The following is a 72,089-nucleotide window of genomic DNA, read 5'->3' as shown; positions in this document are numbered from 1 at the left end:
TAAATTTTTTGCTCCCACAAGCAAGCTGGGTATTTTCAAGCACAAGGACAATATGACACGCCAACAGCAGTTTTCCTTTTAGTTTTGTGCATTTCAGAAAGAAGAAATATAAATTAACATCAACTGCTAGAATTAGTAGGAGCTAAACTACATCCTGAAAAGCTGCTCTGCACAGGAAATTCCAGATCCAGAGCTACTGGCTGCACACTGGGAGCCCCAAGAGCTCTGACATAAACCCATACTGGAGTTTATTGGTCGGCTTGGAGTCTATTCCTCAGGTGATTAAATCCATCCCAACAGCACCATCTGCTGTTGCAGAAATTATTGGGGTTGCATCTATTGATCCCTCAACCAAGGAAGTTTAGAGCTCTGCTCCCAATTAGAAATAACTTAGGAAATTTGCAGATTTATTCCTTTGTCTCTACCATTCTTACCAGATTACTGTTAGGACTGAATGTCTCATTTTTAACTTTTTTTTTCTCTGAGGGACTTCTCAAGTACCTGCAACTGTCAGAAATGTATTTATGATGTGCTACCAAGGCAAAAGTAGTAACTATTCAGAGAGAAAAGCTGAGCAGCCTGGACCTCACAGTAAGTAATATTAATATTTTCAATATCATTTAAAAGATAATTGATACAGCTACCCAGTGCTAAGGAAAATAATAACTAATTGGAAGAAAAATCTAAAATAGTTTTAAAGGAGGTCAAAAGAGACTCAGACATCTTGAAGCTGTTTCATAAAAAGAAAAAAAACCAGTCATAGAGGTAGGCTGATGTTTGGGATTAGGAGATACACTTACAATTTGGGCTTATTTCCTCTTTTCCCACCAAAATCAGTTATAAAGCTTTGCTCAAACACACTGCAAACTTTCAAGTCCTACATGCCAGCTCTGCCTATTTACTTTAATAAATAATTAATAATTAATATGCATTGGATACAAAGTTGCAGCCAGAAGGGTAACCAAGTTTTTGTAATATCAGCTTGTAAACCAATATCCTCTTTTCAAGCTGCTGATCCAATAATTGGGAAAGGATTTAGAGTCCAAACAGAAATAAAAGTTATAGACAAAACAAGAAAGTACTAAATAAGTGTTCAAATACATTAAGATGAAGTTTCTCCTCCTCCTCCAAGTTATGAGCCAAATGCATCAATCAGAAAACAGAGAATCCTGCTGCATGTTTGCAAATACAGTGTGCTTACCTTTTTAACTATTGCAGAGACATGCTGATTCTGCAACCTGCAAGAAAAGGAAATCCAGTCAATTGCTTGGTTCTTTAACAATTTGTGCATTACAAATAACAACTCCTGACCTTAAAAAGGGACACATTTCTGATTCTCTAAAAATAAACAGTCCATACTACAGATACACACTCTCAGAGCCAAGTCTTCTGTAACCCCCTGACCATTCTGGACATTCCTGGCTGGAAAAAAAAGAATTAAAAAAATAAATCAAGACGCAAGATGCCTAATTCTGGGGGTCAGAAAAAATATCCCTAAGGTACAAGCAGTTACGTAGCAGAACCCAATCTTCATTATCTGCACCTTCTAGGAGAGAGGGTCAGCAAAATGTGGTAAATAATTATTTAAAACGAAAATAAACATCTGTGCTACCACAGCCAACTTCTCCCGAAACCAAATCCAGAGTTCTCATCTTGTTAATTTTTTTTTAAATTTAGATCCTCAGTTTTTATTTTTAGGCAGTGATTTTAATCCATACAAAAGACCCCCCATACAACAACCCCCTTTCCAAACACCACTTGCTTGATCCCGCTGATATCAGACTGTATTCTCCTGCAAAAGAGGAAAATCCCACAACTACCAGCAGTGCAGTGGAAAACAACTAGCAGATGTAGGGTAAAACACACACCTCCCCCCATTCTTAAGGTATCTTCCAATCCAAGTAATTTTGTGATTCTGATTCTAAGGAGGATACAGGATAACAGGAATGCTGTGAGCAATTTTATTTCCACCAATAAGCACAGCTGTTAGACCAGGCACAGACAGCTTTAATTTAACAGACAACCTCCCAGTTCTAAAAAAATAGTGATGGGGCCATAGCAGTGTGAAGATAAGATTAGTCTAAAACAGTTCCAAAGTCACAATCACACAGCCCACGAGAGGGTGCTGGTACCCTGCAGAATCCTGCACTCAATTCAAGTTACACAGAGCATAGCTACACAACACAACCCAATAGCTGCACATATCTTAGTCAAAAAGGGATCTGACATAATATTTCAAGTCCATAAACTACCATATTGCATCAATTTGATACCAGCTTTTTTTAAAGACATTTCAATTTCAACACTTCGTGCTGGCATTTTCCAATAAAAATAAAAACATCACTGTAAATACTACATTGGTCTTAGGATAACGCAGGAAAAATGCCCAGCATACTGAGTTCAGAGTCAAAGTCACAACCTAGTGTTCCCATACCCACAATAAAAAATTCCAAACTCTTGGAATATGAGCTATAAATTAAGTGTGATGTGAAAATGTATTTGGAGCAACAACCACCAAAAGTGTGTTTTAAAAATAAGGTTCTGATAATTCTCTTCCTATGTGAGCATTGCTTAAAGTTACAATTAATCCTGAGAACACACACTGCTAATATTTTTTTATATTAGTATATCCTTGAGTTAATTTAGATTTCACATTATCTTCCTTATACACAACATTACTGCAGTCAATAATTCCCTAACAAACTGAAAACAATCCATGAAAATTGAGACTTGAAGTTTGCCACTGAGTACCAAAAGTCCTTGCATACTGACAAGTGCAGCGAATTTTACAGAGAAAGAACCACCCAGGGTTAAGAAGTAGGGAAAAAAGGCTTATCTTAGTAATTCTTTTTGCTATACTATGAGCAGTAAAGACAGGTGGAGGAAAAACTGAGACTTGTAACACCTTAAACCAGTAAAAACTCTAAATAGCAAAGAAAGGGAAATACCACTAAGTTATAAAAGCCAGGAACAAAGCTCTGAGCTACAGCATGTCCTACCTGGCTCTGTCCAGGGCAAATGGCAATTTTGGGGTTGTTCAAGTCATGACATGCTTCCCCAACACCTTCTGCAGGGAGAGCCTGCCAGAAGGGGCTCCTCTAGGAGCTCAGCACTCGGCCACAGCATCTCCATACTGTTACCTTGCAAAAAAACTCAATAAACCACTTCTTTGTCCCTTACTGGTGAGTTAATTTACCCTAAAAAGTTCAGAAACATGTCCATGATTTCCCCCAGGGCAGCAAAGAATACTTGAAAATCATCTGAAGAACACAACATGCTGGCCATTTAGGAATATTTTCAAATACTGACTTTTTAAAGATCAGCTGAAAATATTTCAAGGCAATGAGAATCACAACAGACATCTGAGGTACCACCTCAAGACATAAACCTGCAAAACCCACCCAAACACAAGGCAACAACCTGGAGGCACTCATCACTCAGCCCTATTATGGTCAGGATAAAAAACCCACCACTTCAAATCTTTCTGTAGTTACTTTCCTATTTATTTTACTTCTCACATGTTGAAAAAGAAAAGTAATCTGCTGAGCCATCTCAACTGCTGATGCATGTTTTTTCATACACCAGGCATGAGTCTCCACCATAAACTATAAATGCAGTTCAACAGCACAACTGCAGAACTGGGATTTCCTCTGAAAACATTTTCCATCTAAACATGAAGAAACAATTTGACATCTATGATGTACTTACTTCAGTTTATCAGTCTGAATTAAAGAAATAATAGCCCAAATCCAAGCCACACCCCCTACAGCCCTTTTGAACTGCTCATTTAAAACTCTAAAGTAAACTAAGAAAGACTAGAAACTGAGCAGCACAAAGAAAAAAAAATTATTGAAAAAAAGGAATGTATGTTGCAACTGGAAAAAGGAAGTACAGCTTATACACAATACAAGCTGTCAGATGCTTCTCTTTCCCTTGATATTAAACAAACTCTTTTGGAACTTACAAACAGGTACACAGGACACTGAAACAAAGTTCACTGACACTTCAAAAGCTATGAAAATTCAGCAGCTATTAAGCAACAGGAATCCATGGATAAAATAAAAAAGAGAATGCTACTCCATCGAGTATTATCCAAGCTTTTACTGCAGCAAACAAACAAAAGTATGTTCATCATTTATTCTAAAACACACAATTATCCAAAAAAATGTTAAGGAAGAAACACAGTAAAGTATTTTCCAAACATTCTCTCACCAAAAATAATTTCACATATTTGCATGGTATCAGCAAAAAACTCTTCACTTCTAACTTGAAATTTTGCAATCTCCTATGCTTGAAAAATCACATTCACTAGTGTACTGGTACATTTGGCATCCTAAAGCCTCAATAATAAATTTTTATACTGAAACAACATTATTTCAAAACTAAAGGTTTTAATGCCACTCCTCTTTTCACAGGATCATCCCATGGATAAGAGCAGTTACCTCAGAAGAGAAGGTGACTGAAGCCAAAGGAATCATTACCATGAGCAAAATTACCATAAATGTCTTCAGGGGAGGTTAGGCTTTAATCTCGTTGTTGATGTTTTCACTATAGCTAGTGTTTAAATATTTACATTACTCATTTAGCTGCTTTAAACATTAGTCAAACTGTAACAGTCCAAAAGTGCAACCTCCAGACTAAGCAGCAGCTTTTAAAAAGCAACAAAATTTAAGAAGTCAGTTGTAATTTCTCTGTTTGGTATTAGCAGCTTTTAGACAAGAGCTAAAAAAGAAAAGTAAGTTATTTTTTACTACAGACAAATTGTGGACAAGAATTTATGCTACAGGAGTAGCAGAGACAGGACAACACACCCATCCCACCACACTGACCACTTCTGACACTGGAAGATGCCCCACTTTGGAGCAGATGCTGCTGCACCAACTTGATAAAACTGCTGAATGGTCCTCTCAATGCTACAGTGATCAACCAGGGTTTTGAGCTTAAAAAAAAAAAAACTGTAAAACTCCCTTTCATTAAAAAAAAAATACCTGTAAAACTTCCTTCAAGCTTGTTCTACATATGTGCAGCACCTACTAGAGGAATGCAAATCTTTCTTCCTTTGAACAGCAGCAGTATTTACCAGCCTTCACAACAAGGCAGATTTGATTGTTTTCAGTCCTAGGGCAAAGATTAGATTCATGTGAACACTTTGTACTTAGCATTAGTCTTCAGAAAAATGCCTCAGAAATCAATGTTTAATAAAAGATGCCAAATAATTATCACTCAGTTTAACAGTGCTCAAACCCATGAGATTATGTTGTGCATTGAGGATGTGTATTTTCCCTGGCTGGTACCTGGGAAGTCACTCTCACAGCCCTTAAACAAAGTTTATTGCTGCAGGAGTGCCAGAAGAAGGCACTTTATTCCCAGACCTCTGCTTTTAAAACAGGTTGGGATGGCTGTGCCACTGCCTCCAGCCTCCTGGTGTGACAGAGGTTGCTGACAAAGCTGGGAGACAGACTGGGAATCAGCAATGGTGGGATGAAGTCTGCAAGCTAAGCCATGCCTAAAGTGATACTCCCTTCACTGGGAGCTCCCAGACCATGCCTACAGCCCCAAGAACCAATGTGATTTCATCCTGGATTTAAAACAGGACACCAAGAGAGGCCAAGTGCTACCTCTCAGCACCTGACAGAATACCAGTGACATGACAGAGATTTAAACCACCTCCCCTGCTGAAAAGATCCAAGAGGCAAAGACATAGCCACACTCAAATCGCTGCAGGAAAAAAGATCTTATGCAGCCCAGACAACAAATTTCTTCAGTTTTGTTCACCAGAGGCAACTTGACTGCAGTATTGCCCTGAGATGAAGATAAAACAGTAGAAGAGGGTGTTGCAATTTCAGTAAAGAGTTCACCAAGGTAAAATGCACAAGCTGGAAACAAGGCTTAACACAGCCACTGACTGTGCATATTTCATACAGTGTCAGAACGGTTCGGGTTGAAGGGACCTTAAGACCATCTTGTTCCAGCCCCTGCCACCAGTAGGGGACATCTTCCAGGGCAGGGACACCTTCCACTACCCCAGGCTGCTCCAAGCTCTGTCCAACCTGCCCTTGGACACTCCCAGGGATGGTGTGAATAACTTGCCCAGCTTCTCTAGGCAAACTGTGTCAGGGCCTCTCCACACTCAGAGCCAAGAATTTCTTCCCAGTATCCCATCTAAAGCTGCCCTTTGTCAATGGGAAGCCATTCCCCCATCTCCTTCACTCCAGGCCCTTGCCTCAAGTCCCTCTCCAGCTCTCCTGGAGCCCCTTCAGGCCCTGGAAGGGGCCTCTAAGGTCCCCCAGAGCCTTCTCTCCTCCAGGTGAACACCCCAGCTCTCCCAGCCTGGCTCCAGAGCAGAGGGGCTCCAACCTTGGAGCACCTTCAGGGCCTCCTCTGGACCCACTCTAACTGGCCCATGTCTTTCTTGTGCTGAGGAGCCCAAACCTGGACACAGCACTCCAGCTGGAGACCCATGAGGACAAAGGGGGAATTGTGGGCTTATCCTTTGACTCCCATCCTACAGCAGCCTGCAGCTCACCAACAGCTTCCCCATGGGAGATACAGCACAAACTGCATCTGCTGTGCACAAAATGCCAGAAAGCACAAACTACACCAGGGGAAAAAATAATGGATTGCACAAGTGCACCCACCAACAGCCTTTTTACCAGGCTTAGTATTATTTTTAAAATAAATGTTATGCAAGTAACATGGAAGAGCTTTAGAGCTCTTTATTCCTTTAACTTGCACCTTACAGGAACTCCATGTACAGGGAATTTAAAGACTGTGAAAAAAACCTGAATCACGCTGTTTTCCCAACAAAGGACTGAGTTAGCTGGAAAACATATTTCCAGGTCAGTTGTTTTCTTGCTGCTTCTCTATGGACACTCATTTTGTGCTCTGGGCAGAGCTGGAGACTGCAGAGGAGAGATGCAGGGATGGGATCAGACCACAGCAAGGACTCTGGGCACGTGGTGCTCTCACCCCACCACAATGGACAAGAAAGACACCAAGTGTCCCAGTGCAGCAGGAGGTGAAAATAACAGTGGCTGCATCTTACACCGAGTTTTCTTCTCCAGAGAGGCAAACTCTGAGGCTGTCCCAGAGAACAGCATGGCAGCAGCAAGCTGAACTAGAAGCACCCCCTGTTTGTGACTCAAGTCTCACTGACAGTCTGCATCTCCACAGTGGGGACTTCCAGGATTTTGATATCTGTCTCATCCCTGCAAGGTTTTAGGAAGAACAAGCTGCTGGACTTGTAAGAATATGAAGGTGTTAGATTTCACTTTTACAGTCACATTTCTGCTTTTCTCCTACTAAAATATGAGCAGATTTGAAGGACTTCAAGCTAACTTTTGATGCACCTTGACTTCCCGCCAGTCTTCTGAGATCCTGGAAGCTTTCCTCACGATCTGGCCTGCAACTGGCTGTCAGGGATCTCTCTAAAAAAAGGCTGACTCCAACTGCCCCTTCCTGAGCAGTTCCTTGAGTTATTCAACATCAAGTTACTTTATATTAAAGAAAGAAAAAAATAAAAACAAAACAAAAAAAACCAAAACAAAACCAAAAAACTTCACCTCCAACCACACTTGTGGCGTAAAATCTGAGTTTCATCACTGCTTGGGTGTGTGGGCAGAGTGTTTGCCATCACAGAATATTAGACATTTTTCAGCCACGTTGTGCAGAAATGGGACTTACCACCTTCATATTCAAGAAACTGTAATACATCCCAGAGTTTGACAAGACAAGCAAGGAAAACACCCAGAAGATTTTGGATAGGGCACGAGCAAAGTGAGAGAGAAGGAAGATGCTGGCATGACCAGCGTGCTCAGGACCTGTGGTCTATGGTACTCACATATGGAATCACAGAATCACTAAAGCTGGAAAATGCCTCTAAGATCATTGAGCCCAGCTCTTAAGACAGAACCTCCACATTCACAACTGAATCACGTTCCCAGGTGCCACATCTACACACCTTCTGAACACTTCCATGGGTGGTGACTGCAGCCTGTGCCAGGGCCTGGCCACCCTTCCAGTGAAGAAATTTTTCCTACTAGTCAATCTAAAGGTGCTCTGGCACAACTTGAGGCCATTTCCTCTGGTCCTGTCACCTGCTGTCTGAGAGAAGAGATCTATCCCTACCTGGCTACAACCTACTGTGAAGGAGTTGCAGGAACAAATAAGATCCCCCTTGAACAAAAACCACATCAGAGGGCAACTGGATCAAAACTTGGAGTGTATCAAGACTCAAGACTACATCAAAGAGTTTTGATGTATTCCCCCTAAGGGCTGAGATGCTGGGAGGTAACTCACACATTAATTTTCATGAGCCTTTTTGAGTTCAGATAAAAATTGATAAATAACAAATGATGTTAGGTTACCTGAAAAGCTGAGTATTAAAGTTGTTGCTGATAGCCGAAGGAAACAAATGAGAGTTGAAATGCTTACACCTATTTTATCTACTAAGTTATTTATACAAAATAGTCCCAAACAATCTCCCAGCATGACAAACCTGAAAATACTTAGAGAGGAAGAATTAATGAATAAGTTGCAGATCATAGAATCCCAGACTGGTTTGGGTTGGAAAGGACCTTAAAGCTCATCTCATTTCAAATCCTGCCAGGGGCAGAAACACCTTCAACTATTCCAGGCTGCTCCAAGCCCTGTCCAACCTGGCCTTGAACACATCCAGGGATGGAGCAGCCACAGCTTCTCTGGGCATCACATGCAAACATGACCCTGCCCAACTTTGCGGCCCCTTGCAAATCAGCATCACATCAAAGCAGAAGGCAAACACAAGGACTACAGGGTGACACATGGCACAGGGAGCTTGAGGGAAGCACCCTAAAGAGCTGCTCAGTCAAGAAGAACAAATCAGAGTCTGCCTGTACAAATACAGGAGAAAAGGGAAACAATTATCAGTGCTGGAAGGGAGCTCTGCACAGAATCAAAGGCAAGAAACAGTCGATGCTTTTCAGGCAGAATTGATACATGCTGCAAATGCTGGCAGAGCAAGGACACTGGATTAGCCCCAAGCACATCTATCCCTCTACAGCCCTCAGAAAGCACATCTGGGTGGCCCCAGGAGAACGGCAGAGCTGCCAGCCTCCCACGTGTGCCACAGGCAGGCAGTACCCACCACCAAGCAGGCAGGAGCTGTGGAGGAAGGATGACAAATCCCAGAGACACCAGCCCTCACCTGGGACATGGGTGAAGGACTGAAGAAATGACTTGCCTGGGATTTTGCTGGACACCAGAGAGTTGTGTTTTCCCTGCTCAGCTGTATTTCCACTCCAGGCAAAAGTGGAGCCACCCTGGATGCCTGCTGCCATCCCACAGGGCACACACACACCTGGAGCAGCACCACCACACCCTTCCTCTGTCTCTGCTGCTCCCAACACCTACAGCAGCAAGGCATAAGGTACAAGGATGACACCACCAGAGAAACCCCCAAGATTTTAAGGCAGCAGCAGATTTCCAAGGAGACCAGCACTGCTTCTGCACAGCCTGTGATGCACCTGCCCCAGGTAAGAGGATGGAAAATCCCCATTCCCCTGGCACACCAACCCAGGGAGGCAAATAACTCAAGACAACATTTCCTTCAGGTTCAGGACAACAAAACCACAGAGACAAAGAGCCATTTAAGGCCATCAAGAATATTTAAGAGAGCTCAGCCACAGAAGCAAAGAGTCCATCAGTTCTCATGCCAAAAAAACTCCATGTTGAGTGGAATTTGGTGACCTTTTACTATAGTTATTTTTAGACTGAAGGTTTTATTCTGGACAAAGTACTGAAGATAAAGTATTATACATATGCATGTATCTTTAATGTATGCACATACTGCATGCATTTTCTGTGAAGTAAAGAAGCAGCTACTGATTCAGAAATGCAGGCAGTTGGCTGTTCTCTCAAGGATAACCTATGCACTGTGAACATGCACTTTACAAGAAACCAAGTCTTAGCTCCGGGAGGTGAAATCCTGCAATAAGAACATCAGCAGCTTCCTAAGATAGATCCAAAAGTCATTTATTCAAAACCACTCCACTGCACACATACTAAAGGAGTATTCCCTAGCAATGCTGCCAGGACAACTGCTGGAGCAAGAGGTGTTTGGATGCATTTTAAGTACCACTGGAAGTAAAAATACCCATTAATACAATTTTTGTATTATTTTGTATTTTTACAATTTATGTCCAATTTGGACTACAGCAACATGCCCAACCTAGGCAAAAAAAAACCATCAGAAGACAGCAAGGAAGGTCTGTGACCCAGGGAGATGCAAAAATACCCAAGCCAAAGCCAAAAATAATGCTGAGGAGCTCTGCTGCACTGAAAGCTACCAGCAGAAAAATTCCTTTCCCTACTTTCTACCACAGCATTCTAAAAGCTATGACCTTGAAAATATTGGCTATTTCTCTTCAGCTTTAAAAGCAGCCTGCTTCAGCTAAGCTGTCCTGCAGATCAGGTGATGCTCTGGCAAGAAAGCAACAGTCAATAGCCATATTCCTCAACAGAGCTTTTATTACAATAATCAAATGTACTTCTAGTTCCTTCCACACTCACTGAAAGCCATCAAGAGCAGTTACTTAGAAAATGTTCTCACAGCCATTGGGGAGCCTCGTTTAAGTCTGGAAAGCAAACTTTAAAAGAAAGCAAATCTATTGAACAAAGGACTGAAGAAAGAAAATATTGAAAGGAGAACAAGCCACTGCTCTTCTTGGGGTTGTCCTGGACTCAATAATCCTTGTGGGTCCCTTCCATCACGGGCTATTCTATGAGCCCTGAATCTGAAAAAGGCTGCAAGCCAGCAAGGGCATCACAGATGCTGAGAGAAGCTGGGGGTGTTCATAGCCAGGCTGGGCAAGTGGCCCCAACAGAGTCATGGCCCACCATCAGCTGAGCTGCTGACTGAAACCTGACTGAGCTACTGAGGAAAAGCATACAGGGAGGCCAAGGGAGATGGAAAATAATCAGCGGGGTTGGGAACACTACCCAGTAGCACTGGGTATTACCTGGGCTGCAAAAAAAAGCCAGCTAGCCGTCGTGATCTGAAACACCGATGAGAGAAACAACAGTACAGAGTTATAGAACACTAGCTATATTCGCTGAAGCTGTTTATCTAGATCCATCCAATATAATGATATTCACAAAATCTGTGGGATACAGTTTGCATGGTGTGTTATGCACCTGGCTGCGGCAGGAGCAGGAGCAGGACGAGCCCGTCCCTCCCTCCCTCCCTCCCCGCGGCACAAGCGCCGCAGCCCGGCGGCCCCGGCCCCGCTCGGTACCACGGAGAGCTCCCTCCCTCCTTCCGAACGCGGAGCACCAAAGCTTGCCCACCACACAAGCGCTCTCCCTGCCAAGCGGGGAAAAAAAAAACAACAAAACCATCTCACAGGCTGTATCTGAGGAATCTGCACGCAGAAAAAGTTCTCTTGACAGCACAGAAGTTATGTGCATGAGGAATGATGTTGCTGTCCAAATATATGAATAAATTACCATCTTGGCAATAAACACAAGCCAAAGCTCAAAAGAAGTATTTCATTTCCAGGCAAGTTCATTCATAGATCTGACTAATAGTGAACCTGATTCCTTTAGGAACTCAGGAGCAGCAGAAGGAAAAGCATATAAGAAGATTAGGTTAATACTATATTTAAACATATGTAAGGACAGTGAATGAAATTGTGATTATTCACTCATTTAATTCAAGAAAAACAACCCCTTACTAAGAATAGCTTTCAGGGGATAAAAGAAGATAAACTAGGCTGCACCAGGGGGAAAAAAAAACCAACAGAGCTACAGTAGTACTCACTATCCCTCATTATCCATATTTGTCAGCACTGAGGTCTGGGGAAATCAACTTGGATACAAAAGCATCAAACAGAGACAAACTACCCAAAGGTTTCCCGACTAATGCACCCTTTCCCCCAGTTGGGAAGCTTGCCCAACTCATTATCATCCTCAGGGAAAACAGCAGAGTTGCAAAAATCTGTTATGTTAAATGCAAGAGTTTCAAAGACACAAGAAAAAACAGATTTTGCTGATTTGATGGAAGGACCTGACAGTCCTTGTGAAAGAGAGGGGGGAGCTCCCACCAATTCCAGCATGTGTGGTAGATTATGGAGTGAAGACAGGATTTTCTCTACTTTCACAAAAGATTTTCCGGGAGACTGCACCCCTTTGGCAGTACTTTGCCAAAAGCACAGGCACACACTCCCAAGCAGCCCTTGCTGCTTTGGCTCACATCAGCTGTGCTTCTCTGCCTCATGTTCCTGAGAGCTGCTAATGCAGTGAAGGGCCCCTATTTAGCTTCTTATTAATCAAACTCTGAACAGCCATTAGCAACAGAAGCACAACCCAATCACAACCTTAGAGCAGTGGACATTCCCCTTAGAGCTCATCTCTGCACTCGCCCTCCTCCAAAGGGAGCTTGTGCAAGCTGTCCCCCCTCAAGCACAGAGGCAAAGACAGGCAGGATTGTCACAGAACCATGGAATTGTCAAGTCTGGAAAAGCCTCAGACCATTGAGTCTAACCAGGTCCACCACTAAGCTATGTCCCTGTGCGCCACATTTACATGTTCCCAGCTCCAATTAAAACACTGGCATACACACCCGAGCCACAACTGCCAGGATCACTGGTTTGAGTTAAGCATTAATTTCCAGCTCCTCTTTGTTATCAAAACAGAGTATCACATGACATCAAACTGCAGAACACCACTTGGCACTAGTGAGCGGCGGGAGACAAAAAGCATCTGTAAAAATATCACTACAAGAAGGTCTGTATAATACACAGTAAATCCCAGGAAAGCCTATCTGCTGCCAGCACTGCAAGGATGGTTTTGCTGGCTGTAGAAGTGCTTCTAAACCAAGAGAGGGGCCACAGCCCCAGAGAAGATATCAAAGCCACCACGGCTGAGAAAATACAAGCATCGTGCCACAGAGCTGCTCTGAAAAGCTTACAGGTAAAATAAACAGGAATATGCTCTAGTCCAGCTGGAAAAGATGACTCTGGTATAACAAAGGATAATGATTCTGCAGTTGCCTGTGGCTCCACACCTGTGAAAAACACCCAGACTTTGTGCAGACTCCACAGGCAACAGGTCCAAGGGGCTGCAAACCTGCACAGAGTCAGCATCCCAAAGGTGCTGCTCAATCAGCTCACCAGTTTTAGCTACTAAAACTACCAAAATTTAAAGGAGAAAGCCACTATTTGTGTTCCAGATCCAGAAGCTAAGGCAAAGGAGCTCTCTCCCTACTTAATACACCTTGGTAATTTCCATACTGTGGGAAACACCCATACTACAAAGTGCCTTCCAGGCGTAAACTTGGCCAAAGGCTATCACGGTTATAAAAGTGAGTAAGCACCCAACAAAAGAAGTTATCTCCTCCTCCTTTGATCTCCCAGAACGGTCTACTCGTGCATATCAAGAGCAAGCTTTAAAACCTGGGCAGTGGAGGAGGGCTATAAGCCTGGCTCCTTCACAGAGCCAGCTTTATTACAAGTTCCTCCCAAACAAAGCAGTTCAGCCATCGGCTTATATTAATTCTTCTCATTTTTCAGATATTTAAAAATACCAGCACTGATCCTTCAGCTGTGAAAAACATAGCAACTCTAAGGCCAAAAGCAGCATTCCAATGTGTTATCAGTCCAGTTTTGATCAGAATGGTTTAATTAGAGATCCTACTGTGTTCTTACTGGGAGCCATCTAAAGAGTTTTAGAGTTGTTTTATTAAGTACTCGGTATCTGTGCTCAGTGTTTGAGGTGAAAAAGCACAATCTGACACAGAAGGGCCTCTGTAAATAAGCTTTTATAAAATTTGCATCTAAAGAAAGTCAAAGGTATTTTTCCCCTCTAATAGGTTTCCAGTAGATGATGTACAAACACTAGAGCATAACTAAGCAAGGAAAAAGAGAGTGAAACCTTAAACTTAAAGGCTCCTTTGCTAATAAAGTTGAAGAGCTGAGTTAATCAACCTAAATCAAAATTAACCTCATTTTAGACACACTGAACACTTTCAGGAGAAGCGTTCAGAATGGCAGAGACAAGTATTAACTACCTTTGCAAACCTCAAAACCTACACAGACCAAATGAGAAAAAAATCCTCCTGGTTGAGGCTGCCTCACAATTCCTATGTAAAAACTTCATATTCCCATTACACGTGACAAATGAAAGAAACTGGTGTTTAGCATACATGCTTGTTCTCTTTTTGATCAAATTTTAAATAGTTCATCTCTTTTCAGAGTTGATATGACAAAACTAATAGCAGAAAGGAGGAGCCACTGGTAAATTGAGTTTGGAACAAAGACAAATTGACATTGGTATAGTACTCACATATAATTGTACCCAAGGCCCATCATAAAAATAATTAAGCAACTTAAAAGTACCATAATAACAAAAGCACCAGGAAGCAAAGTAATCAGAAAGTACCTTCTGCCATGTAGCACCAAACTCAACCCCAAATGAGGAATATTTCTACTTTAAATTCAAAATATGGTATATTCCTCACATGTTTTCTCCAAATGAGGATACTCAGGATATTCTTCACCTTACCTAGGTCCAAGAACTCCATTCTGTTAAAATCTCTTGAAAATTAACTAAACCCAAAAATTCCTCTGCAATCTGCTGAGCAGCCCTTCCTTTTGCATCTCTGCCAAAAGCACTCTGCATGGAAAAATCCTGACCCCGGTGCTTTGCTACACCTATAAAAGGACTTTATTCCAAACAAACTGCAAGAGCCTTTACAGGGAAATTTAAAATCTTTGCTGTCTCCCTCATGCTTCAGCCCCCAGGGGCAGGGTGAGGGACTGTACCTAAACCTTTTGTTTTGTTCTATCACCTATGATGATTCAAGATTGCTCCTTAGATCACTCATCTCTGCTTTCACAAAGGAAAACAAGGGATACTTAGGAAAATAAGGACCTACCTTTTACTGGAACTACTTATGAAACTTGATTTCCTGTTTGTCTCAGAGCTACCACAGAGCTCTTCTGATGTCCAATAATATCTGCACTCCAGCAACAGCTTTTCTTCCAGCAGAGCACTCATCTGAGATTTCCCTCCTCACAGATTCTTGTGCTCCCACAACTCAGTACTTACCTGGGACAAATCCACTCTCCTGCCAAATCTGATGGATTTTAAAGTTGTTAACCAATTTCATTCAAGGGCACTAACCATGCCAGGCAATGGGAAATTGAGCTTTGAAGCACAGGAAGATAGTCAGAGTTCCCAATAAAGACATTTTTCATGAAGTAATCCTGAGTTAGAAGTACAGATAGCTCTCAACCACAAAGAGACCTAACCCTGGAGCATCAGGGAAGACATTTCTCCAAAAGAAAAACAAAGCACCCTTCCTCTTCAAGCACATAAAGCTTAAAAAAATAATTTAAAAAATAAGTTAAAGTGTAAAGAAGGAACACAACCCACAAAGATGGAATTATAATACTGCACACAGGAGAAGCTCCCTGGCACGTCCACAGATGCTCAGCATCACACAGAAAAAAGCTCAGTAACAACCAACTTCCACCAGCACACCCAGCTCAGGAAAGCAGCGCAGCACTCCCAAAGCCCTGTAAGCAGGTGATGCTCACAGAGGAAGCTCTGGAATGGGGTTACAGGCACAGGCTGGCAGCAGGCTGGCTGTGCATTCAGGGGACAGCAGTGAGTCACAGCCCTGGGCAGGCAGCACTGACTCAGCCCGTGCTCCTGCTGGGAGCAGAAGCTCAAGGTAACCCCGGCAGCTTTTGTGGAGGAGATGGATTCCCTTGCCTTGGGGACAGACACACAGCACAGCTGACCCACAGGCAGGGAACAGGAAAGGATCCTGAATCCTCTGCAACCAGACATTCCTAAGACGATGACTGTACCGAGCATCCTCTGAGCTCCCACAGTAACAGCAGTTACATTAATTTCTTTCTGGTTTTTTTTTACCTTTATTATTGCTTAAATGGACTCATGTGCTGCTGCTTTAGTCAGCTACAGGCCCAAATACTCATATCTGGCTCCTGCTAGCTCCCACAGCCTGCTGATGACCTCTTTAAGGACTTAAATTGCAAAAACAACTATTTCTCATACCTACCATACAAAAAACATTCACTAAAAGGATTTAAAAAATGTTAAACAGCAGGAAAGAGAAAAAAACCCAGCCACACTGTCTCCAAACAGGAAAGAAACTTTTGCTTTAGAATGCCATTTCACTTGCTTACATAATCATTTCACCGAGTGGTTTTTTTTGGCCTTTTTTTTCCTTTGGTCAGGCAGCATTTCTACTATAAAGGTATTTCCTTTCAAAGCAAGATACATAAATAACAGCATCCACTGATAAATACAACCCAAACATACAGTTTCAATGTTCAGTACTTCAACATAAGCTGAAATCCACACTGCAGCAGCTGGATGGCTTGAGTTTCAAATGTGACAAGCACCTACCAGCTCCAGAAGCTGCAGGAACAGCAAGAGCTCTGGTTTGTCTTCATCAGAGCAGATATCTCAGGCATCCAAGCAAAGATCCTCAGGCTCCTGATGTCAAATGCAAGAGCCTAACAAGGCACTCACTGCAAGCACCTGGGGACAACCCACCTGAAACCACCCTGGACCAACACCCAGCCCAGGGAAACACTGCAGCCAGGGAAACATTCTCCACCTGAAACACAGCCAGCACTGCCATCCCCAAAGCCTCCTCAGGGCACAGGTGACACTGGCAACACTGACTGCGGAGAGGGCATGGCACACTCAGGGTCTGTCCAGGGCTCTCTCACAGCAGTGCTGGCCAGAATCTCTGACTGGGTGACTGGGAACAACTACAGGCAGCAGTCTGGGGTTTGCCCAGTGTAGGCATCAGTTTGCTAAGGAGTAGCCGAGCCTCACCTCATCCCAGTCCCAAACTGTCTGAATTAGTAAACCCAGACATTTAGGCTTTACTCACTCAAACCAAAACATGGGTGGCTTTTAAAAGAGAAAAAAGTCCCATTTAGTTAAAAGTTCTCCAGAAGATCTTTGTGCTCATAGCCTGCCACTTTGTGCTCACAGAGGCCTGCCACTGAGGGCTTATGGAACTGCATTTCCATTCCCAAAATTTAGCCCACAACAGGGCACTCAGCTTCTAACTGAGGAGATAAATCTGGATAACTGGGGGCAGCATCAAAGCGGGTTGGGGTCTGTGAGCAGTGTGATCAAAGCTCTGAGACACTCCTGTTTCCAACACTGAGCACAGTGGTACCTCCTCAGAAAACACAGAGCAAGCACTCCTCCTGCTGAAAAAGTTGGCTATTTTTTCTCTCTCGAGCTGAGGAGCCAGTGCTCCTCAACGTCAGCAACACAGCATGCTGGCTGCTAAAAACAAACCCCAAAAAGCACATGCACGCGAGAGCCTGGGCTCTGCTAAAGCACCCAGCAAAATGTGGGAACACTCCTCGTGCCACCCTCGCTCCTGACTCCTGAAGGCAAGAACAGTGTGCTCACACAGCTGCACCCTGGGACACTTGGAAGGCATCCCAGGCAGGAGCAGCAAAACCAGGATCACACCCGAGCCGCTCTGTCCCCGTGTCACATAAAACTGTGGAGTCAGAGCACGGATGAACGGGGCTCTGTGCTGAATTCATGATGGGCAGTGCCCCAGAGTGCCATCAGGGGTGATGCAGCCACCTGGCAGAGCCCACTGCTTGCCACCTGAGCATGGACTGCATGGGAAAACCAGGACTGCTCAACCTTGGGAAGCTTCTCTGTGCAGCTGTGCCAGCCCTGAACAGCGAGGGTTACTGAGCCTTGCCTCTGCCTCAACTGCATGGAGTAAGGGCCAAGAAACATAGCTCACTGCAGAGGGGAAAAAAAAAGTTAGAAGATTTGGCAAATCCCCCAAAGGCATCTATCTTGGACATCCCAAAAGTAACAACAGTCATTCAAGATATGACTTGTTTATACTACGAGGCTCATTACACAGAGGCCTGCCTATTTTTAGAGGTAGATATTGCTACAACTGAGTGCTAGATAAACCCAAACAGTTATTTTCAAGGGGTATTCCATCACTAATTATTCTAAACATCTCGTGCGTCCAGGAAGGTTGGCCTGCTGCCACTCTCCAGCATAAAACAGCTCCAAGAACAATGCTACAACTTCACTCTCAGGAGTGGCAGTAACTCACAGAGCAAGCAGGGTGCCTGGGAGAGCCCAACAGCTCCAGTAAGCTCACCACCGCATGGATAAAATAAAAAACAGTAAGAAATGAGACACTAATATTGGTTATGCTAAAAAATTACATTAAGTTTGTTTTTCCTTTATATATCACCAAAACAAGGAGATAAAAAATTAAAAATTATAATGAAAACATTTAAGCCCAGGCCAAGCATGACTGATGATGGCTCATCCATCAATTCTGTGCATTCACCAGCCTGAGCACAGAGTCCTGAATGCTCTGTACACCTCTTTGCCATTACCAGTGCTTCCTCACCTGAGTCCTGAGAGGTGCAAGGAGAAGACGGGCAGAGAGCAGGAGCAGCCCAGGCCAGCGGTGCCCCTCGGGCACCAGACAGGCACCCTTTGGAAGCCTTTTATCTCTGTTTTTTTAAGCAAACCAGACTTTGAAAAGCACAACCACACATCTCACGACTGCAGTTTTGCTCCGAACACAGCATACATCCAACCGAATCCCAAAGGACCAAGGAAACCCACAGGGGGCCAGGGCAACAGATGGAGAAGGGCTCTGCGGGGTTATCCAGCCGGGAAGCAAAGGCGCTGGGATGTGCAGCCGTGTTTCACGCCCGAGCTGCTCTCCAAGGACGCGCCGCCTCCCCACTGCAGAGGGCGGGCGGCGGTGCCGGGGGCGGCCGGACCGGAGGAGCCTGGCGAGGAGGGAACACCGGGAGAAGGGCAGGGCGGAGGAGCACGGCCAGAAGGGAACACCGGGAGAAGGGCAGGCACCCTCCGCGGCAGCGCCTGCCCCGCACAGCGGCTCTCCGTTCCCCGCGGCCCCGGGTGGCCGTGACGGGCGGCCGGTGCCGCTGGGGAGCTGCCCCCGGCTCGGGCGGCCGGGGCCGAACTTCCCCTGGTGCCGCCACCCCCAAAATGGCCCCAACGCCGCCGCGGCCCCTGCCCGGGGGAGCCCGCCCGGGCGCCCGCCCCCGCCGGGAACGGCCGGGCCCCGCTCCGCGCCGCACTGCGCCCCCGCACCGGCACCTCCGCCGCTGCCCGGCCCGCCCAGCCCCCGCCGTCCTCAACAGGTGCGGGGCGGCAGGGCCGGCAACCACCGGCACCTGCCACCGCGTCAGGACCTGGACAGGTCCCGCGGGGCGCTCCCGCCCCGCCGCCGCCGCAGCCCGGGCTCACCTCTGTCCGCGCCGCTGCCCGGGCCCCGCCGCCGCCGCCGCCGCTCCGCCATGCGCGGTCCCGGCCGAGCCCCGCGGCGGCCCCGCTGCGCCGCCGCCGCCGCGGCTCCGTGCGCGCGCCGCCGCCGCCGCCGACGTGCAGGCCGCGCCGGGCCCGCCAGCGGCGCGAGCCCCGCGCGCGCGGGGGCGGGGCCCCGCGGGCGACTCCGTCGTTCCCATTGGCGGGGCCGAGCGCGAGCGGGGGCGGGGCCGAGGGCGCTCGCGCGCGGCGGAGATGGCAACGGGGAGGCGAGGGGCGGAGCCGGGCGCCGGGAGGAGCGGCGCTGATTGGGCGAGTGGGGGGGAGGGGCCGGCGCGGGGCGGGGCCGCGCGGTGCACGGTTCGCGCCCCCCCCGCGGTCCTGCAACCACAGCCCGTCCCGGCCGGGCCTCCCGGACCGCATCCCCGCACCGCACACCCCGCACCCGGAGGCGTCCCGCACCAGCCTCCGCGGCCGGGACACCCAGCATCGCCCACGGGGCACAAGGACCCAGCCTCTGCCATTCCAGCGTCATTCTGGATGCGGTGTCCGTGTCCGAGCGCATCCCAGCGCGCCGAGACGAGAAGGCCAAACAGTGTTTTCCAGAAGGGAGGGAGATCTCCACCCAAACACCGTCAGTAAAAGTTCATCAGTGCTTCCACTGCGTGTATGGCTCATGATGTGTCTTAGGGCTTCAGCCTCCTGCGGAGCAGGGGCTCCGGAAAGGATTAAATAACTGCGTTAAACCTGGGCTGTTGGTGACAGTAGGCTTGTGGCCACCTAGGGAGCAGCTTTCTGACCTGCATTCTGCCCTTGACTTACAGTCACACAATGGATTGGGTTGGAAGGGACCTTAAAGCTCATCCCGTTCCACCCTCTGCCACGGGCAGGGGCACCTTCCACTATTTGCACCAAGCCCTGCCCAAACTGGCTGCAACACTTCAGCAATGGGGCAGCCACATCTTCTCTGGGCAACCTGTGCCAGGGCCTCACTACCCCCACAGCCACGAATTTTGTCCCAAAATCCAATCTAAACGTACTCTTTGTCAGTTTAAAACCACTGCAGGCCATTGCAGTTTAATGACACCTGCAGGTGCTGAGCCCAGCTCAGCCTGTGGGATGCTGCAGGACACAGAGGAATGTAGTGCTGGCCTTGCTCTCCCCAGTGTTTGTGGCTCAGCATCTTTACCCCACCAGGAACTGGGATTCAGGCTCACAAAAGCCAATTCAGGCTTGCAGACTGATACCACTCCTCATCTGTGCCCTTCAGAGCACTTTGATCATGTCCCAAAGTCTCATTCCTGGCCACAGTTTACTACAGACATCAACTGGTCAGAGAAATCTGAACTCTCCCAGCTTTTTGTCCTTTTGGGGTTACCTGGCCACCTTTTCAGTGAAGGAACTTTTCCCAATATCCAATTTAAACTCCCTTGGTACAGCTTGAGGCCTTTTCCTATGGTCCTGGATATGTGCTGACACGTGTTGCTGCATCAACCACCTTGGCATTGCTAAACCTTTGTGCTGAGAACCCTGTGTGCTTTCTCACTGTTTCTCCAGAGTGTTTAGGTGATGCCACCCACATTACCACGTCCCTTCACTGCCCAGCACGGGCTCCAAGTGCAGCATTGTGGCTCCTTCCTTCTCTCCCAGTTCCTGGTGAGGTAGAGATCCATGCAGGCAGAGGGTAAAGAGGAGCACACAAAAGCCAGTGCTGGGAACAACAACCTATTTTTATACTTCCTTCTCTCAAAGCACCGCCCTTCGCCTCTGCCCTGCTCAGGAGCAGCAGGAAAAACGGGCAGGCAGCTTTTGGCTGCTGATGCCTCCACCTCTGGGAATGCCTTGGGAATGCCTGTCTGTGTTTTCTTACCCCATTTTACACCCAGGAAATGTAACACTAACTACTGCATTTCCCCCTGCCTTAGGATCAGCACTGAAGCCAAGAAACAAAACCACGTTCCTCAGTTCCTCCTGTGTGTCACCAAAGTGGTTGTGTCCCACCAGGATGTTGGGAAAATCACTGCCAGACACAATCCTGTGCTGTGTGCTCTGGGATGATCCTGCCTGAGCTGGGAGGTTGGACTGGGTCACCCATTGTGGTCCCCTCCAACTTGACCCCAAAATATGGCAGGGACAAGGCTGGGGTGGGAGGCAGAGCGTGTTCCCAGGCTCCTTGTCCCACTTAATGGATCCCACCATGGATTAGCTGGCTCCCTGCCACTGTGGAATGAAAGGGGCTCCCTCCCCAGACAGCACTGTCCTTGCTGAGCTGAGCCACTGTGACTCAGCTGCTGGTGCTTATGAAACACCACAGTTTTCCAAGTAATTCAAACCTTGGTGTGGGTTTTTGGGTTTTTTTATTGGTCGGAGTGTTTTGGCTTGGTTTGTTTTCTGTAAGACCACTTTATTAAATGAATGGCTCTTTAACAATGGCTTTTTCATCCAAGTCCTGGGAAATTGGAAATATTAGGCTGTCACTCGTAGAAGTGAGCATTTCAAACTCCACAAGTCAAAAGCAGCTCCACGGTTTCCAGAGAGATTTTCCACCTCAGGGAAACCTGATTTGCAAACTGGTTTTGCTCCTTGGAGTCCCCACATGTGCTGAATACATCCCTGTGTGCTGAACATATCCCTGTGTGCTGGTCCTGGTGCACAGCTGAGCAAGGATTTGGATGGATTCTCCATCCCTTACCCACGGTATTGGAGCCACACCTTGCATGCAGCATGCCAGTTCACACAGACCTACTTCTGGAGTCCTTAACCTCACCTGAGGATGTGCTGGATGCACTGCCAGACCCAGCACCTCCTCCACCATTCTGTGCCACCAACCCAGCAGAAGCCGCATCCCTGAAAAGCCCTGGCAGCAGATCCAAGCTTAGGAGTTTCTCCCTGCTGTCGCCATATGATCCTCAGCGGGGCAGCTGCCAAGCCTGGGGAACCTGTTTCCAAATCCATGCTGCAGAAAGGAGGAGGGAGGATGTTTAACCCACTCCTTGCTGAGGGGCAGGCTGGCAGTGCTGTGGAAAGACAATGGCATTGTCACCACGGTGGTGGCTGCTGCTGCAGGACAACTGGGGAGCACAGCTGCCTAATGAGAGATTCAGCTGCTTCATAGATGGTGTGAAACAGGAATTTCTAAGGCCAGCACATGCTTCAAGGCAGTCTGGCAGCTCCTCCTGCAGTAACCTGCTCGTGTAGACCCCTGAACAATGCTGAGGTGTGTCCTCAATGCCGACACAGTGTCCTGAGCTGGGTCGACAGGCAGGATGCTGGTGCCAGACTGCCTGTGAGCAAACACATCAGGTGACAGCCAAGCAGAGAGCGCTGCCTGATGGCATCCATGCGAAGAGCTGGATCAGAGCAGCCCCAGGACAGAGAGGCCCCACACTGGGCTGGGAACACATCCTAAAGACAGGCATCTCCATATCCACAGGGAACTCCATCCTCAGGGTTGGAGGAAGAGTGACATCCAATGCAATGTCACACGAGCACCAATGGTCCTGGTCTTTTTATCCCACCTGTACAGGGCAGAGGAAGGACTCTGGCTCCCCCTCATCCTCTCACATCCACAGGCATGGGGCTGTGTGGTGCCACCCATGCCAAAATTTGCCCTTGGGCTCACAGTGGGCAGGAATGACCAGACACCAAAATGCAGAACTGCCTTGGGGACAGCCTGAGCACTGCCCAGCAACAGGTCATGAACCAACCTGCTCAGTGACCAATACAAGGTCAGTTTTTAAACTATGAGCATCCAGGGAGGTTCTGGTCACAGCAGATGAGCTCCAGTGTAGGCTGGCTGTTACTGCTCAGCTGCAATGCCCTGGCACCAAGACAGAGAGCTGACCTTTTATAGAATTGTGACAAGGAGCGGTCAAAAAAAAAAAAAAAAAGGTAAAGTTAACATTGGGAATTAGGAGGAGGAAAAACTGGAAGCAAGATCCAGCAAGTGCTATTCAAGTACAAAAACATCTCCAGCTCAAAAATCCCAAGACATGTGAGAAGTTGGAAAAATGCATGGAAAAGGATTGCTTGAATTGGTTCACCACTTCTGTTTACACTGCTCACCAGCAGCAGCATCCAGAGCTCACTCCAGGTGTCTGCTGCATCCTCTGCTTGTCTGATGCACCTGCACTGCACACTGAGCAATGATGAGCATCCCAGTGTTCTCTTGGACCCACCTCCAACATCAGCATGGTGGGCACAGCACCCCTAAAGCAGCACGAGCTCTATTTTTACACAGAGTGCCAAAAGGTGGGTGCGGGAACACCAACAGAGTTGATGTGTCTTCCCACAGTCGAGTGGGAAGAGTTAAGCGTCTTCCCACAATAACACCTCCTGCTCCCAGAGCAAAGGGATTCATGAGGCAGGCAGGGGTTGATCTGCCAGTGAAGTGGAAGGTGTTTAGATGAACCATCACACTGGTGAGCAGTGATTTCATGTACCCAGGACAGCTGTTAATGTATCCAAAACAGCTGTAAACACAGCCAGGGAGCACCAACACTGCTTCCAGCCTGGAGCCAGCAGCACAGCTCCAGGCCATGGCACCAGTGATGTGGGTGTGCTCATAAACCCACCAGGCTGTCTGGGCTGACAGCTGGGACACTGATGTCCCCATGGCCCTGTCCCACAGCAGGGCTCTGAGCTCCCCCTTCCTCCCTGCCAGGCCTGGGGACAGCAGGGAGCAGGAGCAGCAGAATCCCCCAGGGATGCAGCTCTTTTTGCCTCTCCCCTTCCGTGGGTTGGCTTCTGTCCACCAGCCCCTCAAACAGTTCCTGCTGAAGCCAGACAAACCACACTTTAAACACAGATCAAGTGCTCAGCTGAGAATGGTCTGTCCATCCCCCCAGTCCCAGGCTGACTGAGCTGGAACAAAGAGGTGCCTGCCCCGGGGTGATTATCTCTGCCTTCATCTCCTTCACTTGGGAGGATATCCTGGTATCATCTGCTTTTACCTGCTCGAGGCCTGACATTTGTTCCCTTTCTAGCACCTTCCTGTTTGGGACATTTCTTTGTCTAAGCTTCCTCTCCTACTCGAGTTGCTGAAACCAAGTCCAGGGAGCATCAGGCAAACAATGTGTTGTACACCACTGTCAACATCCTGCATAGCAAACTGCATCCCACCCTCTCCCTGAGCAGACAGACCAGCAGCAACCCCTGGTCATGGCTTACTCAGTCTCAAAGAGAACCTGCACTGCAATAAACCACAGAAATTCTCAGTTTAGGAACACAGAGCACGGATCCAGACCCCACTCCTCATTGCCCACCATCAGGACAACTGTGGCTCCCCACACCTTTGGGGATGATGAGCCACAAGGAGCAGATACAGGCAGATCTGTGTGGTTCACGTACAAATCACATTGAGTTCAAACAAGGTCATCAGCACACCTCATCTGGCACAGAACACCAAGTGTTAAAGCACAGAGAAACCCTTAGATAACATTTTATGCATCCTACTTGTAATCAAGAAGTCTGGAAAATCTCAGAGAATCCAGATGCAAAGATCTAATTCTTAAAAACGCTGCTAGCAAGGCACTGTGTTTTGTTTGCACTATTTAAATATGTTTGCACATATTTAACTTATTTCGTAAGGAAAACTGAACTGGTTAGGGGAAAAAGAAAGCCACCACAAAAATCCTTGTCCTGCTGTCAGCAACATCACTCCCGATGCCAATCCCACTTTGGGTTGCCAGAGCACCCAATGAGGCATCAGGACCAGACAGAGAGAAACCACAGAGCCACACACCAGCTGCCTCTCCCAGAAAAAAATGTCTGGCCAGCATTAAATTGCTCATCAAACTAAAAACACAAAGCCAGGTTTAACAAAGCAACCATGGTGCAGAGCACAATCAGCAGATCCCAGATAATTATCTCATTGGGAAGAGTCAGCATGCAGGGCATGGCTTTCCCTTGCAAGGAAATGGTGAGGATGGAGATAAGGGTGATCCAATTAACTGGACTTTATGGGGATTTCAAAATGGTGTGTGGCAATGCTCTTAAGCACTTAAAGAACACCCAAAAGCTCTTAAAGAAACTCAGCTGCCATGGGATAAGAGGTAGAGCCCTCCTGGGATTAGTGACTGGTGAAAGGTGAGGAACCGAAGAGCAGGAACAGCTCTCAAGGGAAGGTCTGCTGCATCCCACCTGAGTGCTCTGGGAAGGCCAGGACACAGTACTGACAGCACATCCATGCAGCATGGCCACCAAGGGCAGTGCTGCCAACAGGCAAAAATGGTGAAACCTGTTCTTCTGGGCAGGAACAAGTGGGGCTGAGCTCTGAAGAAAAAGCTGGATCAAGTGATTCACCTCTGTGCCTCTCTTATGCAACACGTCAATGAGAGGAGCTGCTGGTGCCAATCTCATCTGCTTCCAAACCATCTCACAGCTCAAATTTGCATGCAGTTGCATTTCCTTGGGTTCCCTCAGGCTGCTCCTGCAAGCACCCACCTGGGTTGGTTTCAGGGGTGAATAAAAGGCAAAAGAAACAGATACAAGTGTGGGAAATGTAAGGATGAGCCAGGGAAGAGGGCATTTGGGAAAGGAAATAACCCCACACAGGGAAAGCGCTCACTGCACATGCTGGAGCATGCAAGAGTGGCAGGCCGTCCATAGTGCCAAGTCTCTGCTCTGCCATCCCTTTCTGGGCCAGAAGGAACAGGAGACACTGGAGTTTCAGCTGTCTGGAGCTCCCCGAGAGCTGGTCAGCAACACTGCCCACAGTAGGATTGTTGAGGAATGTCACTGTGCCTGGAGGGGTGTGCTGGCACCTACAGGCACATCCCTGGCAAGGTGCCCCAGGCAGACTCTTCTGGGACTGGTGACATGCAGGGTTATGGAAGGGTAAGGAGTGCAGGTCGTCTTTGTGAGCTGGGAGACAACTCCTCACCCCTAGACACCAGACCTACAGATACACCCCTGAATGACCCACAGGGGCTCAAAGCTCAGACTGAGCAGTGGCTGTGGTGAGGAAATTCATGGGGAGGCAGTCAGTCGTGCTGTGCCCTAGCCAGGGAGCAGAGAAGAGCAACCATACTGCAGCAAGGACCCAATGCTCCCAAATATTCACCAGCTGCCACTGGAACCCTAAGTACAGAGTAAGAAGTGTAGCTGAGGGCTGGAGTTGCAACAGGTCATGAAGCAACCTGCTCAGTGACCAATACAAGGTCAGTTTTTAAACCACGAGCATCCAAGGAGGTTCTGGTCATGGCAGATGAGCTCCAATGTAGGCTGGCTGTTACTGGTCTCTGCTCTCCGCTGGAGAACCTGGGAGTCACCTCAAGGAGCCCATTGGGACAAGCCATGTGGAGCCCAGCAGCCACAAGGTTTCCGTGGCAGCCTGGGAGGCAGCCAGCTCCACCCCAATACCCACAGCACCAGCACATGCCTCAGTGCCAGGGCTGGCAAGGCTGGCAAAAGCCATCCCACATGCTTAGTTAGCTCCAGGGGTTTAAAGAAAGCCATGGGCACATAAGGCAGCTCATGGCTTCAAACCAAAGGTGCTCTCAGCCCAGCAAAAGCCACATTTTCCACAGGCAAAGGGGACTTGGATGAGGTGTGTAAGGAAAACTCTCCAGGGCAGCCAAGGCAGCAAGCGGAAGGAAGAAGGATGTAGGCCATGTGCTCACCCAAGGAATTTCCTAGGGCTGGACTGTGTCTGAGTGACTCACTGCACCTTTCCAGGCTGTGCTGCTGCCCTGATGCAAGCCCTGCTCCAGCAGGAACCAGCCAATGGGCCATCACAGGTACCACGGAGAAACGTGGGAGTGGAAGAGCAGGGATATTAAAAACTATCCCTGCACACCAACAACACTACCCAGGAGCTGATGGGAAGGGAGAATCCCCTTCCACCCACTGCTTTGTGTGTAGCTGAAAATACCCACTGGCACCACCAGATGGACAGGATACCCTGGCTCCCACTTGCAGGCACAGCCTTCAAAGGCAAAATCCCCAACAAGAAAGAGAACAGCTCAAAAAAGTAGCCCCAAATTTCTGCAGAGCCGAGCTGAGATGCATTCACTGCTTACTCACTTCTTGCCAAGTCTGGAGCTGCTGGGTTGGGCCCCCACCCACCCCTCTGGCACAACTACTCCTTACAGCTTGGAAGCTATTTTTTTCCCACCCTGCTATCTAAAAAAGAAAAAAAAGGCGTGAAAGCTTTTATCATGCTGAAAACACGCCAACTGCGAAGGCGACTCTGTGTCTCAGACGCCTGTTTCCTGGCAGATTTTAAGTCCTTTGCTCAACTGCTCGGATGGCGGGGGCAGGAGATGCCTGCAGCAGCAGCAGGCTGTGAACTGGAGCTCTAAACACTCACATGTTTAACTGCTGCTAAATTCCTGGGGGACCAACAATTCCAAACACAGGGCTCAGAGCTGCACACACAGCCAAGTGGGCGCCAGCCCAGCAAGGGCCACCAGGCTGGGTACAGGAGGCACTGAGGAGGGTCACTGGTCCAACTTCTCCATGTGGGGACAGCCATCAGGCTGTAAAAGGTTGGGGGTCACCTTGCTCAGCACCTCTACCAGATCAGCCACCCCTTTGCTTCCCACATCGTGAGGCTTCAGCTCTGTTGGCTCCCAGGGGTTCGAAGGGAACCAATGGGACCCAGCAAGCAGGATGAGCAAGGAAAAAGTGCTGGACAACTCCACTGCTGGTGTCCAAATTGCCAGTGACCAGCTCTGGCTGTAGCCACCTAAAGGTGCTGGGAAATCCACCAGCAGCCCGAGGGGTAGGGACCCTACGTTGCTGCCACCCCAGAGAGACCTACCCACACAGAGCCTTTCATGGCAGTGATGGCTGGACTGCTTGGAGCTGGTTTTGCAGAGGTGTATCCAAGTTTTGACTAGGACCCAGGGATTCTTCCATAGCACCTCATGTGGGACTGGCCTGCAGTCAAAGAAAAACATAGCAGCATTGTCTGTCCTCATTCATTGTCTCAGGGTCTGGGTGAGCATTGCTGCACATCAATCACCCCCCTCTTTTGTACTCTTTTGTTATTAACATTGTTGCTGTTACCATTCCTTATCTCACTGCTGTTTCCAGTTTTCCATCTTCCTTTGTACTTAGAATCACAGAATGAGAGAATTATATCATGGCTGGTATTGGGAAGAGCCTTAAAGTTCATCCAGTTTCAACACCCAGCCATGGGCAGGAACACTTTCCATTAGACCAGGCTGCTCCAAGCCCCATCCAACCTGGCCTTGAGCACTTCCAGGGATGGGGCAGCCACAGCTTCTCCGGGCAACCTGTGCCAGGGCCTCAGCAGCCTCACAGGGAACAATTTCTTCCCAATATCGCAATATCTTACCCAGCCCTCTGGCAGTGTGAAGCCATTCCCCCTTGTCCTGGTCCTCTCTCTCCTGCCTTCTTTGAAGCCCCTGTGGACACTGAGGGACGGGGGTGCAGCCTCAGTCTCCCCCAAGTTTTGTCTTGTCCAGGCTGGACAATCTCAATTCTTGGATGTCTCTGCCTTCTTTACCTCCCTTTCTGCACAAGAATGGCTGCACCAGGGGCTGGCCAGCCTGAGAGCCACAGAATGGAGGATGGGCAGAGTCAGCATCTCTCTCCCCGTGGCCTGTGCCAGCAGGAAGCTGCTGCCAGGCCCTGTGGGAAGAGGAGTGGCATTGCTCTAACAGGCAGAGTCAGCGACAGCGCCTGCACTGCCAGAGCCAAGAGGCACCAGACAAAGCCTTTGTTCAGCAGCGCCAGCCTGGAGACAGAACACAGCAGCACCGCTACAGAGGCAAGACAAGTATGATCAAGGTGCCAGCCACCTCCACTGAAGCTGGTTTCAGGCACTAACTGGGGTCAGAGTCAACTGCAGCAGGCTGCTTTCCCAAGGTTAACAAGCATCAGTTAACTTGTTTTACAGTGCAAAAGACAGCACTGGTATTTTTGGGTGTCAAATCAGGATCATCTCTAATAGGGAATGGCCCTGCCTTCAGATGTGCCCCATGAAAATTCACTGGGGTTTTGTGAACATTGGTGTTTGGTAAAAGAAAAGCCTGCTCCAGAGGTTCCCAATCCCAAAAATGACTGGCTGAAGTTCACAGCCTGCAGGCTGGACATGTTTTGGGATGGTTCCTACAGGGCAGGCTAAACAAGGCACAAGGGCCAAAAGGGATGAGCATCACTCACAGGAAGCCCCTCCAGGGCAGGAGGAAGGCAAGTCCCTGATTTAGACATGATCTGCAGTCACTTGTCATTGCTTGTAGCAGTCTCCTGATTCACTGTACACATGGAAACAACAATCATTTTAAGTCATTTTTCCAGAGAAAGTAACTCATATTTCAATTCCTATTTACCAAAACAAGAGCCAGACAAATTCAGTGCTGTATCAAAGTATGTTTTATTCCAAAGCCAAATTTCTCACAGAAAACAATCTCCATGAACAGCAGCACTGGTCATGACAAACTCCAAAAGTCTCCAGGGCTTGGGGTCCTGAACAGAGCAAGCAAGAACCTCTTCTCAAAGTTGTCAGGGAGAGAGGGGGAATGACAGAAAACAGACACATGGCCGTTTGGCACAATTTCAGAAACCATACCTGCTCCCAAGAAGAGCAAATGTACCAAGACACTTTGCAGGGAGATTAATGCCTGCCCAAGAATGTCTCAAAACACCCTGTGAAGGAGCAGCTGCCCCTGTCAGGAGAGAGCTGCATTATTCCTGCAGACAGAAAGCAGGGCTCTTGGTTTTCATCATCTGCTGAACCGCTTCCAAGGAGCCAAGAGGCTGGGATGTGGTGCCAGGGATGTGCTCCTCTGCAGCCTGTGCATGTCTGGGCCCAGCTGGAGCTCTACAGGGCTTCCCCTGCTTCCCCCTGCCCCAGCCTCTCAGAGAGGTGCTTGCTGATGGCCAGGAGGGGGTTGGCTCTGTACTGGGGATCGCTGATAACCTCCTGAAACCGAGCCACTTCCTCCTCTCTGAGGAAAGAAAAATAACACACCAGTTCTCTAAGGGCCTCGTGTGAAAGGAACTGAGCAGATAAGGACCCACTCATAAAGTAGCAGATTTCTGCTGAGACAGAGTGATCCTGAGTGTACATCTCAGAGAAAGACAGTGCAAGAATAAACCTCATTTAGCCAAGGGCAAAGCTCAAATTGCTGCCAGCTTCATGGGAGCCAGGGACTTTGATCTCGTGCCACACAGACACAAACAATCATGACAGTGTCCAGCATCACTTGGGAATGGGGTTTTTTTTAGAGCTTTTCCCTAGTAAACCAGAAACAAGAGACTGTGGATCTGGTCAATCACCAGGAATGAAAATTACTTCAGATTGCACCAGCACAACACCAAATTCTCTTTAGAGAGCCCCTCTACTGACTCTCTTTATGGCTGAACATTGAGCCTTGGTAATCCTACATGCACCACTAGCTGGACACCATGACAGAATTCCCTCTGCATGCCTGGTCACAGCTGCTTCCTGGGGAAATGGCCTCATCTCAAAAAGCAAGCAAGCAGGGAGGGACAAGAACAGAGCAGGAGTATAAAAAAAACCCTGTGAGTTTTCACACAGCCACATCCACTAGAGCATCCTCATCTCCCCCAGATTGCCAGGCTCTCCACAGCCCTGCCAGACAAACACTTGGTAGTGCTCAGCTACTTCCCTCCCCTTCAAAGCTCCTGCCAGAGAAACAGAGAGAGGAACCAATGCTCCTGAAGCTTGGCTTGGGGTATTCAGGAGAAGCTTAGGGAACCTCTCATCCAAACTAATACCTTGGGAAAGAAACCTCAAGATATTCCTCCAAATTTTTTCTCTCTCAAGAAGCACAGACTTGCCAGGCCACCAAAAGCAAAGCAAGGCAGAATTGAGTGAGAAAGGCATCCCAGCACCAACACAGGCTTGTTTCTGACAGAGAAGGTATTCATGGACAGCAGTGCTGCATCTGTAGCCTGACTGTTCAGCCTCAGTTTGCAGCTGAATGGCTCAAAACTGACAGAAATCCAGGAAACAAGAAAGCAAACACTGGCAGATCACAGAGCCCAGCCCCACGAGAGATGTGCTGAGGGAAAGCTAAGTTCTTGGTGGCAGTATAAGCTATCCAACACACAGGGAAAAAGGAATTGCCAGACTAAGTCCAGGAGTTACTTGGACACATTTAAGTTCTCCATCCTTGTTGATATTCAAAAGCCATGTGGACTTGGCTCTTGAGCAACCAGTTCTAGGTGACTCTGCTTGAGCACAAGGGTTGGACCAGGTGACACCCCATGGATCCCTTCCAATCTCAACCATTCCCTGAGGCTCAGCAGGAACTGGACACTGACAAATGGGTACTTACAGGAGCTGATGTTTCTGAGCTTGTTTCATCAGACAGAAGTCTGCTGGTGCTGCCTTTGCTTTTATGTGGCTATGGAGAGAAGAAACAAAACAAGTGAGTGTTAGGGCATTAATTTAGCAATGGCTGTGTGGATGGAAAAAGTCCAGGGATTCTGCATCTGCCTTTCCAGAAAGAACAGGTAATTAATTATCCTGCATGGAAATTCTCCTGAAAGGCAATTATTTCCACAACCAGGCATGGCAGGGAAATGCCAACTCCCTCCACCTGAGGCTGGGAGAGCAGGAGGCATTACAAGAACACCAGACCTCTCAGAGCCAGCACTGGTCATTAGCTGTCCATGCCCAGATCCCTTTCTGCTTATCACTGACCTCCAGGTCAAACTGATCCTGTTGCTTAGAGCCAAGATCCCATGGAACCTCCCCTCCCCACCACACGTGTCACCTCTGCACAGCTCATGTTCCCTGCTGCTGACACTGCAGAGCTCCAGCCTCCACAGCCACCCTGGCAGCACCAGGGATGCTCAGCAAGAGGAGGGAGCTGCCAGCCCTGCTCTGTGCTATAATGCAGGATGGTGCACTGCGTGCACAAGAGGCACAGCAGCAGGTACAGATCTGCCACCTCTCCATGCATTCCTTATCCCTGGGCAAAGTCCAAGGGGACCAGGGGTGTAATACCATCCCTCGTGACGCCCGATGCCAAGCAGCAGCGGAGATTTACCACAAAGCCAGCACTAAGCCCCAGCAAGGGACACACAGGAAGCACAGAGATTGCTTTGGGGACTTGAGGTGCACAACAGGAGCTGCTGGTAGAACTGGACATTAAGGAAAGGAGAAGAAATTGCCATTTTTCAGGATTACACAGATAGGAAAATTAACAGACGAAAGAGGTTAGGGACCCCAATTCGCCCTGAAGCAGAGCCTCAGCACACAGGCAAGGGGGAGAAAGAGGGCCTGAATCCCACCTCTCTGTTGGAGCAGGGGTCAAGGAATATTCCCATATTGGTGGGTGCTGGAGGCTATGGTCACCCCCACCTGATCCGCCCCAAAAGTCAGGAAACACAACAACTTCCCACCTCCTCTTCAAGACAGCAGGATCTGATCTCTTGTTACAGTGATTTCCTCTTCCTACTTCTCTCTCTGGCATACTACCCTCCATCCTCTTATATTGCCTTTTATTTCCCCTATTCTTCCTTTCTTCTTACTCCCCTTGCCTCACATTGCTTCATGTCACTCATTTCCATCACCCACCTCTAATTCAATCAGTTCCTGCTCATTTTCCTCTCCTCACCTTTCCTTCATTTTTAGCAGCTCAGCGCAGGAACAACTTCTGGTCCTAGTTTGCCTGGAATGCTCACAGAAGATCAGGAAAATCCTTTCTCAAGCTGGATTGCAGCCCTTGGTCACCAGAGCAGGGCTTGCCAAATCTGTGTGTGCCACCAAGTCACCATGGCTGTCCCTTCAGAGGTGAGCAGCTCTGCAGAGGGTGGCAAAGCCTAAAGGAAAGCTATCCTGGGGTCTATTTCCTGCTGGATTTCCCATGTTAACAGCTCAGTTTCATTAGGACCCTGCCTGTTCACTTGGACCCTGTTAGCAGCTCAGCTTCATTACACTTCATTGCCTTCATTCATTATAAAGCAGAATAAAAACCTCCCTGTAATGCGCTTTTACCCTGCAGGAGATCAAATTCCTGGAGAATCTAATCTTTTATTAATACTGCTGACAAATCACCAGAGTATTACCCTTCCTTTCTGTAATGATTCAAATCCTATAAAGGCCTCCTCTGATTATTTCAAACACTCCTCTACAGACATTTGGGCAGCCAGAAGCCAGCAAGGGGAAGAAGAGCCTGCAGCTCCTCCATGCCACTACCAAGGGGGGCTGGTTTGGGGTTAGCAGGTCACAGGCAGGGTAGGTGACATCAGCCCATGTCAAATTCCCACCTCCACTGTGCCAACTTGGGCTTCTCAAAGGAGAGGCTTTTGGCAAAGGTCTGGGATAGGGAGAGAGGGAGCTGACAGTGCACAGGGAACAGCCAGCTCAACCATGCTCTTGGCCAAAGTCACACTACAAAACAAAGAGTCTGGCCACAGCACAAAGGGCACTGCTCAAAGGCTTGAAGTGCCTCAGGATAAAGCCTGGATGAAGGCCTGGAAAGATGGAATGTCAGGCTGCAACACCACAAGATGAGGTTATCAGGTGCGCTCAGCAGCATTACAACATGGACACCCACGTGCCACTCCTGCAGCTCCCAGGACATCTGGATGCTCCCAGCCTGTCTCATGCCAAGCCCCACTCAAGGAATATGGTGCCCCTCTCAGCTGTGGGTTCAGAAGACACATTTCATCTTTTTTTCTTGTGCCAAGTAAAGCATACAAATGGTTCAAACAGAGTTGCCAATGAGACCCTGTTCTCCTCACTATGGCCTGCAGCTACAAGCTGAGCTGAAGGCCCCTCCACCCTGCAGGAAGAAACAGAACACACAGCCCATCTCCAAAGGGCACCAACCTTTTGAGAGGCTTCCTTGCCCTGCCCCCTGTGGTTAGGTAGGAGAGCTCAGGCAGGGCTTCCATCAAGGGCTGCATGTCTCCCACCACAGGCGTTGCTTTCCGCTTCGCTTCAGCTTTTTGCTTTTGCTTGGCCATCTTCACACTCTCTATTTCTGCATCAGAAACAAGGCATTACTGCAAGAAGGGCAAACACCTGCAGGAGATAATCCTTGAGCTAAGAAATTCATCAGTTTTACCATTTACAGAAGTGATATAAACCAGAGAAAAAATGAACAAAATGCAGCTGGGTCATTCCCTCCATTGATGTATTTGCTTGTAAATATATACATCCCTTCTGACATTGCAATGGGGAGTGAAATTCCCAGATTCTGTCTCTCTCCATCCCTTACACTGTTCATTGCTCTCAGCAAAACTGCACAGGAGTCCTGGTGTGGCAAAAACCACACTGATCTTGCAAGGAATTGGGAAACAAGAGGGGAAGGGACAACACAAATACAGTTAACTCCAAAGCTGGCCTTAAACAGGCACAGTCCCCCCTCTGTTGCTGTTGGGACCAAACAACAGTCTCCTAGGAGAGGCAGGAAAGATGGACTAAATGTCAGCTGTTTACTTAGTTTGAAGAGAGTCAAGGCTCCACCTCAATGACTCATTGTGGAGTGCAAGCAGACAGATGCTGGATAAACTGGACCCCTGGAAAAGAACTGCACCAAGTGGCAGATGCACATAGCCTTTCTCAGGACCAGGTTTCCTGGTCTCCCATCAGCAGCTCTGACAAGGGTGTGGGCACAGAAAACCCTACAAATGTTACATCTGTCTCCTTTCTTTTAGGAGATGGGCATTAAAAGCCATCTCAAGGCTTCTGCCTCAGTCCTTGAGGCTCCCTGATGTGGCATTAAGTCCCACAGCTGCTCATGCTTCCCAAAGCCAGCAGTTTCCACTGTGAGCACCAGCAGAATACATCCTTTAGGACAGCCTACAAAAGCCCAGCACTGCTACAGGCCTCCAGCTGAACTCCAAGATGCCCCACCTGACCCACAAATCCCTTGGACAACTGCAAGGATGATGAGCTACAAACTCCTTGTGTGGACATGACAGTGTGCCAGAAGCCATGGGGCAGAGCTGGTGACACAGGGAGGCCAACAGAAGCCAGAAGTATTTTTGGTGGGAGCACAAAAGCAGCCAGTCCCACTTACAGACCACAAGCCTGGGTCTAATCCTGCTCCCACAGTCAAGGAAGCAGAACTCCAATTCAGTGGCTGCTCCTTTAATACCTTTGTCTTGCTCGTTCTCCAGCTCAGCTGAGTAGAAGAGCAACAGTTTTTCATGAACTGCAGCTCTGCTGCACATGGATGTTTGTGACAAATCAGGATTGGAAACACTTCTCCTCACAGCAATCCCTGCCAAGAACACAGCTTTCTGTTCTGCATGACTTCTTTTTTTGGTCTGGCTTTATGAAGCTGACTACTTCAGTGCTTTCATAAACAGTATGTGCTGAAAATTTTCAGACACCTGATTCTGCGCAAACATCCTAAATTCTTTTCCTATGAAGTCTTGTTCAGATGAGGAGCCATGCAACATATGTATTTTTAAATGTGCATGCTTCTAATGTCTGAAGCATTACTCAAGTTTTTTCCCCTCTCTAGTCTCTCCTAAGATTACTTATTGGAATGGGAGAAAGTTTTGCATTTGCACTACTGGCTGATCTTTGGTTCCCAGGGTCTTGGCATCCAGTGTCACAAAAGCAGCCCTGGGACAAGAAGAAACAACAAACTCAGATTAAGGAAAACAGAGATGTAGTGATAACTTCAGCAGTCCAAGCTGGCTTCTCTTTTGGGGGACAAAAAGCTCTTTCTCCACAAAGAACTGGCAGAGTTTTTAGGTACTACTGTGCCTGTAAAGCACTTTTAACATCAAATATCTGCCAAGACAGGTAATTTAGCCTGAAGTTTACTGTCTTGGTGTTCTCCCCAGAGGAAAGTCTCTGCATTTCACTTGTATTCCCTCATTTTAGTAATTTCAAAGCCAAGAGAAAGGGAAGAGGCCACAGCAGGGCCAAAACAGCACATATGATTTTGGGAAAGACTGATGCTACAAAGGCATCAGGAGGGCCGGAATAAGACCCTGTAGGGATCCTGCTCCTGGACTTTTCCAAACCAGCTGAACTTGACTAGCAAAGCCATCTGTGTTTTGTGTCCAAAGATGTCCAGGCACTCAGAAGCTGTTGGCTGGTTGTTTGGGAAGAGGTTTCCTTCCACTCATGTGTGTAAATTCATACCTTTTTATCTAAGAAGAGCCAGACACACCTTCAGTGCAGCTGGTGAAACCAAAGGTTAATGAACTTGGGCTCAGAGCTCAGGCACAGAGCTCATGTGGTGTAGCAGAAAGCCACATCCCTCTGCCCCAAAAATAATCTGTGTCCAACTCTGTCGGGCAAGAAGGTGTTAGGAGCAAAGCCTGTCCCAAGAACAGCTTCAGGTGACACAAGGAACCCCTCTGCCACACTGGGTACAACTGCACAGTCCCCTCCTGTGTTAAGACACCCAGAGCAAAAACAGGCAAAGAGAAGCATTTCTGCCATGGGCTGGGCTTGGTTAGCTCACATTTCAGTGCCTCCAGACAGGCCAGACTGTCTGCTAAGTGGGTTCACCGACCTGCAGCACGTGGGAAAGAGCAGTAACACAGCCAGCAGCATCCAGAGCTCTCCCCTACTGAGGGGGCAGGAGAACCCACTGCAGGGTCTCACCAGAGGTCTGGGATTAGCTGATGGCAGCACAGAGCTCAGCTCCAGCCTCTCCTGCCATCCCTCTGGCTCCTGGGTGAGGAGAAGCTCCACCAGACAGCTACTCACATCTGTAGCAGAGTTGTAAAAGATAGAAAAATATGCTAAACTTATATGGGCACAGTGCCTTTCTGGATAAACAAAGGTTTTATGTAGTCACATATATTACACATAGTAAAAATCAAAAGCAGAACTGGGGCAATGACTAAGTCTTGATGCTAAACACTGAGAACCAATACCTGGAACTTATACGCCAGTGCTGGGGAGGGATGAAGATTTGTGAGAAGCATTCTGTCACCCAAACCCAGAGTACAGAGATCCATCAGAACTATGCTTTGTGATACTGTGTCACAGGAATACTCACTCTGCAGCCATCTTTCCTTCCTCAGCTTCATCTTCTCTTTTTTAGAAAGTACTGTTTTTTCTTGCAAACCTAGAAGAGAAGAGACATGAGATGGAGCCTGGCTCCTGCACAAGAGATTCTGTTCAACCCTTGAAGATTTTGAACTTGCTGGCACAGCAGGCAGATCCAGAGGCTACCCTGCACCCCAACTTTTAGCCAAACAAATCAAATCTGCCTTGCTGGGAGTTAAAAAACAAGAAACAAATAAGCAGATCAGATCATCAGCATAGGATCACAGAATGGTACGGATTGGGAAGGACCTCAAACTTCATCCCATTTCAAACCCCCCTGCTGTGGGCCCCAGAGCAGCTTGTTCCAAGCCCCATCTAACCTGGCCTTGGGCACTTCCAAGGATGGGGCAGCCACAGTTTCAGCCTGTGCCAGGGCCTGCCCACCCTCACAAGGAGAAATTTCTGAAATATATCCAGGGCAGTCCTAAGGAGGAGCTGGTCACTAGCAACCTGTAAAGTAGACTAGTACCTACTATTTACCAAATTCAGTATTTGGAAAGCAGCTGTTGAGCACAGATATCCAATATAAAGTAAAATATCATCACAAATGTTTTTACTGGAGATCTGTTGCAAGTGCTATAAAATTGTATCTTATCTCACACATTTAACCTAAATTGACTTGAGCCAACTTTTCTCCTGAAATGTGCTGGAAATACCAGAATTCCTATAGAGTAACAAGCTCCCTAAAGATCACACCATTCACCTTAGCTTATTCTTAAACGTGGAAAAGAAAAAGCACCCCTTTTTTCCCTTCCCAAAGAAAGGAATTCAATACAATTATGAAAACAACTCACTGAGGATAACTTCTCTGAAGCTACAAAACCTTTGGGATGATTTGAACAAAAGCATCCTTTAATAATTTCTTAAGAACAGAACAAACCTGCTGGGGCTAAGGTGACCTTCCCACAAAACCAACAATCACCACCATGTTTTGAGTTTCTAAGACAGGGAGAATGAAGCTGGAGCTTCCACAGCCTCATTTCCCAGAAAAATAAATTCCCAAACAGCACTTAGTAAAACCACATTTGTTGTGGTATCAAAGCAGATGCTGAAATAATAAATTGCATCATCCAATAACCAACTCTGAGCTATGCCCACCCCCATCACCCCACATTTCTGTGGTTTCAGGGGACAAAAGGATGAATGACAGTCAATTATGACATACATATTATCATTATTATGGAATTATTATCCCATCTCAATGATCTCCAGAAGGCTGCCTGCACAGGACACCACAGCTGCTCCAGCCTGCCCAAATTTCAGCCATGGCAATGCTGGGAAGATCTGCCCCTCATCTGGAAACACACTCATGACTTCAGTGGAAAAACATGGCCTGGCAGCATTTGTTAATGAAAATAAAAAGGCCCAATTCAGCCAGCTGGCCAACTGCAGTAATAACAGCAATTCAGGTTTGGGTTGGTATTTTTTTCCCGAAAACAGTAGTGGAATATTTAAGGAAACACAAAAGCTGTTTTCCTGGCAGGAACCCAACCTTGCTGCTGGCCAGGGCAGGGGGGAAGGTGGCCACAGATAACCAGAGAGTGCCTGAGGGAAAGGAGCTGCATCTCTCCCCTGCCAGCAGCCAGTTCCTGCCCTTTTCCATCACTTGGAAAAGTCCCTAGACACTCCAATTTCCATACCCCAGCCTGCCCTCAGAAGGCTGCTCAGCTGCTTGAGGGTGCAAAGTTGTGTTTGGCAGCTTCCAGTTGTGATGTCGAGTGCCAAAACCGCTGCAAAGCCACTGGAGGACAGTGAAGGCAGAATTCAGCTGGTTAATTAACAGCACAGACTGTCCCCAAGGTAGCCTTTTGTTTTTATTTAGCTTGCAAGCACCTCTGAAATCAAGCCAAACCACAGCTCCATTTTAATTATTTTCCTGTGAAATCAGAAGGGTTTGAACCCCTCTCTCCAGCCCATTCCACAGGCAATTTAACAACACTTGCCTTTGAAACCCTATGAATGAAGGAAAGGTGAGCAAACCCCATCACATTAGCTAAGGAAAAGGTGAGCAAACCCCATCACATTAGCTAAGGATAATTTCCATGCTGTAAACTTGACAATCATTTGTTTTAGCAAGAACATGCTTTCTTCTTTCTTCCCTCTGATCTGTGCAGTACAAGACATGCCAGATACAAGCAGGTTAAAAAAAAAAAAACCACAATAGCTTTTTGCCACCTACATCAAGCATTTGGTGCTACTCCTGGCAATCCTCAGGATACTGCTTCCATGACAGAGAAGCAGATTTTTGAGGATGGCTTCCTTAATTTCAGAAATCTTGAGGGTTTTTGGTAAAGGATTCAGACTAAAAACAAAAATAGAATATATATATACACATAGAAACACATATATATGTGACTATTTTTCATAAAGAACTCCTTAGACTAAATATATCTATAAATTCTACCTTAGAAATCCCCATTTTATCCTTTCTAGGCATTCAGAAAGAAACTGGAGTGAGTTAAAACTGTAACACTAGAGGCTTCCCTGCCACAAGATCCCACTATTTAATTTTGGCTCTGCAGCCAAGAGGGTTTGACAGTTCCAGGAAACTCCATTACTTGGAGCATTTGGCCATTACCAGAAATATTCAATAAACCTGTGCAATGCCACATGGACAGAGGAGGGTCCTTCAGCACCAGGCATTTGCAAAGCTCCTCCTGGGCTATGAGACATTAAGAAACAACATGTAACATTAATTAATATTCCAAAACCCCAATGATACACAACAGTAAAGCTGTTGCTGCTCAAAACATAGTATTTTGGCAAACTCAAGTTAAATAACAACAGATGTTTTAATTTTAGCCTCAGTTGTGTAATAGCAAGAATGAGCATATGCCTACAGCTGTGGGATGAGTTAATGAAGAAAGTCAGACTACATCCAAAAGCAGACATTGGGTGTGGTTTGGGGTTGTTTTCTTAAATTACATAGTGTCACTTGTAAATGGTGCACTGCTCTTGTCCAGTAAAGAGCCTGGGAAATGGCAAGGACAGTCTCCTGGGGCACAGGCAACAGTGCTGTGACCTGGCAGCTGTCACTGCAGGACCCCTGAAGGTGTTCCTATTCCTCTAGGAACAGAGCTGAGGGACAACACAGGCCAGGCAAAAAGCCAGCCAAGACATCCTCTGGCAGAGAGGATGCTCCACAGCTCCCTGCCCTCATCCCAATGACAGCTCCCAACCTGTGACCTCCAGCTCCACTGCTCCCAAAGCATTGATGCACATTGCTGACCAAGGCTTGGGGGTGGCAAGGACAGGGGCAAGGGGCTGTACCCCAACTCTTTGTCCTCTTGCTGTAACGGGAGCCCCTAAGGACAGTTTGGTACCTGTATGTATAGGGCACAGAAAATACATCTGGGTTTTGCCCAGTCCAATCCCTGCTGCACCCTGAGCAGGCTTGGGAACCAGCATTGGAGGAAAAGGTGCCAGCTCCTGCTGGGCCAGGGCAGGTTTCGCCATGGATACAGCATTTGCTTTTCATGATCTAAAACAAGCTCCATTATTTTTGTTCACACTTAATTATACCAGCATGCACGTATTCTTCCTGCCCCAACCTGGAAGGTGTGAGAAACAACTCTCACTTTTAAAATTTAATTACAACAAAGGACTGAATAAGGAAAAACCATAGTGCTGGGAGCCCCCACACCATGACTACCAGCCACGTGGCTCCTCTACAAAATAGATGCTCTGCCTTTTATATCTTTAGCTCCTCTGAAAGTTTTGTCAATCAACTCTTTCCCTGCCATCCATTGGTGGAGACTACTTTTTACATCTTGATTAGAGGTCAGGTGTTGTTATGTTAGCTCCTGGTAACAAACCAGCCTCCTCTAAATGTCTTCACTACCATGGCTATCACAAGGGGGGGGAAGGCAAGAGGACTATGGAATGACATATTACAACAACATCACTATACACCTATAAAATATCTGTCTCTTAATTGTGAGAGCCAACTATTAAATTACATATTTATAACAAAGGCATCCTACAAGAAGTGGGATCTGCCTTCTCTGCCCCTTCAGATGCCCTGGTTATCTGAAGCACAGCCTACTTCCAAGCCTGGCTTCCCCCTGGAAGCCCAGAGCAGTGATGCAGCTCGTGTCCTCAGAGCAAGGTCATGGCTCTGCCAGGCCTGGTAAACATCCCCAGGCTCCAAGCAGCCCCAGCACAAGCACAAGGCCTCCCAGGCAGCCCAGCTCAGCCTCAGCTCACAGGGGCACTCAGTGATGTTCCATTAGAGGGGGGAGCACATCCCCTCAGGAGGTGACTGGGAAGTCACAATGTGCACAGCAGGCTGTGAAAGGCGACCTCAGAGACAAAGGCTGTCCTTACACACTGTGTCTGAAGTGCTGCTGGCACACTCATCCCCTTGCACAAGGTAAAAGCACCTCCTTCTCCTCCTCTGCCCAAGGCTTTGTCCATTTTAGCTCCTCATCCTTCATGCTCTCAGCAGCCCCTCATAGAAGAGATTCAGCCCCAGTCACAGACAAGCACACAGAGACTGCTCAAGGTGGCCCAGTGTGTCACTGCTCCTAAAGCCACTTGTGCAGCTGAAGGTTATTTTTATAACCAAGGCTGAAATGCCACAGGGAACCCAGGTTTCTGAGCCAAGAATTGCAGAGTCTAAGACAAGAGGTTGGTGTTGCTATTTCAGGCTCAGGGAAACAAAGAAATCATAGAATAGTTTGGGCTAGAAGGGACCTTAAAGACTAACTCATCACAAACCCCTGCCATGGGGAAAAGTAAAAAGAAGAAAGGAAAATAAAAGGACAGGTGTCAGTACTCCCTGACATGGAAAACTTGAAAGCCCACAAGACAAATGCAGAAAGGCTCACCCACAGAAAGGTGCCCTGGGAAACACACGCCATGTCAGGGACATTCCAAGATCAGGTGTGATCCCCTTCAAGACATCCCCTTTCCAGCTTTTAAGAATGAGTCTGCTTACAAAAAAAGACATTTTAAACCCCCCCCCCCCCCAATCCCTCTCCATGTACATGCAACAAGGGTGTGTGCATTTCATCCAACAAAAGAGTTCTGCAAAAGTATCATAAATTACACAGTGCAAAAATTCATACTTGTCAAGGAATGGCATGGCAGAAAAGTTGACTTTCCTTGCTATCACTGGCATATATTTCCTCTCTGTGCAGCCCCATAAACAACTTAAATACCTGTGATCACAGTGAATATAGTTTTATGCCCAGCAGCTCTCAGCAAGCTCTGCTGCAGCTTCCAGCCTTACAAAAGGTCACTCAGCCACAAGGGCAGCAGAACCCACAGCATGAGTGCACCAGCCCAGGAAGCATTCAAAAGGTGTGGATGTGGCACTTGGGGACATGGCTTAGGGGCACACCTGGCAGTGCAGGGAGAATGGTGGGATTCACTCTAAGAGTTGTCCTAACCTTAACAATTCTATGACTGTATGAATGGCAAAGCCTTCTTGCAGTCAAGCTGGAACAGGGACCTGTAGGTCTGCAGCAGATTTTCCACAGTAAGGCAAGAAACCTGACCATTCCAACATCCTGCCTGAACACTGTGAGCAGAGAAACCCCACCAGAGGCTTCTGAGAGCAACTTCATGGCTCTAGCCCCATCAAGAAATAACAATCAACAACATTTTCTTTGCTTCCACCACCCCATATACAAGGCCAAGAGAAACATCTCCAGGAAGTGCAGACAGTGGAACTAAGGCCAAATGCTCCTTCAGGCAGCACCAGGGAAGCCTGGACCCTCCCTCACCCAGAGGAAACAACACTGGCTGGCTCAAGATAACCAACAAGAGTTGGTGAGCTTGTACAGGGGCATTAAGCATTGCCATCCAGTTAAAGCAGCTTCCTCTGCTGCAATTCAGACATAGGGGAAGATGCAGGAATACATATATATAAAAAAAGATATTTACTCCTCAAGATCAGACTCTTGGGGGAAAGCTTCCCTGGGAGCACAGGCAATCCTCACTTCCCCACAGAGCAGCCTTGCCAAAGGTGTGGCACCCAGCCCTGGCACAAGTTTTACAGATAAGCAGCATGTGACCCTCCTTGGGATTACAGCCACTATACCTGCTTCCCTGCTCCTGCAGGTCTGACAGCATCTGCAGTGCCTCTGCCCCACATCTGGATGTGTGAGGCCACATCTGGAGCGATGGGTCCCCTCCTGGGCTCCCCAGGACAAGGGGGACACATGAATGGGAGAGTTAACCCAGGTAAGGGCCACTAAAATTATTAAAGAATTGGAGTGTCTTTTACTTGAGGAAAGGCTGGAAAAGAGGCCTCAAAGGAAATCCTATAAATGTGCATAACACCAGGTGAAAAGGAACAGGAGGAGGGAGACAGACGATTCCCAATGGTGCCCAGTGACAAGAGACAAGGAGCACACAGTTTTTGGGATCATTTTCATGATTTTTTGAATTGTCAGGAGGTTATGGAGCCCCCAGGTCTCCACCCATGGAAATATTCAAAACCTGACTAGACACAGCCCTAAACAACCTGCTTTATCTGGTCAAAGTGGACCACCAAAGTAGACTCCAGAGAGTCTGCAGGACAATTTGGACAGTTGGCAAGTGTCCTTTGTCAGAGGATAAAAATGTGTACTTTAGCAACAGAGATACAGGCACATGAGCTATTTGTGTGGATGTTGCAGTTTCAATAAAGGGCAGTGAGAAGAACAGAGCACCATTTCTATAAAAGCCAGAGCAGCAGCCAATCTCTGGAATGAGATTTATTCTGAGACCAGGAGTAATCCATGTTTACCAATGGGTAAAGTCTCTCCTTAGGGCTTACTGAGGGAGGCAGAACACTGAAACATTACTATGCTTTTTGACAATGCCTTGCAGGCCTGCATTTGAAAGAGATTTTCCCCAAAATATCTTTTCCTTTCCTGCTAATAAGATTACCTTTGACTATCCTGTCCTTTGAGAAGCTTTAAAAATCAGTAGTTCAGTATCTCTGCAGTATTACACAGTGAAAGATCTAGATCTGAAATAGTTACACTACTGGATTTTATCTGGTGCTTATTTATTCAAAAAGCACGAACAGTTTACCTTAATTTCCTTGTCTTTTAACTGCATATTAGCCAGCAGACAATTAAACTGGCATTCCCTAGGGAAGTTTGGCCTTTCAGCACCTTAGGGGAGGCAGCTCTGCTCAGCTGGACTTGTTATTACATTCCCAGTGGATGGATTCAGTGGAGACACTGCATTTTATCACAGAATCACAGAATGATTTGGGTTGGAAGGGCCCTTAAAGATCATCCAGCTCCAGCCATGCCTGCCTCAGGCAGCATTTTATGCTGCATTTCCCCTCAAAGCCAAAGCAGGGGCCTGATGGGGTGCTGGGGAAAGGGGAGAGAGCAGACAAAAATAGGGAAGAGAGGGAAAGAAAATATGAATTTAAAGATGCTCAGAGGACAGAAGGACAAAAGCACGGAGGGACAGACTTGCAAGGCAGACAGACAAATATGTCACTGTCAGCTGGCACTGCAGCACTGGCAGCAGACCAGCTGCACACAGGAGGAGGTATGAGACATCACCCAGAACAAGATGTGGAGTTGTTTCTCAGGGATTACAGCAAACACCAGGATCTGTTAGTGCACAGCCCCACCTTCCCCCACTCCTACACACAATACATTCCATGGATTCATTAGTTTGTTTGTAGAAGTACCCAGTTTTCCTCAATTCTTGGAGCCAGGTTTAGCATTCAAAGCCACCTTCCTGGGAAAAACAGGCCATGGAGAGATTCAGACAGATTGCATCATCTGGAATCATTTCTTTGACTGAAATGAGGAAGGACAGGCAACCAGACCGTGTTCACTGTGCAGCTTGGTGAAACAAGTGCCTGCAGGAACCACTCCCTGCATCATCTGACAAGGCAGGGATGCAGCCAGTAGCAAGAGCCACAGCTGGACCTTTCCTCAGATGGAGATGGAAAAAAGAGAGGCAGGAGCAATCCCATGGCTCAGCCTTTCCATCCTGCTAAGCAGAGACAGTGCACACTTGACCTGATGGCAAAGTGATACCTTGGGGAAAGAAGAGAAACTAATAAAACAAATAAAATAATGCAGCATTTTCAGCTGGTCAAAGGAAGGGATTGTCCTACTCTGCTTGGCGCTGCTGTGGCCTCACCTCGAGTCCTGTGTGCAGTTTTGGGCACCACAGTACCAAAAAAGACATTAGGCTGATAGAGAGTTTCCAAAGAGGGATCACAAGGATGGGAAAGGTCTGGAGGGGAAGCCTCATGAGGAGGGCCCAGGTCACTTTGTCCGGCCTGGCAAGACTGAGGAGAGACTTCACTGTGGTCTTCAAGATGCTCCTGAGGGCAAGCAGAGGGGCAGACACTGACCTCTTCACTCTTGTGACCAGTGACAGGACTCAAAGAAAGGGCAAGGAGCTGAGTCAGGGGAAATTTAGTTTGGATAGCAGGAAAAGACCTCAAAGATCATAAAATCCAACCACCAGTGCAGCTTCCACCATTAGGCCATGTCCTTAAGCACCACACATATGTTCTGAACACTTCCAGGGATGTGAGTCTACTACTGCCCTGGGCAGCACCTTCCAATGTCTGACCACCCTTCTAGTGAAGAACTTTTCCCCAGTATTCAACCTAAACCCCCCCAGTGCAACATGAGGCCATTTCCCCTGGTCCCTTGCTCCCTGGGAGCAGAGCCCAAGCCCCACCTGGCTGCACCCTCCTGTCAGGGAGCTATAGAGAGTGAGAAGGTCCTTCCTGAGCCTCTTCTTCTCCAGGCTGAGTCTCCCCCAGCTCCTCCTCATCAGGCTTTTGCTGCAGACCCTTCCCCATCTCCACTGCCCTTCTCTGGACACGTGAATAATCTCTCCATACACACACTGAGGTGAGGCTGTGACATGTTTCACACCAGTTGTGGCCCAGGGGAAGCTGGCAGGGACTGTTTCAGGGTAATCACACAGCTCCTATTAAAAGCTGCCTTTGGCCAGAGGTTTCCAAAGAATTTTAATGGACAGAATCCAATGTGAACTGGTAGCAAGACTTTGCAGCAGAGAAACATTTTTTTCCATATTAAGCCACGTATCCACAATGGATCCCCTCTGTAGGGCTAAGGGTGGGGTGGGAGTCAGAGCAGTGAAGAAGGGAGCAAGGAGCACAAGGTGGATTTTTTTGCACTCTCTGTGATGTGGAGGCTTGGCACACAGACACATCTTCCAGCCAGCAGCTACTCAGCTCCTCAATCAAGACAACCACTGGCAGATAGTCTGGAAGCAAGATGTTAACTGGGATTACTCCAGCCTGGCTGCCCTCAGAAGTAACCACTGAGGTAGTGTAAGGCTTCTGAAAATTTATGATCAGCAGAGAACAACAAGCAGGAACAGGCAAGAAACAACAGCACCAGCAAAAGAGCAATGCCCAGAGCACCACTGGTCAAGGGATTCATAACCACTAAAAGGCAAAAGAAAAAGCAAACACCACTCCAAGGTCCATGTACACCCTTCCTCTCAACACACACACTATGCCAGCCAGTAGGTAACAAACATTACTGGAATGACACACTCTTACACATAATTAATATGTTAACTCATTTGACTGCTGAATGCCCACTGATCAATACTTAATTACATTTCCAGGCAACAATGCCAGCCAGAAAGTGCCCTGAGTAGACTCTGCAGATATGTCACTCCAGGGTAAAAAACAAAACAACCACAAGATCAGCAATAAGTGGGAGTTACATACAGGAGCTTCAGCAGCACAGAGAGGAGAAAAAAGATCACATCACAAATGTCTCCACAGCTAAGGAGGAAGAATTGAGCATGAAGGTCAAGAGAAGACTGTCAAAACTGGCTGAAATCATAGTTTCAAATGACAGGAACATAATGATGAAGCTCTTGCAGAGAGAAAAAGGAGAGAAGTAGGAACAGCAAGGGAAGGGGCAGAAACAAGGATATTACAGGAAGGTGGACACCCACAGGACACCATTAAATATTCAGAGAGGTTTGTCTTCCAGTAGAAAGGTCACAGCACAACCAAAGGCCATCTGGGCACACAGGGAGAAGAGGAGGAGGATAATTTCTGCTCCTAGCCTGGTGACCTGAAGTACCTACTCACTAAGCCCTCTCTTCTCCACAGGGCACATGAGGCACAGATTGCACAGATGCTCTCCTTCCATCAGCTGAGAAGGAATTAGCATTCAGGGGCACAGCAGAAGGCAGAGAAGAGCTGGGAGAATAGAGAATTACCCCCTAGCATTACTTCCTCTCTGCCTAGTTTGCTAGAAGGGCACCAAGTACTCCAGCAACTTCCATTTGAGAAGCAATTGTGCTTATGCCAATCAGTGTTTTCCAGAAAAATCTAAACCTATGACTTTTGAAACATGACAGCTGATCCAAAAGTAACATCCAAGCCTGATCTCTGCACCCCTCCATCTCCTGTGGTAACAACTCCTCCAACAGCAATATGGACTTGGACAAAGTAGGAAAAGACTAAAAAGTCTAAAATTTATTCCTGAAGCCTTCCCTTCTTCACAAGTGCCCAGAAACACGAGGATACAATGAAAGCACATGGGCAAAACCATGAGAAATCCTTTGAAGATCCACAACAGTATTCTTCCCTGCTTCTTGGAAGGTTTGCTGAATTAGCATCTAAAGGGTATACTGCAATCCAGACCTGAGGAAAGGGATTTTCTGGATGGCCCTGAATGCACCCTTCTAACACTGGCAAGTAGCTATCTCAGGCTGCCTTTTCAGCAGAGAGGATACTCCATCAGCAGGAAGGACCACCCTGCCACCACTGTTCAGAGAGCTGCACAGCTCAAGGACAAGGAAGCTGAGATGTCACACCTCTGCTTCCTCCCACCTCCTCAAAAAAAGTTCCATTAATCAGAAATAGTGATTCAGCATCCACAATCAAGCTGGGATTTAACCAAAACACCTATTCAAAAAAAAAAAAAGTCAGCAGTCCAAAAGCCTGAGTGTATTTAGCCACACCTAAGGTAGGCAGCCCTCACCTTGGCTGGGTGAGGAGGAAGGAGCCCTGATTTCATTTACTAAATTCTCTGTTCAGTAAACCTGTTTTCCTGGCAAACTGGCAGCCTCTTCCACCACATGCCTGTACAGGCAACATCTCCAGAACACCACTCCAAGGTCTCTGTGTGCCAATGCCCCACCTACTGCTAAAGGGATTGCAGACACTCTCAGGTCCTGCAGTGATGCTGCCAGGATGCTTGGGGGTGCTTTGGGGAGCAGGGAAGGGGTCTGCAAAGTGCTGACTTGCTCCAGGGAATACTGAATGCAATATTGGATTGCTTGGCTCTAATGGAAGTAAAAAAAAAAAAAATCAACTGTAATTGACTTCCATGTTAATGACACAGAGGCAGGGCTGCTTCCCCTGGAAAGATCGACATGGAATGTGAACCAGTATCAATACCATGGGCACTAGCAACACATGACATCTGGAAACTTGGCACAGAGACAGCAGCAAGCAGATCCACAGTAGCTCAGGGTGCTGGTAAATGAGAGCTTAGCTTGGCTTGGCTTACCCAAGCATTTGTTGTAGGATCTTCCACCCTGCCTCCTGCACACAAACCCAACTCTCCTGCACCAGGTGAGCTCCTGCTTCTTTAACAAGCTGAGCCAAACCAAGGGAGATGTGTGGTCAGGAGCACAGGGAGCTCTGGGAGACAGCTGGACTGATCTTTCACACTTCAGTCCCAAGGTCTAAAGTACCCACAGTCTGATTTAGACAGAAGTTAAAATTCACCAGTAGCAACATATCTCTAGGGCAGCTGATGCCCCATTCCAGCCTGACATGAATGAGCACACAAGCACTCCCAAGCCCTCAGGACAGGTTCACAAGCAAGGACAGTGGGAATGTCTGCAGAAGCTCTCACAGCTGGAGGAACAGGGGAACTCAAGGGGTTTGGCCCTGGTGGTACATACAGCTTTCTACCTGTGCAGTTCACTAGTTTTTTGTAATAGTTATTAGGCACTGGATGCTTTAAGTACCAGCTAAGCATTTTGAGCAAAGTGCTGCTTTATACTCCCCAGGTTTTCCCTGCTGGCTGCTGTCAAGAGATGGGAGTGCCCAGTTTGGATACTGTTTTTGTTCTGACACAGCACACCAGCTCCTGTGCCAAGCCTTCTGGGTGGGTAGGGATGATCTTGTCACAGTAAGAGATTCAGCAGTGACAGCACCAACCAAGCCATGAGAAACAAGACAAATAGGAAAATCATTTATAGACTCACCCCTACCCTCACCCTGCAAACACAGTTCTCCCACACACAAAAACCATAGAGAAAGAAATGTCTGACCATCAGAAGGAAGCAACAAAGTCCCTGATCAAACATTCCAGCACCAATTCTTACTCTGATTGCAGCCTGGAAGCAAAAAACAGAAGCAGCTTCAGAAATAGCTCAGGGGTCAACATCAAGCAGCAGGTTTTGACCTGCTCTAACACCAGCTCATCAACAGCCTGAAAAATCTTCCTTCCTCCCCTATTTCACCTTCTCCTTTAGTACTTTTAGCTACAGATTTCTTAGCTGGGTTCTGCCTCTTCCCAAGGACCTAATTAGAAGAACAGCCAGCCAAAATGCAGAGGCCACAGCTCCAATGGGAAAAAGGCAGCATGTGGCATGGGAGAGAGGAGATGACCAGAGGCAGGACTTGGCATGACACCACAACTTTGACTTTTATGATTTCCCAGCCACACTCAGACACAGGACTCCAGAAGAGCCCCTGTTGCTAGACAGAAGGTGAAGGAGGGGAGCAGCTAGCAGAGGACTCGTACAGACAAACCTGAATAAAAAGCTCTGGGAGTGAATTCTGTGTCTCCCACATCTGTCTGTTAAACAGTTACAATGAACACTGCTACAGCATCTTTTCCTTCTCTTCTTCCCCACAGACTGAGTTAAAGCTGTATAGTTCAGCCTGCTGTGCCTCCCCTCTCCTAAGGTCCCAGAACTCCTCCAGGAATGAGCTTTCCACCATGCCTACAGTCCTCTCTTATTTTCCTACTCACTCTGAAGGGGTACTTGGGATGTCAACACCTCTGCCCAAAACCCAGAAGGGAGAGCTTGGTAAAAGATTAGCCCACCAAGACTACACAACAAAAACTATCATCTCTGGACTATCAAAAAGCTGGTGGTAAGAGGCTGTTCAAGGCCATCAAGGATGCAGCAGCTTTCAGACACATATAACCACAAAGTGCCTGACATGGCTCCTGGAGAGATGCTGACATGAAAAAATCATGCTGAGATGTCTGGACACTAGACTTTCTCCCACAGGGACCTCAAGAAGAAGAAGAAAATACAGCAGATATGCATAAGATTGGGAGACACACATCTCTGTACCCTGATTGCCACGGCCCTACAAGTTACATGCTGTGTGTTTGCACACAGCAGATTGCTGACTGGTCCCAGGCACATGACAGAGCATAGAATACACATAAAACCAGTGTCACTCCCTCTGCCACTCCTCTGCCCTGTGTGGCCCAGAGCACACAGCCAGAAAGGAGTATGTGCCTCTACAGTAAAGATGCAAACATGACAGAAACTTCCCTTCAGAGCTGCACACGGGAATTTTACAGGAATAAACAGGCACAGCTTGAACTGCAGCGTAAGCAAACAAACAGAAGGAAACAGAATTAGAAGAGAAACCCAGCAGAGGACTCTGGGCATGAGGCGAGAAGGAAGGCTTGGGGGAACCCTGCAGTGGGCAGAGACCTGGCTCCAGTGGGACCCAAGCCAGGAGCACAGACACAGCCTTTGCTGGGACAAAGGGATAGAAACAAAACTTCCAGCTTCTTCTAAGGAGTTCCCAGTGCTTGACCCTGGGCAAGAACAATGGGAAGTTTAAAAAAGCCTTGCCACACCTTACTTTCTTTTTGATGAGCTTTCAGCGCTGCCCTAGTTAATCCAATCAGTCCCTGACCTTTCCAACAGATCCCTGCCTCTGGTTTCCAAACAGTAGCTCTTTCCTGGCCTCCAAACAGTGGCATCCCAACCACTTGGGCTCAAGTTACCCTTTCCTGAAGGCAGCAGAGTCAGCATTTCTACTGCTTACTGTATTCTTGCCCTTGTTTGCTTGTTGAACTGTAATCTCTCCTCCCCAGGGCTAAGAAGCCAATATTTCCAGTCTTGGCCATAGGCCTTATTTTCCAGACAAAACCTGCATATCCTATTTTGAAGCAAGAAACACAGAGCAGAATGCCTGGTAGCTTACAGGAAAAAAAGCATGCTACAATTCTGTACTTAACCTGAGACAGCATTGCCAGCTAATTCCTGCCATGTGCAGTGGACAAATTTCTTTGCCTGTTCTTTTTCCCCCACCAATTAATTCCATGATGGATCTGAAGGACAGCAGGAAGCACAGGAAAGAAGAAAGTCAGTACAAACTAATGACTGCAGAACAGAATGGGAAGATATACCAATTTTCTGGCAGTTGCAAAAACATTACAGGCAGAACAGGCAAAAAAGCCCAAAGCTTAACTTGTACCCTGCAAGTATTTTAATCAGTTGTTCTCAGTTCCAGCAGGTCTGCCACAGAATTGTATTAAAAGCACCTACAAGATCAAATTCTTAACACTCTCATTCCAGTTTTCATATTGCAACAGAAATACTGTAATGATGACTTTATGCTAAAATAGTCAAGGGGCAGGGTGACTGCATGAATGTATTTGGGACTGGGATCAGGGCAGGAACAGAAAATTCCACTTTGGCACTGCTTAGCTGTACCACTGGCAGCCTCTCTGCCCCATCTCCAGCTGTAGCTTCAGGAGACAAAAAACAGCCATTTTTTTTACCACTTCCAGCCCAAAACTGCAGCACCCATGGGCAGCCCCCTGGCCCTGCACCTTGTGTGGCCAGCCACAGGCAGAGGCTGCACACCAACACCTCACCAAGCACAAACAGAAGGCACTTTGAGGGCTTGAACTGGAGCCTGCTGTCCAGCAAAGAGCACCACAGAGCTAAGAACATACCAGGCCTGACCACAGCTGGGTCTAATGCCCAAGTAGAGAGTGTCTGCATGCAGCACCTCCAAGGAATTTTTATTTTGGAGGATCTGCTTCCAATCTATGTGGGCACCAGAAATTCAGAACAACCATGTGCAAGGGGGTCCTCCAACTTCACTGCCATTTTACTGAAGGATCTCTGCCCACCTTGAACCCAGCATCTTCCTATTTGCTTTTTCCCCACTTATCTTACTGGAAGACATTGGGAACAAGTTTAGTCTCTGGGGCAAACCTATTTGATTAAGCTTCATCAGCTCCTCTTTTTCTCAATTGATCAGAGCTCTTTTCCAAGCTCATATTTCACACTTTTGGCATCAATGCCAAAAACCTGATCTGCAGATAAAAGTGAAAGCTCAGGAAGGACAGCACTGGCTGAAGACACTGTGTGAGCTCCTATAGCTCCTCTGAGGTGGGGCACATGGGCTTTTCCTGCCCCTGTGCTAAGGAAGCTCAGTGAACCTGGCATCAAGCTCACAGTCACAAGGACCTGGGCAATGCCTACACACAGCAGAAAGAAGAGCAGAAGGAGAGTTTCTAGAGCGCTTCCTGACTGCTCCAATCAATTCTTTTTATGCAGTAATTACTCTGAACCTTACTCAGAGCTTTAGGACCATGGCAAAATCTCCACTGTGTTATTTTAACTGTTGATTAATTCTCCTCTCCTGGCACTCCTTCTTGGATTCTCTAACATGCCTGGTCTCAGGCTCCCTGTGGCATGAGTTACTTTCCCCATTCACAACACTCCATGCATTGACAGTGAAATGAAAAAAGTAATCACATGTCAGAGCTTGCCCTTGATTGTTAAGTCTGTGTGGCAGATTAGCGTGGTGTGGTCCCCTCCCCATGCTGCCCTATCTATTGCACAAGCATACGTCAAGGAGTTAATCCCCCCATCTGCAGCTGTCAGGGCTCCTACACTCCAGGAAAGCCACACACCTGCACTCTGGGAGCACTGAGGAAACACCAAGTCCAGTCACATCTTCTACCACTGAGCAGACACATATTTAATGTAATCATACTTATTTCTTTTACCCAATAGTCTGTTTAGGCAATATATACAAAGTAACTTTAGATTTAGATATAGAAAAGAGAAGCACAACTTAACCAGTATAACACCAGCAGACTTTCATTATTTACATCATTTAAGAATTATTAGCTCAATCCAGTCACATTCTGATCAGTCAGATCAAACATCACTTGCACCATAAGTGGCTTTATAAACTGCTGCACACACAGAGGATAAAACACTAACAAAGTAAGGAGGGTGAGAATACCCAGGAAAACTTACCAAATAGCTTGTGCCAGGCACATGTTTGATCTGCAGCACCCAGCTCAGTTGGGCAACACCTGACACACAGAATTGGCAATGCAGAACACTTCCCATTCTTCCCTTTTTTAGGGACGCATAGAGCAGATTTCAAAATTGGGAAATATTTGAAGAATAGAGCTGGAAAAATAACCACCTGGAGAAGCACAAGGCATAATATCCTTGCTCTTCTGGTCTGTGATTGGAGTGGAGATGGAACTCAAGTCCACCTTCAGAATCTATTGCAGCTCAGAGGGTTTATGCCTAGACCAGAAACAAGATGGCTGTTTTACCACAGCACTGTACAACTGACTACCATGGATAAGGAACTGTTCCACCACAAGGTCAAGACTGAAGCTGCCAAGCAGGAGCCCCTAAAGGACAGATCAAGGTGATCCTATGTCTGCATGAAGCCTCTGTGGGATCATAATGGCACTTTAACCTTGAAAAGGTCTCACTAGCTCTAGCATTCAAACGTGACACAGTGAGCTACCAGTTCTATGGGGTTTTTTTCATGGTGGTGATGTTGATTAAACAGCTCAACAAGCCAAGCCCATGAAAACACTCATTCCAGGTGGTGCCCAAGCATGTCAGGTCTCCTTCCCTCTTGCTGGGAGCACAGTTCCCTGTAAGTGGAACTGGTCCAAACACTGCTTCACATCTCTTCTGGCTGCCACTGCCACTTCTGGTGGCTGCTGCTTCCATGCTGTCTCATCTGCTCTTCCGCTCCAGCTGACAATTCAGAGCTCCCAAAAGCCCTGAGGCACCAACAGGATCACCAGCTCTGTCATCTTACACAACACAGACACTCACACAGCATCCTCCCCCCTGGACAGACCCACATCCACACCCTGCTCCCACTCCAGGGACACAGGGCACCATCCCACCACCAACAGACCCCTGCGACCATCACCTCACTGCAGACCTCCCACAGAACTCTTCATCTCCTGACAAAGTAGGCTTCCCCCTATCAGGGAGCTCTTTGGCCCACAATGACTCTCACACAAGACTTGTTTTTCAGTAAAGGTCTTAGAGCAAGCCTCTCTACTCCAATATACCCATTTGGCTCAGTTAAATGCAGAAGAAATCTTTTTAAAAAGGAAAAACAAGGTGTGATCCCCTCTAAAAGAGGTAGAAGCTGTTTTGTTGGGTTTTTTTCCTCCAGCCCATCACCTCTTCACCTTTACTTGATTTCAGCCCTGAAGGTCAGCACAAGTACCCCAACTTGGAATGATATTTTCCTGGTGGAACCTATTTTAAAGCAAGACAAATTTTAAAAAAGTGACGGGGCTCTGCCACTTTGTACTTGATGCTCTTGCCTGCCAGCAGCACAGGCAGACAATAAAGTCTCATTTACACTGTCTGCACTGGCATCAACGGGTCCAGCCTCATCCACCCCATGCAGAGATGAGATCAGCAGCTGCCAGCACAGAGCTGTGCAGAGAACACCCATGAGGTTAAAAGAAATAAGGGATGGCAAAGGAACAAACTACCATGAGTAGGTGCTTCTCTGACACTCCTCTGCTTTCAGAGCTGCCAGACATTTGGCATTGCCTTGATCTCCTCAGGTCTGGGACTGCAGCAGCAAACCTTGAGACTGCCCATCCAGGCCCTCATGTCCCATTCAGTGTCCCCACACTTAGAGGGCAACAAGCACTGGCATCCCTCCTGAGAAGAAAGTGTTCCCTGAACAAAAGAGCTACACACCCTTTACCAAGCAGTAACTGCAATTCTTCGGCTCACCACACCCAAAAAAACAACCTACTGAGAACACCTAAAACCCCAACAAAACCCCATGGTAGCTCCCAGCAGAGACTTCCATTATGCAGCAATCTTCCTGCATTGCACAGAAGATGCTGGCAGGAAGAGTGTTGCTCTGCATGAAGAAGGCTGTGGCATGAGCACTGTGCCTGCTAATTTCCTAATATGGATCACAGTCCAATGGAGTTAAATCCACACGCCCACAGACTCATCATGTTTCTCACTTGGTGTAAGACTGAGTTTCATCTTTTTACCCTGCTGACAGGATATTAATTTTACCTAATGGCCCAAGAGCTGCCAAGAGCTATGAGCCATTGTTCACATTTTTATGGCTTTGTTCAGCTTTCCTTCCCTGATGAGGAGCTCCCCATTAGCCCTGACTTTGCTGAGGTGTCGCAGCATGACATGAAGAAATGCCAGCTACATGGTGGATCCCAAACCAGGAGTGCAAAGCACAATCTGGACATCACCAGGAGGCAGGACTGATTCAAGCTACTGTGCCAGGAACAACATTTTGACAGTATCAAGAAGGTTGTTCCGTCTCAGCAGTTTGTGGGACTGGATACTGTCACCCTACAAATAATTCAGGGCAGAATTGTGCTACAAAAACGTCAGCAGCCAAGTATATCTTGCTTTGGTAGAGCCCCCATGCATGTGAAGAACACGAGGCACTCACAAACTCCTGAGGGACCTGTCCCTTTGCACCTCTGGGTAGAGAATAGGGAGATGAAGAAGCCTGCAGGATGGCAAAACACACTGTGGGTAAGAGAGAAAGGTGTTGTGTCTCCCCCTGCCAACCCAACCTGCTCCACCATGTGAGGCCAAGGAGCAAAAATTAGTTAATGAAGCGTTGCTTCCACTGAGGACCTTCCAAAATCAGTCAGCTGTTGGAAACCAATGTCTGATGCTGCTAAACCTAAAAAAACAAAAAAAAATTCCTGCCATTCCCACTGTCTTGAACCACCTTCCCTCTTCCAAAAGTCAACAACATGCAAAACATCTCCAGTAAGATGTGCATGGGAGATGTTCACTCCTAGCCAGGACTTGCACCCAGCTCTTCCAGAGGCCTGAAACACCCTGGCTACAAAGTCAGTGCTACAGCCGCCTTCTATGAATGTTACATAATAAATAATGCATTTTAAGTGTTGTGAGGCTGGACTCCAAATCCCAGCCCCACTTAGCCTTTAAAGACAGTGCCACAATTATTTATAGTATTTACATTCCAGAGGATGGTGGGGGGTGGACTATCAGATCTCATTTAAAGATTACTTTTGGATGAAGCAAGACTGGTTCTTTAGCATTTTCTTCAAGCAGAAAAAGGTGGCAGCAGCAGCTGGAGTGCAGCAAATAAATCCATAGATGCATATGGACATATAGGTCAAATAAGAATTAAGCTGAGCAAAAAACAAGTTAGCTGTGAAATATTCTTTTGGCTGTTTTTCCACATACTGTGCTGACCATTTGTGGTTTAATTTTAGAGAAGCTCTCTCTCATATAAGCCTGCAAGCCCCCTAAGCTTCAAAGAAGCAACTTTTACTATAAATATTCCATATCTCTTAATATGGGCTAAGGTTTTCATATGGGCATTGTTGTTTTGTACACTTAATGCACCAGGAAAAACTGAAGCAGGAACTGGAAAATTTTGTTCTATGCCCTGCAGAGATGAAAAATAATCAAAAATATAGACCTGACCTAGAAAAAGGAAGAGTTATTCTGCTGCCCTCTAATGAGCACATCTAACATCTGAAAAAGAACACTCTCAAAAGAGATCTGCTCTGCCACAGGTACATCCTCTTGTGCTACAAAACTGTCAGCAATGCAGACATAGCTGGAGCAGCACCTCCTACACAGCAAGGACAGGCAGTAGAAACACCTAGATGGGCCCACCTAGATGTTCTGTACTTCCCTGAATTCAGACTGGAGTGTATGGATGCATCCTTTTCTGCTCCCTTTCCTTGCCTGCAGAGAGGGAGGGGAGGAGTTCCTAATTCTGACCTTCAGGACACAAATGCCTGTGACCTGTTACAGGTACACACCTGACCTTGTTACAGGTACCACCGACATGTGGAAGTATGACTTGCTTCAACACCTGTGAGCCTCAATTAAAAGCAAAGGAATTCAGTTCTCTACAAGAGTGTCCCTGCATCTGCACAATGCTCAGAAGACTTTCAGTTGAAAAACGCAGTAAGGAACCACCACAGGGAAATTCTACCTGGTAGTGAGTTTCATCTCAGTTTTTACTGAGCTACTGTGATGCTGTGTGCTGACCTTGGCCAGCTGCCCACCCAGCTGCTCCCTCCCTCCTCAAAAGAACAGGGGAGAAAAATAAGATGAGAAGTCTGTGGGCTGAGGTAAACAACAGGGAGATCACTCAGCGATTACCATCACAGGCAAAACAGACTTGACCTGAGGGAAATTAATGTAATGTATTGCCAACTGAAGCAGAATTGGATGATGAAAAGCCAACACTGAAACACCTTCCCCCCACCCATCCCCTTCTCAGCTCCACTCCTTCATTCCGGCTTTTTCATTCCCAGCTCCCTTGAGCAGTGCACAGGGCCAGGGAATGGCATTACAGTCACTCTCTGCTGCTCCCTCCTCCTCACACTCACCCACAGGGGTGCTGGTGACTGGAGCACCTCCTCTCCTCCTTTTCTGACCCTGGTCTTTATAGGGCTCTCTCACTTTACTCCTACTCCTCATTAATGATATTTTTTCCCAGAGACAGCACCATAGTGCCTGACAGGCTCAGCTGTGGCTGCACTGGGTGCACTTCAGCTCTTTGGACCTGCCTGTGCTCAGAATGTGACAGCTCTGGCTTCTGTCCTGCCACCAAAACCCTGCCACTTACACCCAATACAGGCAAACGGGCCAATGCCCTCTATTTTGGAGGAAGAAAATACATTGAGAACTTGTAATAACTCCCACATAAACAGTATCTAGACATCTGCATGCTATTTCCATAAAGAAAAACCCACTCAGGTACAGACACTAAAACAACAAGCACACCTGCAGCTGCAGAGGAGCACACCTAAGCCCAGCCCTGCAGTCACAAATTACTGGCATGAACCAAAAGCAATAGCCAGAGGCTCTGCTGAGCAAAATGCAGAAGTGTCACTGAACAAAGCCATTCTAAAATTGTGATTTCTGACAACAAAACTCCTGCAGTGTGCAAAAAACTTCCCATGTCTCCCTGTTGACAGGCACGCCAGGTTATTTCAACTCCAACCACATTGTGAAATAACTGCTGCGTGCACAGACACAGCCTGTACCCACTGCAGCTGGGAATGTCCTCTCCATGCTAAAGAAGCCCATTCCTGTTACATAAGAACACTCAGTGACCTGAATTTACAAATAACCTTGGAGAGGAAAATAGACATAAGGAAAAACAAAGTGAAAAAGCCATGGAGCTAGCAAATGCAACAGAAATCAGCCCAGAGCATGTACGTGCACAGCCACACCAGGCACAAACATCCACAACCACAGAAGCCAAAATTCTCCATGTAGATCTATGGATTTGCTGTGGGTTCTCCAAGCAACCAAAAACACAGCACACATGGGCCAGGGAACAAGTTTGTATGCCCCATTTTCCCTCAAATTTCCTGCCTGGGACTCTGCAACACCACATTTCATTGGAGCTGGTTATCACTGTCACTGTGTGCCTTCCAGCTCACAGTCCCTTCTTGTCTGAAGAACTGCTTGGATAGCCTGTTCTCCTGCAGCAGGATTTTCCCCAGAATTTTCTGTGGTTTGCCTTATGGAACATTTGCAGCACTGCTAGCTCAATCTAAATCTGTCCAAATTATCATTTCAAACAACCCAGAATATTCCAGTACCCACTGCATTCAATCCTTGCATAGCTGTGTTTCCCACATTTAGCTCAGAGAATGTATATTTACTGTGTTAAAAGCTTCATTAAAAAAAAAAAAAAAAAAAACACAACAAAAACCCCTTTCTACAAGCCATTGACTAAAAACCTAAGCCCAAATGAGATGTTATTACCAGTTATGCCACATATGAGCATCAGCAGTGCCACTCTGAAATGCTGAAGGGGATAAACAGATCTTCAGCTGACATGTACATTTTCACCCAAGCATAAAGAAAACCTCAGTCAATAAACTGCTCACAAAGACCAGAATAAAGGATAACTTGCAAAGAAGAGAAAAACACTATAGATACCACTAGGTCTGAATGACAGACATGAACTTCTGAGATGTCCCTGTAACACAGCCTGTAACTCAGACCCACATTAGCAGGGCAGAGATTTAACTCAGTAAATCAGAAATGTGATTTATACAGCATAGAAGTAAAAAAAAAAAAAAAAAAAAAAGAAAAAGCAGCTTTTCACATAGGCATTTCCCAGAGGGGTAAGGAGAAAGCTCACTTATTCCTGCACCTCAGAAACATTTCAAGACAAGTCAGAAGGGGCAACTCAGAAGAGGGAACCTCTCATGCCATCCCCCCTTCACCAATTTCCTAACCAGAGTATTTATTAAACTCCCAGGACACATATTTCAGAGAGATATTTGACAGTTTGACACAGCACCATACCACTGCTGGTGACAAGGAAATGGCTCTGATTTCCAGAGCTACCAACCTGCCCTTTCCACAAGTGCTTCCTCACTCCTTTTCAGATTTGTTTTCTCAATTCCTGCAGTGTTGAGCCATCCCTCTCCCATCCCACAAGAGGTTTGCACTATTGGAACTCGTGCTGGAGGCCCTTTTGGCACCAGTGGAGAGCCATTCCACATCTCTCTTTGTAGAATTCATAATTTTATAACTTAATTATGTTAAAGCTTTAACATTAGTCCAGCAAAGACAGGGATTTCAGTTCATAACCCTCTTTTGTAACACCACAGCTGCAGCACTCTCCTAAGCAGCACTGATCTATTTTTGTGTAAGGATGTCCAACCATTTTAAATTCATTTCACAGGAGAATACCAGGCTCGATCAGTATCTTTTTAAAGCTCCAGGAATCGTGATCACCCAGAGCAGGACAAGGCATGACATGCAACTGCCATGCCCCACCACTGCTGGCCAGGAAAGCAAAGGGTCACCCTGGCCTCAAATTCAGCAACCCTTCAGTGGCACAAGGCACTGCTAAGTTTGATCTAAAAAACTCATATTTGAGCACCCAACTTTCACAAAGTCTGGAAGAAAACTTTGCAGAACAACAGAGCAGCACCGCAGGAGCTTCTCCAAAGAAGTCTCCAATCCCTCACTGAGCCATTATCCTTCCCTCCATCCATCCAGCAGCATGGAAAGGCTGCTCCAGGGCAGGCATGTACCTTCCACCAGTGCTACTGGTGAGCATTACACAGCAGGCACAGCCAAGGAACCAACCATAATAAGAAACTAGAGCAATCTGACACATCCTTCAAACTGCTAGGACTCATTTCAAGCTCTTCCCACTGACAGCCTCCTCCCCTGGAGCAGCCTGCAGAACATTTTGGAAGGTTTGGGCTCCCTGGAAAAATGTTTGTGTTTGTGTAGTGCTCAACCACGAGCTAATTGGAGTCTTTTGGTTTTTTAATGTTGATTTCAAGAACAAAGACTTAGCCACAGCTAGAGGGAGGGAAAGAAAACAAAAAAGTTAATTGGTTCCATAAATATTAACACGACTGATTCCTGTGATCTGGCAGAAGGCACTCACAACATGGAAAGGCTCTGTTTGCAGAAGGGAAGTAGAAGCACTGAAAACAGTGCAAGCTTCATAGGCTCATTTACTGCTTCTCAATTAATTACATTTACTTTAATTAAAGTGGAGTTTCCCACAGCTATTCTCACAGCCAGCACCACACTGCACAGACAAATTGTTAAAGCAACATTAAGCAGCATGGATTTTTAACCTTCTTTTAAAAATTATTCTTTAAGGCACCAATGTTTTTAGCTTTCAGTAGGATCCCCACTCCACAGCAGGTCTGTTCTCCATTTCAGCCAAACCCCACAGCTGTTCACCACTGATACAGAATTTGCTCAATCTGACTGCTGAAGGAAGATCCCACTGACTTCAATCCTTTGGACCAAAGGAACAGAAAAATCTCCTGGCTTTGAGGCAGGTTGTTGGGAGATACAGAATCTGTTTGAGGTGTCCTGCACACTGAGGCCATCTGACCTCACTGGAGAGGCTTCCCAGATGACAAACCACTACCTCAGCTCCTCCCAAACACAGTGCAGCTTTCTAACAGCCTGTCACAAAACTCTCAGACACCAAATCTGCCCTTAAAAGGTGATCTGGCATTGTCAAGATAAAAGCAGCTCCTAATGATGCAGTAAAAAAAAAAAAAAAAAAAAAAATTTCAGCTGAACAGCAAGGCAGAAGCAATGTACAGTAATTTGCTACCCAAAGCAATTTACCCAGATAAGGTAAACTGCCATCTGTCACTTTATCAAGATACCAGAGTGGCCAGCCTTGAGCCTGGAGGAGAGGTAAAGAGTTTAATCCCCACACAGCATTTTCCCTTCCCTGGGACCTTTTCCTTTCTTGCAAATTTCATTACTGGAGGTTTCAAACACTTTCACACACAATGTCAGAAGCAACACCAGCTTGTGCAGGGAAGTTTCCCTTTGAGCTGAGACCTGCACATTCAGTCCTGGGACACATCCTGGACTGACAGGATGATACAAAGGTGACTGCAGGTGACACAAAGGACACAGGCACATTGCAGAAGGAATGGGGTGGAGGGAGGAGGGAGCTAAAGCAGGAATTCCCAGCTCAAACACCACACAAACAGCTGCTCCTTCCAGGGCAGCACCCACACACCCATCAGGTATTTTCCAAGGCATTAAAATGCTTTCAGAGCTACACCACCAAGGGCATCACTGACAGCACCAGGGACTGCATTTCACCCCTCCCCAAACTGACAGAGCCCAAAGCTTGGGCAGCTAATAACAAAGCCAGATGGAGGAGGAACACCTCATCACTTGGGTCTAGCACAGCACTCAGGCATTTCCCAGGGAGCTCTCAGCAACACGTTGGAGGTGCTGCAGGCACTCCCTGCCATCCCCAGTGTGAGGAGCAGCCCATTTACACCCTCCTATCCCATCTGAGCTGTGTTACTGTGGGGAACAGCTTGAGGAAGGCGTTCTGCACAAAACAAACACAAGGCAGGCCTGACAACTGCCAGCACAGATTGAAAAGCTGAAGAAAAGCAGCAGCAGCAGAATTGTGAGGATCCAGCAGATTTCCACACCAGAGATGTGAATGACCAGCACAAGCAGATTTCAGAAGCCCCCAAGCATGCATTAAAAAAAAAAAACAGCAGAAGTTTAGAACTAATATTCAGAACAGATGCATTCATTACAACAAACAGGATTGATTTTTATTTTATACATCCAAGTATGCCAGAATAGTAAAAAAAACAAACAAGACATCAAATCAAAACAGATGAGGGATGAGGACAAAAGAGGAGAAATACTTAAAGCTAATAAACATGCAGAAATCCAATAAACAGACAGGAATAAACTATAGGACACAAAAAGATTAGCATCCTGTCAAGAGCTCCAGAAGAATAATGGGGTCCTGGTCATGGCTGCAATTTTTCCACACTGGTGTGGATCCATTTCAGGGTTAACCACAAGTCTAGACACAGCAGGAACAGCAATGCTGTCAGAGGAGAGGTCTTACAGGGACTCTGTAACAGTCTGGTACAACATCTACAAAAAAAACCCTCAAGACTGGACAGTAAATCATACTGCATGAAGGTAAGGCAGGACCAACCAACCACAGCTTTTCTGCTTCTCTTGGAGGCTACAAAAGGAGAACAGAATTGGACAAGTGGGTGCAAAGCCCAAGCAGAAGCAGAGCCCAAGCAGAAGCAGATAAGGTGACAGACCCAGCAGATCTGGAACTCTGGAGCAGAAGCTGAGGTGCAAACCAGAAGGGATCTGTCAGTGACTCTGCAAACAGAGGCTTGGTATCAAAATAAACTCACAGAAAACCTCAGAAGGGAGCAAAGCAAGGCTGTACATAGCCTGCAGACCCCAGAAATTCACTGCTGTCAGTGAATTCCTGCTTAGTCTAATTTTATCATCTCCCATCTCCACATTTCTTTGGGAGGAGAAGGGAATTCTTTCTTTGTCAGATGCTCAGTCATTTCCCTCCTCTACATCCCTGTGTGCCCTTGACAGTGCTGCAAGGCAGTCCTGGTCTTCAGAGCTGCTCAGGCTCATCACCTACCTCACTCTGCTTCACACCCTGCTATAGAATCACTGACCCACAGAGTGGCCTGGGTTGGAAGAAACCTGCAGAGAGCATGTATTTAAATCCCCTCTTTCATCTGTCATTATCCCAGGTTGCTCCAAGCCCCATCCAACCTGGCCTTGAACACTTCCAGGGATGGGGCAGGCACAGCTTCTCTGGGCATCCTGTGACAGGGCCTCATCACCCTCCCTGTAAAATGAGAAGTCTTTATGTCCAATTCAACCTCAGAAATCAGGATGATTTTTCACCAGGTTTTGCAAATGTTTATGACCTTGCTGTCGTTGCCCTTTTGTTTTCTCAACAACACAGCCTGTCACCATTCCCTTCAGGAGCAGCTGAAAATAAAGCAGGAAGCTACCAATCCAGTTGTTCATATCATTCCACAAGTGCTTCATCACCCACTCCAAAAAAAGAGACAGTCACAGGCAACTGCTCAGCCAGAGCCAAGCTTGAATAGGCCCTTACTTCAAGGAGCAAATGCTGACGAAGGAAAGCTAAAGAAAACAAGAACAAATGAGCAGCAGCAGCAATCCCGATATGACAGGCCATTATTTCTGACTTGGTAGGAAACATTTAATTCCCACGCCACAGAGGCTCACCCAAATGAGATTTATCCTCTCACTGGAGGCACAGAGGTCCCTGCGTGGATTAGATTACGCAAAGCCTCTGGTTTACATTACGTCAGTGGCTAAGGAAACGACACTGACAGGAAGCAATCACTGAGCACAGGGGAACTCACGGACTGAACTCCAGCATTCCCAGGGATGGCACTGGCTCCTGGTACCTACACTCCAGTGGAAATCATCTGCAAGCTGGTGTTAAGCTGAGCTAATGATGAAAGACAAAAAGCAGAGCAGGGGAAAGCAGTTGCAGCAGGTCTGCTTCACAGCACGACACAGAGCTACCATTTATTAAAATACTTTCCTTTTTAGACCACTGGCTTTTTATATCACAGAACGCAAGGCTCACCTACAATGAATTCCATTTTGGTGACATTTTTCATTACAGTTCCACCCTCTCCTTCTCCTGCCACAAGGATTACTGATGCCAGAACAGCCTGTGCTGGTACCTCACACTAATCACAAGCACACTGAATCAGCCTTGTACCTAAAGGCAGCAACACACCACTACCATGAGCAGCAGATCCTTCCACAGGGTACTCTGCCTCAACCAGATGCACCGGCAGTCCTCAGAAACCCCCAGAAAAGCCAGGCCTTCAGCCAACAAGAGCCAACACCACCAGTTTATCCTCCCACAAAAAGGGGCCTCACTCCTTTCAGCCCCAGCACACACAAGCACATGTGTTAACTGGGATAACCCTCCTGAGACTCTGGACTTGATAATTCACACATCATGTTCCTCCCTGGTCCCTCAAAACCACCACAGCCAAAAGAGCAGCAAAAGCTGCTCACTTACAAACTGAGGAAAACTATAAGGAAAAAACTGTAGAGAGAGGTGTCCTCTCTTGGTGGCAATCACAAACAGCCCTCAAGGCCCAGCACAGCAGTGGACTGGTTTCCTACAGGACTGCAGCCCTTTGGCTCTGACACATCCAAACAGCTGTTCCAGGTGAAGCCTTTAATCTCATTAAAGTCACCATGCTCTGCTGTTGGTTAGTTAGCCCCTGTGATGGTACACATAGCATCAAAGACCTGCCTACACCATGGGTTTATTTAGAGCACAACAATGCTCTCCATGTTCTCTTTTCCTCCTACTTCCCAACATCCAACTGGCTTTTTTGACTACTGTCGAGCTCCAAGCTGACATCCTCTAAAACCTAACCCAATTCCAAGATCTTCCTCAGACTTGGTTTTATTTGGAAGAGAGTCACAGCTTAAGGCCAGATCTAAACACAAAACACAGATACCAGCAATCTTGGACAATGTGAATATATCTCACGTTACCTCTTGGGTAATCTGAGATATATACACACATAGGACAAATACCTGTTTTCCCAACTGCCACACAGCAGCCTTGGCAAAAAAAAAAAAAAAACCACCTTCTGTAGCTGTGAAAAGCACAGGAGATAGTGAGCCCACCTACAGTCTGCCAACTTGACCTTCTCAGAGCTTGAAAAGCAAGTGGGAGGGAAGCATGCTTTTGTCTTGTTATTAAATCTTAAAATAGCAATGTGTAGGAGAATCCTACGCTCCTGCCCTGTGCACTAGGCTGAGGGGGAAAGGGAGGAAGAGGTGGAGGGAGGGTTAGAGTCAAGTTGAACTTACTGCAGAACAGGCTCTGAGCTGACCAGAGATGCCAGGAGACAAAGGACAACTGTCTAGAATCCCTTTTCTAACTCTGTGGTGTCTGCCATTGTATGCACAGCCTAGTTACAGTTCACTGAATTAACATTAAAAAATGAACTCATTTCCATAACGAAAAAACCTCTACGTGGCCCCAGAGTGCAACAACAAGAAAGGGCACAGCAGCTTGGGGAGGTAAAAAAACCACTCAAATCCCTTTTTGCCTGGTTGCATTGCAGTTGGGAGCCCCCAAACGAGCAGTTATTTTTAGCTGATCATCTGGAGGACGCCGAGCAGCAGGGTCAGCAGGGCTGTGAGCAGGAAGGCAGCACAGAGCCCCCAGAGAGGCAGGCAGGCACTGCACATCTGCATCATCAGCACTGCACGGGGACCAGCAGCACAGCTCTATTTATAACCCAGACATGGAGCCTGCAATGAAAGGCTGGGGCTGCAGCTGCCAGCCCCCAACAACACGCTGTCTGATTTAATTAAAGAGATGGAAACGTGCACACACACACACCCCCAGATGCATACATGTCCTTTTCCCAGGAGAGTGACCAACAATGAGCCCAGTGTTTCAAGAACAATGTGTTTTGGCCAAGGTTCCTGTGCAGAGAGCTGGCAAATGTGTCCTCACACAACCTCCCCACTTCCTCACTCGGTGCCCAAATGTCACTGAGGGGCAGGGTAGCTCAGGCAACCACTTGCCCTTGTGTGATTGATTTGTTTATGGCCCTGGACAGGAAAACAAAATCAATGCAGTATTTATCCACATGAACAAAATAAATTAACTTAATTAGCAAAGAAGCTATTTGGGAGTCACATGCATTTTCTGCATCAGGACAGCTTGCTGTGCTACCAGGCTCTGTCTCGTAGTTTGCTCCTTCTGGGATTTTTTAAACATTTACATGCAGTTTGTGAGGGGCTGGGATTCAGGTTTCAGAGAAATTTCTTGAGACCTTGCAGACATTTAGAAGTGAAAACTGTTTTCAGATACAAAGCTCTGTCTCACAGTGAGCATTTCCTTCTTGTGGGACTGGAAATCAAAGGGCTCTATCATGTCCTCCCTTTCCATACTCCCTGTGAGTTAAGATGCTCCTGCCTGGGAATCCTCAGGCCACAGACCCCACAACAGCAAAGGGCAGAAGATTTGCTGCAGTCAGGCTGCTGTGAGTGAAGCACTGCTGGCACACAAGGAGAACCTGCTGACAAAGTACTGGGTTACCAACAGCAGCTGCCCACTTGCAAATTGAGAAAAACTATGAGGAAAAACTGCAGAGAGAAGTGTCTTCTCTTGTTGGCAACCCCAGGGAACAGCCCTCAAGCCTCAGCACAGCAGTGGATTGGTTTCCTACAGGACTGCAGCCCTTTGACACATCCAAACAGCCATTCCAGGTGAAGCCTTTAATCTCATTACAGTAACCATGCTCTGCTGTTGGTTAGTTAGCTGTTGGCTGCTGGTGAGGCAAAAGCAGGCACAGAGCAAGCCCAGAGATCAGGTTAAAACCCTGGCCCTGCTATGCTCTCAGCCCTGGCAGTCTCTGGCTGTACCAGGATATCCCACAGACTGCCTGAAGCTAGTCCCCCACCTGGGGATCACTAAACACATCCATGCAGAAGCCCGAACAAAAACAAACCTCTCCCAAAAACCTTCAGAGGAACACATGAAGCAATGTTTGCATTGTAGCTCCCTGAGCTTCCTCCTCCTGGCTTTTCCACTAAAAGCCACTGCAAATACAGTCCCCAGTGTCTTGGCTCACAACATAAAGCAGCACTCGTTCCAAACACAACAAACCTGTTCTGGAGGAAATGATGCTTCTGGAGTCCAAGTCAAGCTTCTGTACCAGCATATCAGGGTCAATTTTCAGCCCAGAAAATACACCAGAAGATGAGAAGTCCCAGTCCTAATGCAAAAGAAACATAAAGCAGGAATCAGTACATACACTACCAGGCAACACTTGTTTAAAAAAGTTGAAGAATCAAACCTAGCACCATCGAGATAGGAACAGTGGTAGTGAGCAGGTGTCTGTCTTGAGCACACAAGGGCACAAAGGCACCCTACAGTCCCCCCTGCGTACCCCCAGCTCTTCCACACAGAAGAAAGTTTCAGAAAGCCTCATTTTGGACCACCTTGCTCCCAAAATATTCCTGCCTCAAGTCAACCTCACCTCACTCAAGTGCATTCACTTCCATGAGGAACAGCATCCTTAGGAAAAGACAGATTTATTACAGGTACTGAACAAAACAGATAAGCAACAAATGAGAGGATTAGGGGATTAAAGCCTAGATCAATGGACATTAGGCAGATCCAGTAACTACTAGCAACTCAACAAATCTTCAGCATCATGCTTTAGGCATGCAACGCCTCCCTAAGATCTGCGGTAGCTACTCTGTTTGGATTGGAATTTATTACTTTAGCCAACAGTATCTACCATCACCAACACTTAACTTCAGTGGTATAAACCCAGCTGTATTCAGCACAGGCAATTTCCACAAGGAAAGCTCAGGCACATAAAAAACATTTACTGGTGTTGTGTCCTTGCTGTGAGGGGGCGGCACCTAAACCATGTACTCAAAACACAGCTGGGGAAAACAAAACATCCTAAACAATTTGGTATAAACAGCTCTATCTATGCTAAACTAAAATGGAAGGCACGCACTGCACGACTCCCCTTCTCTCCCAATACTTGTTGATAACAATTCCCACTGCTCCACGCATGGCAAGGCAGCCCAGGCATCCAGGAGCAGCAGCAGCAGTGCTGGGACACCCGTGTCACTGTGGGGACACTATGGTGCTGCTGCTCCGGACCAGTGGCACTGCAGGCTGGCACTGCCATGGTGCCCTGTGCCGGAGCAGCCCCTGGCTGCGTCACCTCCCCGCCGTGCCTTGCCACATGCTGCTAGGCTGAGGGCAGCGTGGGGAACAGCGGCTGCCCAGCAGCACCAGGGCTTCAACAGTGCCTCCTTCCACTGCCCAGCAGCACCAAGGCTTCAACAGGGCTTCCTTCCACTGCCCAGCAGCACCAGGGCTTCCACAGGGCTTCCTTCCACTGCCCAGCAGCACCAGGGCTTCAACAGTGCCTCCTTCCACTGCCCAGCAGCACCAGGGCTTCAACAGTGCCTCCTTCCACTGCCCAGCAGCACCAGGGCTTCAACAGGGCTTCCTTCCACTCCTCAGCAGCACCAGGGCCTACACAGGGCTTCCACTGCCCAGCAGCACCAGGGCTCCCTTCCACTGCCCAGCAGCACCAAGGCTTCCACGGCCCACAGGGACCCGGCCTGTGCCATCCCCTCAGCCGCCGCATCACCGCGGCAGGCACGGAGCTACCGACGGACACCCCCGCAGCCAGGCCAGACCCACAGCAGCCCAGTGGGGTTTGGGCCGTGCGGGGACCGGTCTTTTACGCAGGGGGAAGGCGGAGGAGTCACTGCGAGGCGGCCGCCGCCAGCCCCCACCCCGCGTGTCCCCGCCCCCGGTACCTTCCCGGCCGCCGCGCTCCATCCGCCCGCGGCGGGGCCGAGCCCGGGCCCGGGGAGCGGCGGCGACGGCGGGTCCCGGGCGGGCCGGGGGGCGGCGCGGTGCAGCCGCGGGCGCTTGGCTTTGCCCACCATGGCGGCGCGGGACGGAAAGGGCCGGGCCGGGCGGGACCTTCCGGCTGCGCCCTCACGGCGCCCGGCGCCCCGGGAAAGTCGCCTTCCTCCCCTGCACGGGCGGAGCTCCGGAACGGCCTCCTCCGCTGCCTGGGCCGGCCCCACAGCCACGGCTGTTCGCTCCGGAGCGTAAAGGTGGCAGCTCCTGTGGCAGCGTGCGGATAATCGCCCTTTAGTCAGTTGCCTCTTGTCAATTGCCGTCCTCTGGTCAGTTGCCCTCTGGTCAATTGCAGCCTGCCCAGGTGGTTCCCGTGAGCAACCTGAGGGTGTTCAGCGGGCTTAGGTTAAACCCAGACACTCTGCAACGCAGCTTTATACGCCTCTGTAAGAGCTGAGAGCTCTTGGTAGTGTTAGGCATTATACAACTGAACTCATTTTATTTTGTTCATCTGTTGTCATTATATTGCAAGAGTTCTATTGTCATTACATTGCAAGAGTTCCATATTGCTAGAGTTTCGTACCTCCTTGATGTTTCTTGTAGACAGCTCCTCTAGGCACTGACTCTTCCTCATCCTCTCAGTAGCAAACCAACTCCAGTTCCCCCTCAACCAAGCAATCCACCCTTTTATAACACTCTTCTGACTGGGTACACCTCTGGCCTGTTAACATCAGGCCTGCTCCTAAACTTTAACAAACCCAGCTGCAACTCTTTAGGGAATATGATTACTTGCTATACTACCTTTATTTACCTATATTCTATTCCCCTACATTGATCAATTACTTGTAAGCAGCGCCCACTTTTTAAGTTTCTTCACACGCTCTTTCTTAATGTTACTTTGATCATTAACTCACTGAAACCTTTAGTTGTTTAACCCTGACAAGCGTCAATAAGCAGAGCCAAAGTGAGCTGAAGATTGGACATCTGGGATCTTAAATTTATGGCCCTTCAAGGATATTAGTAACCAGAAGATAACAGAGGACATAAAAGCCTGGAAAGTTGGAGAGTCCCTGTCCGAGAAACAGATGAAGGACTAAAGAATGTGACCATATTAGCATGAAGGGCAGGAAACCACTAAGCAATACAGGATAGAATACTAATTAATGAAAATTACGTAATTTACATCAATTTCTATAATGTATTTATATATATATAAAAATAATATTATCTATAATGTATTTGTATATATATGTCTGTATATGTATGTAATGTATAAATAAGTGAAAAAAGTTTTGTACTGGGGTAAGTGTGAAAGGTTTTTAGCCCCACACATCTCCTCCTGGTGAGGAATAAAGCCTTACTCACTAACACTAAAAAGACAGTTTTATAGTGAGTCTTATTTATCTCAACAATTTTGGAGGTTTCTTGGTAACAGTAGCACCAGCTAGTGACCAGACTGCCACAGTAGGACAAAAAACAACTCTAAAACTTCCTGCCAGGTATTATTTCTACAGTTGAAACAGCAGCAAATACCCAGCAAGCCCCTAGGGAGGGCCAACACCTGCCAGACTGCAGTCATGGACCCAGGTGGACACCACAACAAAGCAACCCAAGCCTCAGCTGCATGTTTCCACACACAGGAGGGGGTGAAATGCAAAGCTGCTTCTCCTTGCTGCAAGATGAATAAAAAGCTCCAAGCCTAGAGCCACAGCATGTTTGATCTTAACAAGCCCTGACAAGTGCTCCCTGGTTAATGCATTTTCGTTTTCCACACATCCTCTGCCCTCCCCATTTTCCCCCAGGCTGTGTTTCCCAGGGCCTGATACTGGGCCACAGAAGTGCACAGCTGTAAGTGCACTCATTCCTTGTGGGTGCCAAGGAAATGCAGGGAGAGGCCTCTGGGAAGGTACTTGGAAAGATCATAGGACCGTGGAATATGCTGAGCTGGAAGGAACACATCAGCATCATTGAGTCCAACTCCTGGCCTTGCACAGACACCCCAACAATCTCACCCTGTGACTCAGAGCAGTGTCCAGCTCTCCTGGAGCTCTGGCAGCCTTGGGACTGTCCAGTGCCCCACCACCCTCTGGGAGGACAACCTTGGAAGATCCAACCTAAATCTTGCCTGGCAGAAGTCCCTGCCATTTCCTCAAGTCCTGTCACTGGTCACGAGAGAGAAGAGGTCAGTGTCTGGCCCTCTGCTTCCCCTTGAGAGGATGTTGAAGACACGGAATCAGCACATCAGCATCATTGAGTCCAACTCCTGGCCTTGCACAGACATCCTACCAATCTCACCCTGTGACTCAGAGCTTTGTCCAAACACTCCTGGAGCTCTGGCAGCCTTGGGGCTGTGACCATTCCCTGGGGAGCCTGTCCAGTGCCCAACCATCCTCTGGGAGGAGAACCTTGGAAGATCCAACCTAAATCTTGCCTGACAAAAGTCCCTGTCATTTCCTCAAGTCCTGTCACTGGTCACGAGAGGGAAGAGGTCAGTGTCTGGCCCTCTGCTTCCCCTTGAGAGGATGTTAAAGACACGGAATCACGTAAAGGTTTGAGTTGAAAGGAACCTTAAAGATTGTCTGGTCCCACTCCCCTGCCTCTAGATCTGGTTGCTCCAAGCCTAGTCCAGCCTGATGTGGAACACTTCCAGAGATGGGGAATCCACAAGATTTAATGTTCATCAGGGATAGAAAGATTTAATGTCCATGGGGAATAGAAAATAACAACAGGAAAACTTCCCTTACCCTGCTCTAGGCTGGGTGAGCATCTTTTAGGCCCAAAATGACAACT

At 47.4% G+C, this 72,089-nt stretch overlaps 1 protein-coding gene across 1 annotated transcript; it reads right to left on the bottom strand.

Moving 5' to 3' along the window:
- Positions 1-29,656: 29,656 nt before the first annotated feature.
- SLX9 (SLX9 ribosome biogenesis factor) lies at positions 29,657-69,382 on the bottom strand. Its single transcript, XM_054277993.1, has 6 exons — positions 69,251-69,382; positions 67,566-67,674; positions 37,248-37,316; positions 34,103-34,256; positions 31,599-31,667; positions 29,657-30,242 (listed from the first exon to the last, which is right to left on the bottom strand). Exons 1-6 carry the CDS (start codon positions 69,380-69,382, stop codon positions 30,116-30,118), a joined length of 660 nt encoding a protein of 219 aa, XP_054133968.1. The 3' UTR covers positions 29,657-30,115.
- Between the last annotated feature and the right edge of the window lie 2,707 nt (positions 69,383-72,089).

Source organism: Melozone crissalis, unplaced genomic scaffold, assembly GCF_028551555.1.
Source record: "Melozone crissalis strain CALT ecotype California unplaced genomic scaffold, PUWL_Pcris_2 ptg000023l_1, whole genome shotgun sequence".
NCBI lineage: Eukaryota > Metazoa > Chordata > Aves > Passeriformes > Passerellidae > Melozone > Melozone crissalis.
This window is presented reverse-complemented; position numbering and strand designations above follow the sequence as displayed.

Coding starts and splice junctions, on each gene's coding strand:
- SLX9 (XM_054277993.1), bottom strand. CDS start 69,382: ATGGTGGGCAAAGCCAAGCGCCCGCGGCTGCACCGCGCCGCCCCCCGG. Junction 34,257..37,247: donor GAAGGAAAGATGGCTGCAGA/GTGAGTATTCCT, acceptor TTTCTGATGCAG/AAATAGAGAGTGTGAAGATG. Junction 31,668..34,102: donor GCAAGGAAGCCTCTCAAAAG/GTTGGTGCCCTT, acceptor TTCTCTCCATAG/CCACATAAAAGCAAAGGCAG.